At 35.5% G+C, this 72,089-nt stretch overlaps 4 protein-coding genes across 7 annotated transcripts; 3 read left to right on the top strand and 1 right to left on the bottom strand.

Moving 5' to 3' along the window:
• Nucleotides 1-19,934: 19,934 nt before the first annotated feature.
• Nucleotides 19,935-20,522, top strand: LOC127135732 (uncharacterized mitochondrial protein AtMg00810-like). The gene has a single exon (XM_051062374.1). The coding sequence runs from the start codon at nucleotides 19,935-19,937 to the stop codon at nucleotides 20,520-20,522; it is 588 nt and encodes a 195-aa protein (XP_050918331.1).
• Nucleotides 20,523-33,559: 13,037 nt separating this feature from the next.
• On the top strand, nucleotides 33,560-34,141 carry LOC127135731 (glutathione S-transferase T3-like). The gene has a single exon (XM_051062373.1). It carries the CDS (start codon nucleotides 33,560-33,562, stop codon nucleotides 34,139-34,141), a length of 582 nt encoding a protein of 193 aa, XP_050918330.1.
• A 180-nt stretch (nucleotides 34,142-34,321) lies between these two features.
• Nucleotides 34,322-36,094, top strand: LOC127135730 (uncharacterized). Its single transcript, XM_051062372.1, has 5 exons — nucleotides 34,322-34,535; nucleotides 35,081-35,176; nucleotides 35,258-35,368; nucleotides 35,531-35,642; nucleotides 35,710-36,094. Exons 1-5 carry the CDS (start codon nucleotides 34,322-34,324, stop codon nucleotides 36,092-36,094), a joined length of 918 nt encoding a protein of 305 aa, XP_050918329.1.
• Nucleotides 36,095-57,716: 21,622 nt separating this feature from the next.
• Nucleotides 57,717-68,688, bottom strand: LOC127138341 (leucine--tRNA ligase, chloroplastic/mitochondrial). Of its 4 annotated transcripts, XM_051064767.1 has the most exons (20): nucleotides 68,231-68,687; nucleotides 67,998-68,142; nucleotides 67,844-67,900; nucleotides 66,499-66,618; nucleotides 66,291-66,395; nucleotides 65,951-66,174; nucleotides 65,776-65,842; nucleotides 65,528-65,682; nucleotides 65,121-65,385; nucleotides 64,833-65,027; nucleotides 63,513-63,592; nucleotides 63,260-63,322; nucleotides 63,041-63,122; nucleotides 62,199-62,276; nucleotides 62,021-62,122; nucleotides 61,734-61,906; nucleotides 61,346-61,523; nucleotides 61,166-61,243; nucleotides 59,567-59,698; nucleotides 57,717-58,269 (listed from the first exon to the last, which is right to left on the bottom strand). In XM_051064767.1, exons 1-20 carry the CDS (start codon nucleotides 68,593-68,595, stop codon nucleotides 58,027-58,029), a joined length of 2,907 nt encoding a protein of 968 aa, XP_050920724.1. In that variant the 5' UTR covers nucleotides 68,596-68,687; the 3' UTR covers nucleotides 57,717-58,026. The 4 variants fall into 4 exon arrangements, 2 of the variants coding, with proteins under 2 accessions (XP_050920724.1, XP_050920725.1); XM_051064768.1 differs by lacking the exon at nucleotides 59,567-59,698 and having other exon boundaries at nucleotides 68,231-68,688; XR_007808752.1 differs by lacking the exon at nucleotides 59,567-59,698 and having other exon boundaries at nucleotides 58,132-58,269; nucleotides 61,166-61,250; nucleotides 68,231-68,688.
• Between the last annotated feature and the right edge of the window lie 3,401 nt (nucleotides 68,689-72,089).

Raw genomic sequence — 72,089 nt, 5'->3', positions numbered from 1 at the left:
AGTCCCTCGGATGTTGCCTTCAAAAATACGATGTTGTCCCTCGATGACCCTTCGGTGTAGCCTACGGTTAAATGATGATAGTCCCTTCGAATGCTAAGGTATCCTCACAACTGTTGCCTTCAATGACCTATCGATGACCCTTCTACATCCCAAGGGAAAACTACTTACTTCTCAATAGTAAGGACAGTTTTACCCTCATAAGGATAGGAAACGCCCGGAAAGACCTCGGACAGGTATAACCTTAATTGCTCATTCATAACAAAAATGCTTTTCACACCTCACACCTTTCAAACATCTTTTAGAAAATCACCACTTAGCATACATCCGTACTAGGATCATTGCCAAGTTATATTTTTCTAAACTATTTTCGAAAAACTAAACGAGATAACCACTTTGTATACATTCATGCAAGAATCATTACAAAGTTAAATTCTCATTTTCAAAACATTTTTCACACATTTCTCAACCACCTTTTTCAAACTAGAAAACATAAATGATTGAGCAATTAAGAGCCCATGGATAACCATGGATACAAAGGGTGCTAATACCTTCCCTTTGTATAAAGTACCTCCCGAACCTAAGAATTTAAAATTTAGGTCTTTCCTGTTCTTTTCCGCCTTTCCTTATGGGATAAAAGAAAAGTCGGTGGCGACTCTTGCTAACCGCGACATTGCGATTACAAATCCAATAAAGTCCAGTTCACCGTATGACACATAGTTTTATTTCTTGTGTAGGTAGTGTGTGCATCCACATGTGTCTTATCAAGCTCATATTTAGGGTTTGAGACCCTAAATGCAAGAGATCAATCAAGGAAAGATTCACATTGGTTATAAATATCATATATGGATCCCCATGTTCTTTATTTGTCATTTTGATCAAGAATTCATCAAGAGATTGAAACTTGTTTGTCATGGAAGCCCTAATTCATCTGGGTATCTTGTGTGCCTTCCTCAACAATTTTCTTCAATATTTGATCAAATATCATCAAGGGATACTCCATTTCAATCCATCTTATGCATATATGATTCTCCATGAGCCCCAAAGAGCAAAGTAACTTCAAGTTTGCAAGTTGGTTCAAGGAGGTTGACTAGAGAAGTCAACTGGTCAAATCTAGGGTTTCTTAGACCTTAACTCCTACACCTTTTGTCATATGAAAATAATTCCAAGATAAAAGTTATTCTTTATGACATTACAAACAACTTTCATGTTGGCATAAAGAGCTACGTTTGCTTGGAAAGTCATTTTTTATGGTGAAAGATTATATGTCATTTTGTATGTGCCCTAGATAGAAGGTCAACTTCCAAGAACCATAACCTGCTCAATATTTATGATATGAAGACCATCCAAGTTTCATGATCAATTTCAAGATGTTTTCTCCAACTTTTCTTATTTGACAAAGGTCAAATTTCACTTGCAAGGACATGTACAAAGAGGAAACGTTATAGGTCATTTTGGGCCATCATCATTAAACAAGCAATTTTCCTCAAATTATAAAATCCATAATCCCCTCATGCAAGATCCAAATGGCGTCAAATTTGTGACCAAATTTAATAGGATTGAAAGAGATACAACTTTGAAGAAGGAACCAAAGTCATTTGAAGCTCATAGAAAAAGTTATTCAAGGCGTAAAAAATGGTCATTTGACTTTTAACTTAGAAAATTTTCAACAATGTTTGATTCCTCCAACTTCCACACCAAACTTCTTCATGATCCAAGCTTCAAATGGAGAAAATTTCAACAGAAAAGTTGTTCCCCTTCATGCTAGTCCAAAGAGTCCAAGATCATGGCATTTGGATCAAAATTGAGGGACTTGTGTATGGTTCCTTTGTTTGGTTTATTTTGGCAATTTTGGCACTCAAATGATAATTCACATTGCATGGCTTCATGTTATGACTTCAGCATCAATTGCACACGATTTGGAATTGGATCACATCATTATTTGGGCTTTGTTGCATGCCCATGAAACCATGCACACCATGTTGCTATTTTTGACAAAATTTTGAAAGTGTGTGGAAATGAATTCCCAAGGCTATAAATATATGCCCTCTGCCTCAGAATTGAGGACCCTTAGCCCAAGCTTTGACTTGCAAATTCTTTCACCCTTCATTGATAGAATACCTTGAAGATTTCTTTGGAAATCGAGTTTTAATTTCCATTCTATTTTGGAATTGAAACTCCAAGGATTCAAAGCCTTTTGCATCCAAAGCATCTCCTGCAAGCTAGTAGAAGCAAAGCCAAGTGAATTGGAATTGAGATCGAGCTTCATCACTGCAAACAGAAGGTGAATTTTTAGAAACTTTCCTTCTTCGATTCTCCCTCAATTCTTCATCATTTCTTTTAATTTTTGGTTGCCTGGAGTCCTACCAATGTAGGCAACAAGATTGAGTTGCTTTGAGGTCAAATCGAAGCAACTCAGTTTATACACCTCATTTTTCAATTCCACATATCTCTTTATATAGTGAGAATTGGAAGAAATGGAGGTCAGATTCTTGTTCCTCGTGTTTTTCTCTTCAAAACCATGTATGGATCTTCCATTTTTGTGAAATTTTCAGTTGGACCAGTCCGCATTGTCGTTACCTTCATGTCAAATCTCTTCGGAAGAGATCTGATAATTTTTCTGACCAACTTAGCTTCTGACATCTTCTCCCCCAGGGCACTTGAGGCATTGGCTATCTCAATAATATTCATGTGAAAGTCATGAATGCTCTCATCCTCCTTCATTCTTAAGTTCTCAAACTTGGTGGTAAGAAGTTGAAGTCTTGACATCTTCACCTTAGAGGTTCCTCCATCAACAGTCTTCAAGACCTCCCAAGCATATTGAACAACAGTATAATTATTTATCAGTCTGAAGATGTTCTTGTCCACTCCATTGAGCAGTGCATTCAATGCTTTGGAATTTCCATGAGATAATTTATAATCTTCATCATCCCAATCTTCCTCAGCCTTCAGCACATCAGTAATCTTAGCATCTTTATCTCTAACCATTGGTGGATCCCATCCCCTGACCATAGATTTCCAAGCCTTACTATCCATGGATTTAATAAAGGCCACCATACGAGCTTTCCAGTAGTCATAATTGGTTCCATCAAGAATGGGTGGTCTGTTAACAAATCCTCCTTCCTTGTCCATTGTACCAGAAAGTATCTTCCCTGAATCTCACCCAGACACAGAGCATGATGCCTACTCTGATACCAATTGAAATTCTAGTATGCAGATATCTAATATCCTAAGAGATGTCGAGACACTGATATCTGATCAAATCACAATGACAATATAACATATAGTTAAGAGTATAGAAAATAACAGAACACACAAAGTTGCTAACCTAGTTCGGTGTACAACAACACCTACATTTGGGGGATACCAAGCCAAGGAGGAAATCCACTAAATAGTATCAGTTGGTAGACCTTCAACACATTATCTCTAGTTTGCAATCTACTCCTTAATCACTAACCATGCTTAACTTCTACCTAAAACACACCTAGGTATGATACCCTCTCACTTCCCTTTCAATCACAACAGTGATGAACCAATACAATATTGAAAGATTCAGAAGTTACACTTCAAAGACACATAATCACTCAATACTTAAAATCTAATGAGTGATTGACAACACTTACAACTCAGTAGAGACAATCCTACTCTTATATCAAGATTATATTAGAGAGGCTCACAATTAACATGAACACATAAACCCTAACAACTCAGTAAACCAATATTTTTTTCGTACACCAATTAGGTTTGTGGTATTCTATATATAGCCAAGGTCTGGACATGATTTGGGCTTCAAACATGCAGCGAGACAACTGCCAAAAGTCTGCAGAAACTTCTGCATAAAATTAGGTTTACAATCAAGACTTTCCTAAAATGTCTCAACATTTAGAAAAACATAATAACTTTAAATTCATATAGAATCTTTGATTCCTCAATCTTGGACGCCACACAGGATTACTTAATATTCCCAAAATATTCAGTAATCTGTTAATCAAACAAACGTTACCAAGAGATAACCTGTAACAGACAAGATATAGGATCCACGTGTTAGGACATCTTGTTCAACATGTTGCTGCTAAGTTAGTTTTACCAAAATTATTGCCAATCACAAATAGAGATAATTAACACTGATGAAGGATTCCCTGGATAACCCGTGGTGTACGGAAAGGAGAGGTATATATCTTTTATGTTTAACTTTAGATTATTTATTATTGTGCCATAAAAGCTAACTGCTAATTTTTTTAAAATTTGTTTGTTACATGACCGTATCCCACTGAAGGTGACATCGTAGAGGTCAAAGCTGAAGGACTTCCCGAAGACTCTGATGGCTGAGGAAGTGATATGTATTGTACATGAGTTCGAGCTCTTTGATTTTGCCCACTTCTCCCTCACCAGGCTCGACGCTCCACTACTTACTGATTTTGTTGAGAGATGACACAAGGATACATCTTTATTTCATCTTATGTTTGAGGAGATAACTATCACTATGGATGATGTCTCCTCATTATTCCATCTCCCTATTGGCAGCAGATTCTGGACGACTCATATTATTCGCCAGTCGCTTACATGTTTGAATGTTGCACGAGATTTGGGAGTTTCTGAGGAGGTCGTGCTGAAGGAGTTTTCCTTCAACATGGGTGTTCACCTTCGTATATCTTGGCTTCAGTAAAGTTACGACGAGCTTGTTGCGACTCAGAGTTATGATGCTACCACTAGGATGTATATGCTATTGGTGTAAGCCCTAGAGGCCAATACTTTTGGTACTTGTATCGAATTGTTTATTAATAATAAAAGGCATTTTCTTTATTATGGTTGATTAATAAAATCCCTGGAATAGATAGTCCGTTTAATGTATTAAGTGTGACTTAATCATGAGAACACATTAAACATAAGGACATTATTCTTAAAGTATCCGTAGTCGAGCTTTAATGTGAAGTGGGATAACATTAAAGCATTAAGACTATTATGTTTGTAGACTGATGATCACATCTCATGGATCATGGATAAGGAGTTATCAAGTCTTAAACATATGTATGAATATTAAGAGTAATATTTATACCGGATTGACCCGCTATGAGAATACTATATAGAAAGTTATGCAAAGTGTCATAAGTTATTCTCATGGTGATAATAGTGTATACCACTCTTCGACCTGAAACCACTATGGATCCTAGATGTAGCGTCGAGTGCTTTATTGCTGATCCAACATTGTCCGTAACTGGATAACAAAAAAGACAGTTGATGAGTACTCCACGAAGCATGTTGAGGAACATGAGTGTCCTAGATGGAATTTGCCAATCCTGCGTAACAGGATAAATGTCTATGGGCCAAATATTGAACTGGACAAGGATGACACGGTCTATACCTTGTGTTCAATATAGACATAAAGGCAAAGGGGTAATTATACACATAATTATTATCACAAGAGGTTTTGTCAAATCACATGACATTTTCGTGACTTGGGTAGCAGTGATGTGTTGCTAGATACCGCTCACTGTTTATTATGTTAAATGCGTGATTTAATATAATTGCCAACGTCGCGAAAACCTACAGGGTCACACACAAAGGACGGATTGATGAGAAATAGAGTAACTAAGGAACACCGTAAGGTACGGTGCACTTAAGTGGGAGACGAAATATGGTAAGGTACCAAATACTTAAGTGATTTTGGCATATTATGAGATATGAGCCAAAATACACTTAAGTGGGCTTTTTAGCTTGAAACTCATACAAGTGGTTTTATAAATAGAACCCCTTGGGTAGAAGCATGGTCACTCCACTCAGACTCAAACTCAAGTGAAGACTTGAAGTTTGGTTTCCCTCTCTCTCTCACTCAAAGCCTTCATTCATAACAGCTAGCACTGCGATTGAAGGAATCCGTTCACGTGGACTGAGTAGAGACGTTATCATCGTTCAATGTTCGTGATCACTCCGTGGATCTGTATCAAAAGGTTTTGATCATTATCAGAGATCTGCACCAAAGGTTTGAATCGCCACAAGAGGTAACGATTCTATCACTGATCATGCCCATTCGTAAGGATCACTAAATGGAGAAATTTTTAAATTCCGCTGCGCCTTGGATGGCAATTCTCCTTCAGTGGTATCAGAGCCACTTACGAAACCATGAATCTAATATCTGTTTTTGTTCTGTAATAATATGATTAAAGAAAGAATGAATCAAAGATTAAATTGAGATCGATCAAGTTACATATATATGATATATATAATCCTGATGCAAAATACATTATATATGATATAGTGTTCTCGTTTCGTTCATTCAAACACTCAATGATTGTTTTCCTTTGAGCGATCAATGGTTGTTTGCTTCTTGATCCGACATTAGTATGGTGAAGCAATGACGTGTTGATCAATCATACTGAATTAACAATCGAGATGTGTTTGACGGTCTGAAATTGGTGCATCAGGGTTAGTGACGACACAAGGGTTGTGTTGTCAGAGAGTTATGCGATTGGGGTTTGACTGCACAAGAGTTGTGCTTTCTAAACACTTTTTGGAACAGTGTTAACCGGTTAACGCGTATGGTTAACCGGTTAACGAAATACGAAATATTTTTTTTTTGAGTTTTTCAACAGTGTTAACCGGTTAACGCATTTGGTTAACCGGTTAACGCAAGGCGGAAAACAGTTTTCCAAGACATTTTCAAACAGTGTTAACCGGTTAACGCATTTGGTTAACCGGTTAAGCAGGGCAGAAAACAATTTTTTTCATATTTCAAACAGTATTAACCGGTTAACGCATATGGTTAACCGGTTAACGCAAGGAAATTTTCACCCGTTCGGCTAACTTAGTGCTTTAAAAGTATCAAGTGTTGATACGAAAAGCGACATCGATTTTAAATGAATTGTTCATTAAAATGTGGTGATCGGTCGTCGAGATTTAATTTGATTTTAATTAATTAAAGGAATTCATAATAATAAAGTGTTTATTATTGTCTTGTGGTGATCGGTTATGGCCTTAGTCTTCCTTTATTTTATTTTGGGTTTTTAAAATACGACCTGCGAGTCGTGCCTCTCTCTTTATCTCCCAAATGTAACTTCTTTTCTCATCTCACTCCCTCGTATGTAAAACGAGTTTCTTTTGTAATGTAATGATATGAAGAAAGCAAAGAAGTCAGTGCCAAAGGAAGACAACCTTGAAGATCTTGCTTGGAGAAGCTTAGATCGTTGTAGGTTAGCTTAGGTTCTCCCATTGGCTTGGGAGAACAATTGCGCTAGGGGCCATAACTGTTTCATTATGTATGTATGTTGATGCATGTGAATGTATGTTGATGCATGTGAGAGACGGTTTATATGATAAACAAGCTGGTGAGATCAGAAAATTGCAATTCCCTCAAATTAAATATTAAGTTTATGCTTTCCAAGTTTTTAACACTCATCAAGACTAGTAATGGATAATGTAGGTTTCGCCTACGCGAGGTGCATGATCTATATATTAGTAAGGTGCAATGGGATAATTGTAATATCCAACTGTTAAAACAATGGGTCAAACTTAACTAAACAAATTATAATAAGATTATATATATGTTTAGAAGCAAGAGTTGGGAATGATCCATATGATGGATTGGAATATGGAGTTATTCACCCAACTGAAATTTTCGAGAGTTGTATGAGATACAATTGGAAGGAGTTCCTACCTAAATAACCTAGTTTTGTGTAATCCGCCTACGCGGACTTAGAACGAAGTGAAATATGGATCTCGACCCACTAGAAAATCTTCCAACGGGATTTTCCGAATCAAGTGATGAGGGTCATTTGTTTTGAGTAAAATAGTGGGAGCATGTTTAATTAAAGGCCTAATTAAATATGTCAATGATACTTATATTTTCATTAATCCTTATGTAGATTACCATGGCAGCAAATACCTCTAACAACATCCTGCGATCAATCCTTGATAAGGAAAAATTGTCTGGGACAAATTTTCTGGATTGGCACCGAAACTTGAGGATTATCCTCAAACACGATAAAAAGCTGTATGTCTTGGAGACACCTGTTCCTGAAGAGGAACCTCCTAGTTCTGCACCTAAGGCAGAAAGAGATGCTTATAAGAAGCATGTCGATGACGCCAATGAAACTGCTTGTCTCATGCTAGCTACCATGAGCTCAGAATTGCAAAAGCAACATGAGAACATGTCAGCGTTCGATATGATCGAACACCTGAAGTTGCTCTATCAAGAGCAAGCAAGGCATGAGAGGTTTGAAGTTTCAAAAGCCCTTTTTCAAAACAAGTTAGCCGAGGGAGCCCCTGTAGGTCCCCATGTACTCAAGATGATTGGGTATGTGGAAAACCTTGAGAGATTGGGTTTTCCCCTCAAAAAGGAACTTGCGACTGATTTGATCTTGCAATCGTTGCCAGATAGTTTCAGTCAATTTGTCCTAAATTTCAATATGATTGATATGGACAAATCTCTTCCTGAACTGCTCGCCATGTTAAGAACTGCCCAGCAGAATCTGAAGTCAAAAGGGAAGTCCATTCTGATGATCGGAAATAGAAAGAGACAGAACAAAAGGCCCACTAAGCAGGGTGATAAAGCGAAAGGCAAGGAAGTTGCCAAACCCAAACCCACTGTTGCTACTTTGAAGCCTAGTGGAGGCATAGCAAAAGAAGGCACCTGCTTCCATTGCGGTAAGACCGGACACTGGAAGAGGAATTGCCCAAAGTACCTAGAAGATAAGAAGAATGGAGTAGAGACTTCAACTTCAGGTATTTTTGTTATTAATTTATCTACTTCTGCATCATGGGTATTAGATACTGGACGCGGTTCTCACATTTGTACCAATGTGCAGGGGCTAAAAAGGAATAGAGATTTGGCAAAAGGTGAAGTCGACCTACGAGTTGGCTATGGAGCAAAGGTTGCTGCTTTAGCCGTAGGAACTTATGTATTGACTTTACCTAGTGGTTTAATAATTCAGTTAGAGAACTGTTATTATGTACCTGCAATTAGCAGGAATATTATTTTCGTTTCTTGTTTGGACAAGTTTGGTTTTTCATTTATAATAAGGAACAATTGTTGTTCAATTTATTTGAATGATATATTCTATGCTACTGCACAAATGAACAATGGACTTTATGTCCTTGATCTTGAAATGCTTATTTATAACATTAATACTAAAGTATGAAACCTAATGAGTTAAATACAACTCACCTTTGGCATTGTCGATTAGGCCATATAAATGAGAAACACATTTCCAAACTCCATAAAGATGGACTGTTGGACTCTTTTGATTATGAATCATATGAGACATGCAAATCTTGTTTAATTGGAAAGATGACAAAGTCTCCATTCACAGGAAAGGTGAAAGAGCTAATGATCTTTTGGCCCTCATACATACTGATGTATGTGGACCACTGAACATACCAGCCAGAGGAGGTTTTCAGTACTTCATCACATTCATTGATGATTTCAGTAGATATGGTTATGTGTATTTAATGAAACACAAATCAGAGTCCTTTGAAAAGTTCAAAGAATTCAAGAATGAAGTACAAAACCAACTAGGTAAGAATATTAAAGCTCTTCGATCAGATCAAGGTGGTGAATATTTAAGCCTAGAGTTTGATGACCATTTGAAAGAGTGTGGGATCTTATCCCAACTCACTCCTCCTGGAACACCCAAATGGAATGGTGTGTCTGAGAGAAGAAATCGAACCCTGTTGGACATGGTCCGATCCATGATGAGTCACGCCGATCTTCCAAACTCCTTTTGAGGACATGCACTATTAATATCAGCTTACACATTTAACTGTGTTCCATCCAAAAAGGTTGATAAGACACCATATGAGATATGGAGTGGTAAGAGACCACAAATGTCTTACATGAAGATTTGGGGTTGCGAAGTTTATATGAAACGACAAATTTCAACTAAGCTTGAGCCCAAATCTGACAAATGCTTATTTGTGGGGTATCCTAAAGAAAAAAGAGGGTATCACTTCTACAATCCTTTTGAGGGCAAAGTGTTTGTCGCTCGAACTGGAGTTTTCCTAGAAAAGGATTTTATTTCCAAAGGAATCAGTGGGAGGAAAGTAGATCTTGAAGAAATTCAAGAATCACAAAGCATCGACACACCTATGGAGGAATTAGAGCAGGAACACAAGTAGTTGTGTAAGAGCAACCTGCTCAAGTAGAACAAGACCAACATAGGTCAGGCAGGATACATCACCTACCTGAGATATATGGATATCTGATCAAGGTGATGTATTACTCATGGATTCATCAAGAATGAAGATGAGCCTTGTGTCTACAAGAAGGTTAGTGGGAGCATGATCGTTTTCCTGATGTTATATGTAGATGACATATTACTCATTGGAAACGACGTCCCTACCTTGCAACGAGTAAAGTCTTGGTTGGGGAAATGCTTTTCTATGAAGGACCTAGGTGAAGCATCCTATATATTAGGAATCAGAATCTATAGAGATAAATCACAAAATGCTTGGCCTAAGTCAGGGTACATAGACAAAGTACTGAGACGCTTTAATATGGATGATTCCAATGGTTATGTGTTTTGCTTAAATGGTGGCACTGTGAGCTTGAAAAGTTCAAAGCAAGATACATTTGCTGATTCTACAACCGAGGCCGAGTATATTGCTGCCTCAAGTGCAGCAAAGGAAGTTGTTTGGATCAGGAGTTCCTTAGTAAACTTGACATAGTTCCTAGCATAGTGGATCCCATTGCTCTCTATTATGATAACAATGATGCTATCGCACAAGCTAGGGAACCTAGATCTCACCAACGATCCAAACACATACTTAGGCGTTATCATCTTATTCGAGAGATAATAGATAGAGGAGATGTGAAAATATGTAAAGTACCTACACTTGACAATATAGCTGACCCACTGACAAAGCCTCTTGCGCAGCAGAAGCATGATGGCCATACTAGATCAATGGGCATTAGGGGAATGCCTGATTGGCTCTAGTGCTAGTGGGAGATTGTTGGTGTAAGCCCTAGAGGCCAATACTTTTGGTACTTGTATCGAATTATTTATTAATAATAAAAGGAATTTTCTTTATTATGGTTGATTAATAAAGTCCCTGGAATAGATAGTCCGTTTAATGTATTAATTGTGACTTAATCATGGGAACACATTAAACATAAGGACACTATTCTTAAAGTATCCGTAGTCGAGCTTTAGTGTGAAGTGGGATAATATTAAAGCACTAAGACTATTATGTTTGTAGACTGATGATCACATCTCATGGATCATGGATAAGGAGTTATCAAGTCTTAAACATAGGTATGAATATTAAGAGTAATATTTATACCGGATTGACCCGCTATGAGAATACTATATAGAAAGTTATGCAAAATGTCATAAGTTATTCTCATGGTGATAATAGTGTATACCACTCTTCGACCTAAAACCACTATGGATCCTAGATGTAGATTCGAGTGCTTTATTGCTGATCCAACGTTGTCCGTAACTGGATAACCATAAAGACAGTTGATGGGTACTCCACGAAGCATGCTGAGGGACATGAGTGTCCTAGATGGAATTTGCCAATCCCGCGTAACAGGATAAATGTCTATGGGCCCAATATTGAACTGGACAAGGATGACACGGTCTATACCTTATGTTCAATATAGACATAAGGGCAAAGGGGTAATTATACACATAATTATTATCACAGGAGGTTTTGTCAAATCACATGACATTTTCGTGACTTGGGTAGCAGTGATGTGTTGCTAGATACCGCTCACTGTTTATTATGTTAAATGCGTGATTTAATATAATTGCCAACGTCGCGAAAACCTACAGGGTCACACACAAAGGACGGATTGATGAGAAATAGAGTAACTAAGGAACACCGTAAGGTAAGGTGCACTTAAGTGGGAGACAAAATATGGTAAGGTACCAAATACTTAAGTTATTTTGGCATATTATGAGACATGGGCCAAAATACACTTAAGTGGGCTTTTTAGCTTGAAGCCCACACAAGTGGTTCTATAAATAGAACCCCTTGGGTAGAAGCATGGTCACTCCACTCAGACTCAAACTCAAGTGAAGACTTAGAGTTTGGTTTCCCTCTCTCTCTCACTCAAAGCCTTCATTCATAACAGCTAGCACTGCGATTGAAGGAATTCGTTCGTGTGGACTGAGTAGAGACGTTGTCATCGTTCAACGTTCGTGATCACTCTGTGGATCTGTATCAAAAGGTTTTGATCATTATCAGAGATCTGCACCAAAGGTTTGAATCGCCACAAGAGGTAACGATTCTATCACTGATCATGCCCATTCGTAAGGATCACTAAATGGAGAAATTTTTAAATTCCGATGCGCCTTGGATGGCAATTCTTCAACATATGATACATCTAGTAGCATGTACTCTCTTTGTGGACAAGTCAGGCATTTACACTGACACCCGATATGTGTGGCTATTTTATAGCGTCGACGTTATCAGTTGGGCTTGGGGTTATGTTGAGTTAACCATTTTGTATAGAGCATTTAAAGTGACTATAATATTTGAGACCAGACAACGTGCTGGTTATTTGAGTCTGTTACAGGTATACTTGAAATTATTATTTGTTATTGATTTCTTTTTTAATTATTACGAATAACATTTCTTAATTATTATTTATTGTGTATGTGTTTTGATATCAGTGCTAGATATACGAGCATTTCTCCACCATCTATGACATGAGGGTGCAAAACACCCTAGTAGGGTCCCACAAGCGAGGAGATGAATGACCAGGCAGTTACATCCCAGTGGTGTTACTGAGTACACGAGGATGCTAGATGCACTGACTATAAATGATGTCATATGAACACCATACACTGATTATAGAGTCCACTGTGAGTTTGATGAGTCTTCTTTATATTCAGGTTATATATGGTGGGAGACCATGATTGCTAGACACGTTCCAGAGAGGTGTCTGCAACAGTATGGTTATGTTCAGAGCATCCCACGACCAGTTCCAAATATACCATCTGCGGGCATTGGTTGGTGGTTTTAAAGTAACATTATCAGCTCTGGTTATGCCATTAGAGATCGAGCAGTTACGGTTCAACACCCATCACAGTGTGATGATGGTTACTTAGAGTGATACCTCACTGTATCGCACCCTCCCATCATCCCACCTGTTGAGTATACAAATGATGTTGGGCCTTCTAATGTTGGGGTACCTGTCGATGATGTGTCGCTTCCGCCTCCTCCTACAACAGATGTCGATGATTAGCAACGCCTCTAGATGATTGTAGTTATTATGGATAATCTCATGAGTTTAGTAAACCTAGACGGCGAGGTTTATACTGGATTATCTCTGGATGCACACATAGCCCGTGTGGGTCCTATTTCGACATTATTGTTATCTTTATGAATTATTTGTATATTATTTATATATTACATGTAATATTACTCACACATTTCATCAAAACTTTTTATTAGATAATATTTGACAATGGATTACATAACTTAACCATAACTCAAATAAAGGATAATATATAAGAAAACTTAGATACTATCAGATGATTCTGGACGTTTCATCATCTTAATTATGTCATCGACAAACCTTGAAATCTTAGCATCTAACTCGATCGACCCCTTTATTAACCTACGACGAAATGATCTCCACACATCCTTCACATCTTCATTGGTCTTTAAATCAATATTTTTGTATTTCACCATTCCGTCAATATCAATCCAATCTTCACGAAACTCGATCTTTCTCACCTTTCTGTTTTCGATATCAGATAATAATTGATTAAACTTGGACGTTGAAGCGGTAAATTCATGACCATTGAGCTATTGGTTAGCTCAATGTCAATAAAACTAGAGTCGCCACCGCGTTTTTATTATTTCCAAAGGAAAAGGGAGAAAGTACAAACAAAATCTAAAGATAAGAAGTTTTCAAATCAAAACTAATAAAATGTCAGAGATTACAGGTAAGGGGGTTGGTTACATAGAGGGAAGGTATTAGCACCCAAAGTGTCATAGGTACTCCTAGGGAGCCCTTTTTTGTATGAAAGTGTTTTAGTTGAAAATGATGTTTGTTAAAAATATAGAATGAGGGGATGAAAAAAGAATTCAATTATTATATTTTTGTGTTTGACAAGACCTTAGGTCTTATGCCTATGTACCAACATAAAAATGAGGGATCAAAATCTCATAGTTTATGGTAAAAATTTCAAAGGTGGGTGGATTAGTTTTAACAAAAGCTTAAAGATATTTTGTTATCAAAGGAAGAATACCCAACCAAACATCCACCGATAATGAATGCTTTACAACATTTAAGAGGGAGGGCTCCAACTTGGATTCAATCAACAAGTATGCCACTAACCCCTAATAAATGGAAAGACTTATAATCAGATATCATGGAAATGGGAGAATTATATCTCAATCAAAGATAACTCAAACCTAAATGCTCTCTTTTGAAAAGGTTAACAGAAAAATGCACAAAATGGCCCAAAGGATTAGATGAGATTGTTAGTTCTTTTTGTCTTTTGAAATTAAAGTCAATATGATTAAGTTTATTTACAAATTTGTTTAAGAAAATATTTTGTAAAAATTCAGTGGCATAAGGCCAAGGTTTCTAACCATTAAAATAAGTCTAAGTTTGAAATCACAAGAAAAGAAGGTTTTTAAATTAGGGAGATATTTTGAAATTAAAGAAGTGGAAGGAGATGAAGGGACTGCCCTAGACAGGAATTAAAAGTTTAGAGTTGAAAAGATCTGACCAATGGGATGCAATCCATAAGACAAGAATGTCAGATATAAACCCATTTCCTTTGGACTTTTATGCAAGCAATAAGCATAACCATCCAAGCAATCGATATGAAGATCAGAGGCATCAAATAAAGATGGCCAACATCCAAGCAAGCACTCCAAAAGAAAGCAGTCTTCAATGTCTTCAAAATGTATCAGATAAAATATTCCTTGTGGCAAACTCATAGAAACAATCATCATATATAAACAACAAGATCAAAATAACAGCTTAAGCACAGGAACAAAAGCAACAGATAAACCAAAAGGGAAGTTCCAGGCTTGTATCAAATGAATGACATTGGCTAAGATAACCCAGTCTCAAATAATGGAATTGGCCAAGTCCTTAAAGCATAGGGAAGTTGCCTATTCTAAGTCCAAAGGCTCAGATCAAGTCAAAGGAAGAGGTCTAACAATCCACCAACATATTTTTTAGGTTTTTTTATTGTTATTAGGTATTTTAAGGTCCTAGGACCACAAACAGAATAAAATCACAAGCACATAATATATACAAGCACAAAGATGTGGCTCAAGTGAGCAAAGTGAAAATGACTGAAACATAAACAAGTTGCATGAAATGTAAATGACAATGAATGATGAAGGTACTAAAATTTAAATTTCATTAAGTAAATGACATTAAAGATAAAGCAATAATAAAGAAATGTTAATGAAATGTTAGTGAAGAATTCAATTGTTTAAGTCATTTTTTGGAGAACACTCAACCATCCACTCACAATCATAAAGACATGAACCAAGACATCATCTATGAGAAGGGCTCCAACTTGGATAAATCAATAAGTATGCCAGTAGCTCTCACAAATGGAAAAAAGATTAAGTATTCACACAATACCATGAGGAATAGGAGACTTACAATCCCACTTACAAGAATGTTATGCCTTTGGGGACATATTTAGCTCTATGTTAAGCAATCTTAATTGGACTTAGGTAGAAGTCATAACTATCTGAGGCTGGGCAATAAAAATATTGGTGTTAATGCATGCTAGAGACATGGTACAAAGAACCAAGCTCCTAAAGCACACCACACATGGGGTTGACCTATCTCAATCAAGCTCATGTTGATTCATCTGACACAAGGTCATTGATGAATCAACTAGCATTTTGATTTGTTGATAAACCACTGGTCAATGATGGATAGGGAAAGAAAAGGGATGGAGATGAAAGGGAATGTAAATGGGAATAAAATTGATCAATGGAGAAATTTCATCTGATCAATACTATCCATTCATTTCGAGGGATGAAGTGTACACTTCATCAACCCTCTAAATCTAATAGTATTGATCAAATGGAAGTTCAAATCAACCATTATCAAGGCCAAACAGAAGATGAAACAACACAAGGTCAACCAAATGGCTCAACAACATTTTTAAACAATTAATCAATTAAAAAAAATTAAAATGAATATAAAATGCATTTTTAAAAGGGGCAAAACCTCAAATTCCTTTAAATCACCAAATAAATGGCCAAGGGATTTATCCTAGAACAAACAAGGTCAAATGACTTTAGACAAAAAAATTGGGAATTTTTAGAAAGTCAGAAGTATTTAAAAGTATTTAAAAACAAGTAAAAAACTATTAAATTCACAAAAAAATATCAAATCTAATCCCAAAAATGATTTTAATTCAAAATATGGAAGAGAAAATTATTTAAATATTTTTGGTGAAAGTCCCATATTTTTTGGATAAAAAGTGAAATTATTATGAATTTAACAAAAATAAGCTATTTAAAATAATAATCAAAAAATAAAATAAAATAGAAAAAACGAGGCCCATCATATCTCCCTCATTAATTGAGATGGCAGATCTGATGGCCACGCACATCATGTCCATGGCGCACCACAGTCAACACGTAGCAACACTGGTAATTCAAATCAAAAGCCAAGATTGGAATGTGGACCAAGAATCATATGGATTGTACTGTGCCAACGCATCATTTGAGCCCTAGCTCCGGTGGCCTCCACCAAGAAGCCAAAGATATAAACAACATGAAAGTTGATGAACTTATGGGATCTCTTCAGACCTTTGAATTAGGGATCGGGGGAAAACTGAAAAGAAGAAAAGCATAGCCTTTGTTTCTAATATTGAAGACTTAGAAGATGAATGTGACCTAGATACAGATGAAAGGATATCTAATGATATTGTGTTACTTGGAAGAAAATTTAACAAAGTGATGAAGAAGATGGACTGGAAGACAAGATCAACTGTCAAGAACAAGTCATTCGACATCAACAAAAATCAGGATTTTGGGAGAAGGCCCAAAACTGAAGAAAATATTAACCAAGGAAAAGGAATCCAATGTCATGGATGTGAAGGGTTTGGACACATAAGAGCTGAGTGTCCCACTTATCTCAAGAAGAAGAAGAAGAAGAAGAAGAAGAAGAAGAAGAAGAAGAAGAAGAAGAAGGTTTGTTTGTGTCATGGTCAGAAGATGATTCTGAAAGTGATCCTGAAGTGGAACCTGGCAAACAGGGTTACTGCCTTGATTGGAATTTGTGATTCTGATGAAGAATCAGATTATAAAGAACTCGCTTTTGAGGAACTTTTTGATTCATACAAGGAGTTGTGCCTCAAAAATGAAGAAGTGTGTCAACTGGGAGAAGATCAAAAGAAAATCATTGCTCAACTACAGGAAGAAAAATTGGAGAATTTGTCTATCATCTCTAATCTGAAGGATGAAGTTGTATTGCTCACTTTAAAACTTGACAATATGACTAAGCCTGTAAGAATGCTTAGCAGCAATTCTGATGTGTTGGATGAGATTCTTTAAACTGGTAAGAATGCTAGAAATGTGAAAGGTCTTGGTTATGATAATCAAGTTGTAATGAACAAAGGAAAAGAGTCTGGAATAATTTTTGTTCTTCCTAAAAGAAAACAGGAATAAAAGATGTCAAATCAAATATCCCAACATCAACAAAGATGTCAGGATGATTACTCTGGATACAAGACCCATCGATGGAGATGTCATCATTGTGGAAGGTTTGGTCACATAAAACCCTATTGTTACAAACTATATGGATATCCCAAACCTGTTTCACAACCCAGAAGAAAATAGACCATTGTTAAAGTAGAGAAAAAGTGGATTCCCAAAAATGGCACTTCTAGACTCATAGCTCACACCTCCCTCAGAGCCTCTGCTAGAGAGGATTGGTATTTTGATAGTGGTTGTTCTAGACACATGGCTGGTGTCATGAAATTCTCTGTGGATATTAAATCATATTCCACTAGCTATGTCACTTTTGGAGATGGATCAAAAGGTGAAATAAAGGGTGTTAGAAAGCTCGACTATCCTAGATTGCCTAGTCTTGATGATGTACTGTTTTTTAAAGGGCTGACAGCTAATTTGATAAGTACTAGTCAACTATGTGACCAAGGTATCAAAGTTAACTTCACTAAATCTGAATGCCTGGTAACAAATGAGAAGAATGAAGTTATCATGAAGGGAGCCAGATCAAAAGATAATTGTTATCTGTGGACTCCTCAAGACACAAATTGTTTCTCCACATGCTTGATGTCAAAAGAAGATGAGGCTAAGCTATGGCATCAAAAGGTTGGTTACTTACATCTAAAAGGTATGAAGAAAGTCATGTTAAAGGAAAAAGTCAGAGGTATTCCCAGGCTGAAAATTAATGAAGGAAGAATTTGTGGTGAATGTCAAATTGGAAAGCAAACAAAGATGTCACATAAGAAGCTCCAGCATTTGACGACCTCGAAAGTTATGGAGCTACTTCATATGTACTTGATGTAACCTATAGTTGAAAGTATTGGAGGAAAGAGTTATTCATATGTTGTTGTTGATGACTTCTCAAGGTTCGCCTGGGTGAATTTCATCAAAGAGAAGTCAGAAGTGTTTGGCGTATTTAAAGAACTTTGTCAAAAGATTCAAAGAGAGAAGGATTATGGTATTATCAGAATTAGAAGTGACCATGGGAAGGAATTTGAAAATAGCAAGTTTGATGAATTTTGAACTTCTGAATGTATTAGTCATGAGTTCTCTTCACCCATCACCCCTCAACATAATGGTGTGGTTGAGCGCAAGAATATGACTATTTAAGAATGTGTCAGGGTCATGCTTCATGCCAAGAAACTACCATATCATTTTTGGGCTGAAGCCATGAACACGGCCTGTTATATCCTTAATAGAGTGACTATCAGGTATGGTACATCTGTTACACTTTATGAAGTGTGGAAAGAAAGAAAGCCAATTGTGAAGTACTTCCATGTATTTGGAAGTAAATGTTATATTTTGGCATATCGTGAGAAAAGGAGAAAAATGGATCATAAAAGTGATTAGGGGATTTTTCTGGGATACTCTACAAACAGTAGAGCATATAGAGTATTCAACTCCAAAACTAAGGTGATGATGGAATCCATAAATATTGTTGTTCATGACTCAACTAAAGAGGATGATGTCACATATGATGTTGAAATATCTATGAATGTTGTTCCTGAAGATGTTGGAGACTCAAGTGCTAATACTGAACCTGCAGAGACTGACTCAACTGACAAAGGACCTTCCATAAGAATTCAAAAAGATCATTCTAAGGAGCTTATAATAGTAAATATATGTGAAGGGACCATTACCAGATCAAGGGAAGTTGTGTCAAATGCCTGTTTTATTTCTAAATTTGAACCCAGGAATATCAAGGAGGCCTTGACTAATGAGTTTTGGATTAATGCTATACAAGATGAACTTGGGCAATTCAAAAGAAATGAGGTTTGGGATTTGGTACCAAGACTTGAAGAGACAAATGTTATTGGTACTAGATGGTTGTATAAGAATAAGTCTAATGAACAAGGTATTGTTACCAAAAACAAAGTCAGACTTGTTTCTCAAGGATACACTCAAATGGAAGGAGTGGACTTTGTGAAACATTTGTGCATGTGGCTCGCTTGGAATCTATCAGATTGTTACTTGGAATGGCATGTCTTTTAAAGTTCAAGTTGTTCCAAATGGATGTTAAAAGTGCCTTTTTAAATGGATATTTAAATGAAGATGTGCATGTTGAACAACCAAAAGGATTTGTTGATCCTACCTTCCCAAATCATCTCTTCAAACTAAAGAAGGAATTGTATGGTTTAAAACAAGCTCTAAGAGCTTAGTATGAAAGGTTGACTGAGTTTACCATCAACCATGGATATAGAAAGGGTGGAATTGATAAGACTCTCTTTGTCAAAGAGAAGGATGGAAAACTTATGATAGCTCGGATCTATATGGATGATATTGTATTTGGAGGGATGTCAGACGAGATGGTCCAACATTTTGTCAAGCAAGTGCAATCTGAGTTTGAAATGAGTTTGGTAGGTGAATTAACTTACTTTCTTGGACTCCAAGTTAAACAGATTGAAGACTCCATCTTTCTTTGCCAAAGCAAATATGCAAAGAATATTGTGAAGAAATTTGGATTGGAGAATGCTAGTCATAAAATAACTCTTGCTCCTACTCACTTGAAGTTATCTAAAGATGAAAAGGGCATTAGTGTTGATCAGAGTTTATATAGAAGCATGATTGGTAGTCTTATATACCTTACAACAAGCAGACCATATATAACTTTTGTCGTTGGAGTTTGTGCTAGATATCAAGCAGAACCCAAAGTGAGTCACATCAATCAAGTAAAAAGGATTCTGAAGTATGTGAATGGTACATGTGATTATGGAATGTTGTATTCTCATGATTCAAATTCCATGTCAGTGAGGTATTGTGATGCTTATTGGACTGGTAGTGCTTATGATAGGAAGAGTACCTCTGGAGGATGTTTCTTTTTGGGAAACAATTTGATTTCATGGTTCGGCAAGAAATAAAACTGTGTATCCCTATCTACTGCTGAAGTTGAGTACGTAGTAGCAGGTAGCAGTTGCTCTCAACTAATATGGATGAAACAAATGTTGACTGAATATAATGTCACACAAGATGTCATGACATTATTCCGTGACAACTTGAGTGCTATTAATATCTCGAAAAGTCCTATTCATCACAGTAGGACTAAACACATTGACATCGGGTATAATTTTATTAGAGAACTTATTGAAGACAAAGTCATAACACTTGAGCATGTTAGCACTTAAAATCAGCTTGCTGACATTTTTACCAAAGCCTTGGATGCAATCCAGTTTGAAAAATTAAAAGGAAAACTTGGGATTTGTGTTAATGAGAATTTATAGCAATTACATCTATTTAAGTGTGTCAGACAAGTTTTTAACTCTCATCATTACACTAGACACGCTTGTCAAAGCCCATTACTCCATTGTGTATCCTTCTAGACAAAATACGCTACCCATTTTATTCAAATGCTTCGTCCCTCTCCAGAAATTTGTGCTCACCTTCTTCACGTATCTTTCCCTATTCCATCTTTGTCAAGTGTTACCCAAGATGTCGAAGCAATCTTCACCCAAGCACATGCATGTCTCAATTGAAACTAGTGGATCATCATCTCCAACTGCTAGGGCAGATGAACCATTCCAAATTATTAATTTATCTTGGATGTTGCTCCCTTATCCACGATTCATCCATACAGTCAGAAGAAAGCAACACCATTTGTTTCAAAGAATGTCAAGACTTCTGGTAAGTCTTCTTCTTCTGAGCCTACAATCCTTGTTGAAGATAAGACTGTTGTTGAATAGGGTTCTAGGTCTAAAGGTTCTGAGTTGAGAAACTCCACTAAGCTTACTGGTGTCACTGAGAATCAAACTGAAGCGGAAAGGATAGCCATTGATAAGTAACTTCATAAGTTTGTTACCTTTGTGTTGAAGGAAGTGGATTCACATGTTTTGCCGGATGTTCAAACATCTTTGGAAAAAGAAACTAGCCCCGATGGTGATTCTAGTGAAAAGGCTTATGAGTGTGTCCCTAAGCAATCTTCTTGTGAAAGAATGAGTAAAAAGAAGGATGATGAATGTGTCACTGAGCAAGCATCTCATAAAAGAAGAAGTAAGAAGAAGGTTGATTATGTTGTCAATATTGATGACCTAACTTCTGATGAGGAACCTCTTACCAACATCGTGACTCTTGGTATAGCCAAGAGACTTCAGAGAAGAAAAGGAAAGGTTGTAATGTTTGAAGACCCTCCTTCTAAGGAGATAAAAAGAAAATCTAGTGGTATAAAAGCACTCCCTCTAGAAGTTCCAAAGGAAAATCTCTTGTTGGTCCTGCTAGATCATGGAGTAAAGTTGTTAAACCTACAAGGAAGAGGAAAGTTGTCTCCTCAAGTGATTCTGAGTTTGAGGTCGAAGATGATGTCCAGGACATCACACCTGTGAGAAGATCTGCTACAAAAAAGCCTTATGTTGTTGTGCCCGAGGCTCCACTAGACAATGTGTCATTACATTATAGGAAGAATGCTGAAATATGGAAGTATGTTATTCAAATGAGGACTGCTTTGGAGAGGGAATTGGGTAAGGATACCCTAAAATGTAAGGAGGTTATGGAGCTTATAGAAGCTGTTGGTTTGATGAAAACTGTCACAAAGTTTGGCCCTTGCTATGAAAGTCTAGTCAAGGAGTTTGTGGCGACCATTCCTGATAGGTGTGATGATGTGAAGAGTGCAGACTATAGGAAGGTATATGTTAGAGGAAATGTCGTGACATTTTATCCTACTGTGATCAACAAGTTTCTGGGAAGAACTGAAGAACCTAAGGTTGAGCTAGAGGTTATGGATGACCAGGTGTGCAAGGAGATAACTGTCAAGCAGGTGAAACACTAGCCAAACAGAGGAAAGTTGTCTGTTGGGAAGCTGAGTGTTAAGTATGCAATCCTTCATAGGATTGGGACTGCCAATTGGGTGCCTACAAGTCACATTTCAACCATCTCTACCGGGCTTGGGAAGTTTATATATGTTATTGGAACAAGAAGAGTTTTTGATTTTGGGAAGTACATTTTTGAACAAGTTCTGAAGCAGGCCTTCTCAACTGCTGTGAAGATGCCTATCTGCTTTCCCTCACTCATCTGTGGGATAATTCTAAACCATTACCCTGGAATATTATTGCCTATTGATAGTGTGAAGAAAAGGGAATCTCCTTTATCCCTTCATTATAAACTGTTTGCTGGAACACATGTTCCAGATATTGTCATAACATCTTCTCAGGTATCTGGCCCTGCCACTTCCAAGAAGAATGTTATTGCACAGCTGAAGGAGATGTGTAAAGAATTGGATGACTCTATCTGGTTTAGCACTGCTACAAAGATAAATCTTGAAAAAATGATCAAGGCTTTGATGGAAGAAGAGGAAAAGGAAGCTGAACCTGATGGTGATGATAATGTTGGAGCTGATGGTGAGGACTTTGCTGGTGGCAATGATACTGAGAATGATGAAGAAGCTGAAGGAGAGGAGTATGCTACTACTGACTCAGATAGTCAGGAAGATATCTGATTATAATGTTGTTGTTTTGTCATTTTGTTTTGTGGTCTCAGACCAAAATTTCTAGCACCCTTGTGTGCTCTTTTGTTTGTGCTACTTAACTTTATGAATGTGGTTTCTATGTTTTGGTTAGTTGCTTACCTTTGTCATATTATGGCTAAAAAGGGGGAGTAATGTCTATGTGCTTTAACCATTAACCACTAACTGTTGGTTGTTTTTGAAAGGGAGTTCATGTTCTGGAACTTTTGGGCTGCTGATAAGAGATGTCATACATGATGTCCTGACTTCAATTTGTTTGAGGAATTATTTGTGTGTGAGGCTTATTTTTTCTTCTGTTGCATATGCCTCTGACGTTTGAACTTGGATAGGTCATTTTGTTTTGGATGTTCCCTTGAGGGGAATTCCTGATTATGTGTGACAGGGGGAGTACAGAACCCGTCTGTTATATTATTGCATATTTACCTCTGATGTGTGTGTTTGATGGTTTTGTTTCAAACATATGTAGTTCTGTTGTAACCTAGAGTGTGGTGTTTGTGTGCAAGGGTTATTTGGTTGTTTTAGCCAAAAAAATCCAAAGGGGGAGATTGTTAATTCTCTGTATTGTGATTAGAAGTAATTTTGGTAAAACTAACTTAGCAGTAACATGTTGAACAAGATGTCCTAACATATGGATCTGACATTTTGTCTGTTACGGGTTTTCTCTTGGTAACGTTTGTTTGATTAACATATTACTGAATATCATGGGAATATTAAGTAATACTATGTGGCATCCAAGATTGAGGAATCAAATATTCTATATGAATTTAAAGTTATTATGTTTTTCTAAATGTTGAGACATTTTAGGAAACTCTTGATTGCAGACCTAATTTTATGCTGAAGTTTCTGCAGACTTTTGCAGTTGTCTTGCTACGTGTTTGAAGCCCAAATCTTGTCCATACTTTGGCTATATATAGAATGCCACAAACCTAATTGGTGTACGGAAAAAATATTGGTTTACTGAGTTGTTAGGGTTTGTGTTTTCATGTTAATTGTGAGCCTCTCTAATATCATCTTGATATAAGAGTAGGATTGTCTCTATTGAGTTGTAAGTTCTTTCAATCACTCATTAGCTTTTAAGCATTGAGTGATTATGTATCTTTGAAGTGTAACTTCTGAATCTTTCAATATTGAATTGGTTCATCATTATTGTGATTGAAAGGTAAGTGAGAGGGGTCTCATACCTAGGTGTGTCTTGGGTAGAAGTTAAGCACGGGTAGTAATTATAGAGTAGATTGTAAATTGGAGATAGTTTGCTGAAGGTCTACCAACTGATATTATTTAGTGAATTTCCTCCCTAGCTTGGTAGCCCCTAGATGTAGGTGTTGTTGTACACTGAATTGGGTTAACAACTCTGTGTGTTCTGTTATTTTTTGTACTTTTAACTATATGTTATATTATCAATGTGATTTAATCAGATATCAGTATGTCGACATCTCTTAGGACATCTAATATCTACATACTAGAATTTCAATCAGTAAGCACAAACGACTCGGTCGGAGGAGCTGTAACCTTTGTGTCATCAGTAGCAGATGGGACCAGATCAACAATAACAACAACATTTGGCTGAACCACCTCATCTGCAACCTCATCACTAACCACCTCACTGTTGGTGTAAGCCCTAGAGGCCAATACTTTTGGTACTTGTATCGAATTATTTATTAATAATAAAAGGCATTTTCTTTATTATGGTTGATTAATAAAGTCCCTGGAATAGATAGTCCGTTTAATGTATTAAGTGTGACTTAATCATGAGAGCACATTAAACATAAGGACACTATTCTTAAAGTATATGTAGTCAAACTTTAGTGTGAAGTGGGATAACATTAAAGCATTAAGACTATTATGTTTGCAGACTGATGATCACATCTCATGGATCATGGATAAAGAGTTATCAAGTCTTAAACATAGGTATGAATATTAGGAGTAATATTTATACCGGATTGACCCGCTATGAGAATACTATATAGAAAGTTATGCAAAGTGTCATAAGTTATTCTCATGGTGATAATAGTGTATACCACTCTTCGACCTGAAACCACTATGGATCCTAGATGTAGAGTCGAGTGCTTTATTGCTGATCCAACGTTGTCCATAACTGGATAACCATAAAGACAGTTGATGGGTACTCCACGAAGCATGTTGAGGGACATGAGTGTCCTAGATGGAATTTGCCCATCCTGCGTAACAGGATAAATGTCTATGGGCCCAATATTGAACTGGAAAAGGATGACACAGTCTATAACTTGTATTCAATATAGACATAAGGGCAAAGGGGTAATTATACACATAATTATTATCAAAGGAGGTTTTGTCAGATCACATGACATTTTCGTGTCTTGGGTAGCAGTGATGTGTTTCTAGATACCGCTCACTGTTTATTATGTTAAATGTGTGATTTAATATAATTGTCAATGTCACGAACACCTACAGGGTCACACACAAAGGACGGATTGATGAGAAATAGAGTAACTAAGGAACATCGTAAGGTACGATGCACTTAAGTGGAATACGAAATATGGTAAGGTACTAAATACTTAAGTGATTTTGGCATATTATGAGATATGGGCCAAAATACACTTAAGTGGGCTTTTTAGCTTGAAGCCCACACAAGTGGTTATATAAATAGAACCCCTTGGGTAGAAGCATTGTCACTCCACTCAGAGACTCAAACTCAAGTGAAGACTTGGAGTTTCGTTTCCCTCTCTCTCTCACTCAAAGCCTTCATTCGTACCAGCTAGCACTGAGATTGAAGGAACCCGTTCGTGTGGACTGAGTAGAGACGTTGTCATCATTCAACGTTCGTGATCGCTCCGTGGATTTGTATCCAAGGTTTTGATCGTTACAAGAAATCTGCACCAAAGGTTTGAATCGCCACAAGAGGTTACAATTCTATCACTGATCATGCCCATTCGTAAGGATCACTAAATGGAGAAATTTTTAAATTCCGCTGCGCCTTGGATGGCAATTCTCCTTCAGTGGTATCAGAGCCACTTACGAAACCATGAATCTGATAACTTTTTTTGTTCTGTAATAATATGATTAAAGACAGAATGAATCAAAGATTAAATTGAGATCGATCAAGTTATATATATATATGATATATGTATTCCTGATGCAAAATACATTATATATGATATAGTGTTCTCGTTTCGTTCGTTCAAACACTCAATGGTTGTTTTCCTTTGAGCGATCAATGGTCATTTGCTTCTTGATCCGACATTAGTATGGTGAAGCAATGATGTGTTGATCAATCATACTGAATTAACAATCGAGATGTGTTTGACAGTCTGAAATTGGTGCATCAGGGTTAGTGACGGCACAAGGGTTGTGTTGTCAGAGAGTTATGCGATTGGGGTTATGACTGCACAAGAGTTGTGCTTTCTAAACACTTTTTGGAACAGTGTTAACCAGTTAACGCGTATGGTTAACCGGTTAACGCAATACGAAATAAAAATTTTGAGTTTTTCAAACAGTGTTAACCGGTTAACGCTTTTGGTTAACCGGTTAACGCAAGACGGAAAACAGTTTTCCAAGAGATTTTCAAACAGTGTTAACTGGTTAACGCATTTGGTTAACCGGTTAACGCAAGGCAGAAAATAATTTTTGAACAGATTTCAAACAATGTTAACCGGTTAACGCATATGGTTAACCGGTTAACGCAAGGCAAAATTCACCCGTTCGGCTAACTCAGTGCTTTAAAAGTATCAAGTGTTGATGCGAAAAGCGACATTGATTTTAAATGAATTGTTCATTAAAATATGGTGATCGGTCGTCGAGATTTAATTTGATTTTAATTAATTAAAGGAATTAATAATAATAATAATAATAAAGTGTTTATTATTGTCTTGTGGTGATCGGTTATGGCCTTAGTCTTCCTTTATTTTTGTTTTGGGTTTTAAAATACGACCTGCGTGTCGTGCCTCTCTCTTAATCTCCCAAATGTAACTTCTTTTCTCATCTCACTCCCTCGTATGTAAAACGAGTTTCTTTTATGTAATGTAATGATATGAAGAAAGCAAAGTAGTCAGTGCCAAAGGAGGACAACCTTGAAGATCTTGCTTGGAGAAGCTTAGATCGTTGTTAGGTTAGCTTAGGTTCTCTCATTGGCTTGGGAGAACAATTGCGCTAGGGGCCATAACTGTTTCATTATGTATGTATGTATGTATGTTGATGCATGTGAATGTATGTTGATGCATGTGAGAGGCGATTTATATGATAAATAAGCCGGTTATATCAGAAAAATTCCAATTCCCTCAAATTAAATATTAAGTTTATGCTTTCCAAGTTTTAACACTCATCAAGACTAGTATCGAATAATGTAGGTTTCGCCTACGCGAGGTGCATGTTCTATATTAGTAAGGTCCGATGGGATAATTGTAATATCCAACTGTTAAAGCAATGGGTCAAACTTAACTAAACAAATTATAATAAGATTATATATATGTTTAGAAGCAAGAGTTGGGAATGATCCATATGATGGATTGGAATAAGGAGTTATTCACCCAACTGAAATTTTCGAGATTGTATGAGATACAATTGGAAGGAGTTCCTACCTAAATAACCTAGTTTTGTGTAATCCGCCTACGCGGACTTAGAACGAAGTGAAATATGGATCTCGACCCATTAGAAAATCTTCCAACGGGATTTTCCGAATCAAATGATGAGGGTCATTTGTTTTGAGTAAAATAGTGGGAGCATGTTTAATTAAAGGCCTAATTAAATATGTCAATGATACTTATATTTTCATTAATCCTTGTGTAGATTACCATGACAGCAAACACCTCTAACAACATCTTGCGGTCAATCCTTGATAAGGAAAAATTGTCTGGGACAAATTTTCTGGATTGGCACCGAAACCTGAGGATTGTCCTCAAACATGATAAAAAGCTGTATGTCTTGGAGGCACCTGTTCCTGAAGAGGAACCTCCTAGTTCTGCACCTAAGGCAGAAAGAGATGCTTATAAGAAGCATGTCGATGATGCCAATGAAACTGCTTGTCTCATGCTAGCTACCATGAACTCAGAATTGCAAAAGCAACATGAGAACATGTCAGCGTTCGATATGATCGAACACCTGAAAATGCTCTATCAAGAGCAAGCAAGGCATGAGAGGTTTGAAGTTTCAAAAGCCCTTTTTCAAGGCAAGTTAGCTGAGGGAGCCCCTGTAGGTCCCCATGTGCTCAAGATGATTGGGTATGTGGAAAATCTTGAGAGATTGGGTTTTCCCCTCGAAAAGGAACTTGCGACTGATTTGATCTTGCAATCGTTGCCAGATAGTTTCAGTCAATTTGTCCTAAATTTCAATATGATTGATATGGAAAAATCTCTTCCTGAACTGCTCTCCATGTTAAGAACTGTCGAGCAGAATCTGAAGTCAAAAGGGAAGTCCATTCTGATGATCGGAAATGGAAAGAGACAGAACAAAAGGCCCACTAAGCAGGGTGATAAAGGGAAAGGCAAGGAAGTTGCCAAACCCAAACCCACCGTTGCTGCTTTAAAGCCTAGTGGAGGCATAGCAAAAGAAGGCACTTGCTTCCATTGCGGTAAGACCGGACACTGGAAGAGAAACTGCCCAAAGTACATGGAAGATAAGAAGAATGGAGTAGAGACTTCAACTTCAGGTATTTTTGTTATTGATTCATCTACTTCTGCATCATGGGTATTAGATACTGGATGCAGTTCTCACATTTGTACAAATGTGCAGGGACTAAAAAGGAGTAGAGAATTGGCAAAAGGTGAAGTCGACCTACGAGTTGGAAATGGAGCAAAGGTTGTTGCCTTAGCCGTAGGAACTTATGTATTGACTTTACCTAGTGGTTTAATAATTCAGTTAGAGAACTGTTATTATGTACCTGCAATTAGCATGAATATTATTTCCGTTTCTTGTTTGGACAAGTTTGGTTTTTTATTTATAATAAAGAACAATTGTTGTTCAATTTATTTGAATGATATATTCTATGCTACTGCACAAAAGGACAATGGACTATATGTCCTTGATCTTAAAATGTCAATTTATAACATTAATACTAAAAGGATGAAACCTAATGAGTTAAATCCAACTTACCTTTGGCATTATCGATTAGGCCACACAAATGAGAAACGCATTTCCAAACTCCATAAAGATGGACTCTTTGACTCTTTTGATTATGAATCATATGAGACATGCAGATCTTGTTTAATTGGAAAGATGACAAAGTCTCCATTCACAGGAAAAGGTGAAAGAGCTAATGATCTTTTGGCCCTCATACATACTGATGTATGTGGACCACTGAATATGCCAGCCAGAGGAGGTTTTTAGTACTTCATCATATTTACTGATGATTTCAGTAGATATGGTTATGTGTATTTAATGAAACACAAATCATAGTCCTTTGAAGAGTTCAAGGAATTCAAGAATGAAGTACAAAAACGAACTAGGTAAGAATATTAAAACTCTTCGATCAGATCGAGGTGGTGAGTATTTAAGCCTACAGTTTGATGACCATCTGAAAGAGTGTGGGATCCTATCCCAACTCCTCCTGGAACACCCCAATGGAATGGTGTATCTGAGAGAAGAAATCGAACCCTGTTGGACATGGTCCGATCCATGATGAATCACGCCGATCTTCCAAACTCCTTTTGAGGACATGCACTATTGACATCAGCTTACACACTTAACCGTGTTCCATCCAAAAGGTTGAAAAGACACCATATGAGATATGGAGTGGTAAGAAACCACATATGTCTTACATGAAGATTTGGGGTTGCGAAGTTTATGTGAAACGACAAATTTCAACTAAGCTTGAGCCCAAATCTGACAAATGCTCATTTGCGGGGTATCCTAAAGAAACAAGAGGGTATTACTTCTACAATCCTTCTGAGGGCAAAGTGTTTGTCGCTCGAACTGGAGTTTTCCTAGAAAAGGATTTTATTTCCAAAGGAACCAGTGGGAGGAAAGTAGAGCTTGAAGAAATTCAAGAATCACAAAGCATCGATACACCTATGGATGAATAAGAGCAGGAAACACAAATAGTTGTGTAAGAGCAACCTGCTCAAGTAGAACAAGACCAACGTAGGTCAGGGAGGATACGTCACCTACCTGTGATATATGGATATCTGATCAAGGTGATGTATTACTCATGGATTCATCAAAACGAAGATGAGCCTTGTGTCTACAAGAAGGTTAGTGGGAGCATGATCGTGTTCCTGGTATTATATGTAGATGACATATTACTCATTGGAAACGATATCCCTACCCTACAACAAGTAAAGTCTTGGTTGGGGAAATGATTTTCTATGAAGGACCTAGGTGAAGCAGCCTATAAATTAGGAATCAGAATCTATAGAGATAGATCACAAAATGCTTGGCCTAAGTCAGGGTACATAGACAAAGTGCTGAGACGCTTTAATATGGATGATTCCAATGGTTATGTGTTTTGCTTAAATGGTGGCACTGTGAGCTTGAAAAGTTCAAAGCAAGATACAGTTGCTGATTCTACAACTGAGGCCGAGTATATTGCTGCCTCAAGTGCAGCAGAGGAAGTTGTTTGGATCAGAAGTTCCTTAGTGAACTTGACATAGTCCCTAGCATAGTGGATCCCATTGCTCTCTATTATGATAACAATGGTGCTATCGCACAAGCTAGGGAACCTAGATCTCACCAATGATCCAAACACATACTTAGGCGTTATCATCTCATTCGAGAGATAATAGATAGAGGAGATGTGAAAATATGTAAAGTACCTACACTTGACAATATAGCTGACCCACTGACAAAGCCTTTTGCGCAGCAGAAGCATGCTGGCCATACTAGATCAATGGGCATAAGGGGTATGCCTGATTGGCTCTAGTGCTAGTGGGAGATTGTTGGTGTAATCCCTAGAGGCCAATACTTTTGGTACTTGTATCGAATTATTTATTAATAATAAAAGGCATTTTATTTATTTTGGTTGATTAATAAAGTCCCTGGAATAGATAGTCCGTTTAATGTATTAAGTGTGACTTAATCATGAGAGCACATTAAACATAAGGACACTATTCTTAAAGTATCCGTAGTCAAGCTTTAGTGTGAAGTGGGATAACATTAAAGCATTAAGACTATTATGTTTGTAGACTGATGATCACATCTCATGGATCATGGATAAAGAGTTATCAAGTCTTAAACATAGGTATGAATATTAGGAGTAATATTTATACCGGATTGACCCGCTATGAGAATACTATATAGAAAGTTATGCAAAGTGTCATAAGTTATTCTCATGGTGATAATAGTGTATACCACTCTTCGATCTGAAACCACTATGGATCCTAGATGTAGAGTCGAGTGCTTTATTGCTAATCCAACATTGTCCGTAACTGGATAACCATAAAGACAGTTGATGGGTACTCCACGAAGCATGCTGAGGGACATGAGTGTCCTAGATGGAATTTTCCCATCCTGCGTAACAGGATAAATGTCTATGGGCTCAATATTGAACTGAAAAAGGATGACACGGTTTATACCTTGTGTTCAATATAGACATAAGGGCAAAGGGGTAATTATACACATAATTATTATCACAGGAGGTTTTGTCATATCACATGACATTTTCGTGTCTTGGGTAGCAGTGATGTGTTGCTAGATACCGCTCACTGTTTATTATGTTAAATGCGTGATTTAATATAATTGCCAACGTCACGAAAACCTACAGGGTCACACACAAAGGACGGATTGATGAGAGATAGAGTAACTAAGGAACATCGTAAGGTACGGTGCACTTAAGTGGAATACGAAATATGGTAAGGTACCAAATACTTAAGTGATTTTGGCATATTATGAGATATGGGCCAAAATACACTTAAGTGGGCTTTTTAGCTTGAAGCCCACACAAGTGGTTCTATAAATAGAACCCCTTGGGTAGAAGCATTGTCACTCCACTCAGAGACTCAAACTCAAGTGAAGACTTGGAGTTTCATTTCCCTCTCTCTCTCTCTCTCTCACTCAAAGCCTTCATTCGTACCAGCTAGCACTGAGATTGAAGGAACCCGTTCGTGTGGACTGAGTAGAGACGTTGTCATCGTTCAACGTTCGTGATCGCTCCGTGGATTTGTATCCAAGGTTTTGATCGTTACAAGAAATCTGCACCAAAGGTTTGAATCGCCACAAGAGGTAACGATTCTATCACTGATCATGCCCATTCGTAAGGATCACTAAATGGAGAAATTTTAAAATTCCGCTGCGCCTTGGATGGCAATTCTCCTTCACTCACCAGCAACCTCATCAGCAACCATCCCATCTGCAACAACACTATCTTGATGGACCATCTCATCTGCCACCTCATGTTTGGGTAGCTCAACTGATCTAACCAGTCGACGTCGGGTGCTACAGGGTGTGTGAAATTGACCCTACTCAGCCAACCATTTTCGGTGTGAACTGGTTAGAACCACTCTTCCAGTCCGTATCTGAGAAGACTCGGCCTCAACAGCACTAGCCTGGCCTGCCGCACTATCTATCGCTTTGCTTGCAATAATGTTGTCCTTGCCTCTGTTTCACTGCAAAAGACATGGAAAAAAATTTATAACTGTCGGAAATACTGAAATATCCGGTAAAAAATAAAATTTATATAACTACCGGAAATTCTGAAATTTTCGATAAAAAACAAAGTTTTATCACTATCAAAAATTCTGAAATTTTCGAGAAAAAATAAAGTTTTATAACTATCGAAAATTTTGAAATTTCCGAAAATTTGTAGGTGATTTTGTCTCGAAATTTTTGAAATTTTCGATTATAATGGTTTCATTATCATTGGAAAATTTTGAAATTTTCAATACAAAATCACGCAAATTTTGTAATTTACGATAAGAAAAATATATTGATTTTGAATTTTCCAATAAGAAAAATGAAATTTTCGATATCTCTTCGAAGGATTCAAATGTGTACGTGAAAATTGTAAATTTTAAAAATGAGTGAAAAATTATTATAATGACAATATTGTTTTTATTCACACCAAATATTAGGATATCATATTTAATTGGATGGTATCAAATTAAATTCTCCTCGTTTTGCACACTTAGACCACCTCCACGGGTGGTTCCTTCAATGGGTTTGCCAGCATGGCACCCATCTTTTCACTTTTTCTCGTTTCAAGCATATGCCAACGTGGGGAGCAGCGTAATGTGAAGCAACGATAATCTTTCTTTTTTCCTATTTTTTAATTTAGAAACTAGTCGTTCAACGGTTACTTATTTTATTTTATTTTTTAACTTATTTTTTATTATAAATATAATTTTGGTTTTCAAAAATTTACCAACACAAATTTCTCTCACTTTTATTTTCTCTTCAATTTGAAATTTCTCTCTCACTATTTCATCATTTTATTCCTATACTTTTAAATTTTTTTCAACAATTTTTTCTCATTAGCATTTTTTTTACAAAATATTTAACTCAAAATTTCATCTTTTTACTTCAAATTACAATTGTTTAGGCCAAATGGATCCTAATCATTTTCATTATCAACAAGCTTTTTTCAATTACATGCAAAATTATCAAAATCCTAATCCTCAAAATTCTCAAATTCCACTGATGCCAACAAACCCCGTCATATTTCTTCCGTCACCAAACAATCCAAATATGTATCCAATACCTCAAATGAATTCTAATAGTATGGAATTCTCTACTAAAGTTCCACCATTTTCTACTCAAGTCCCACCATTTTCTACTCAAGTTGGTACTGAAAAAGAAGAAAGGGTTGTCGTTAAAAAAAAATCTCGAGAGCAATTTACAAGGGAAGAGGATATACTACTTATCCAATCATGGCTCAATGTTTCAAAGGATCCAATTGTGGGAGTTGATCAAAAGGCTGAGAGTTTTTGGTTAAGAATTGTTGCTAGTTATAACCAATATCGTGGGCAATTGCAGGAAAAGTTAGGGGGACAGTTAAAATATCGATGGCATAGAATAAATGGCATGGTTCAAAAATTTGTTGGGTGTTACAAAATTGCTCTTAAAGGAAAGAAAAGTGGGACATCCGAGACCGATGTCATGGCAGATGCACATGCTATTTTTGCTTAGGATCAAGGTACAACATTCAATCTTGAGTATGCATGGCGATTGTTAAAAGATGAAGCTAAGTGGCGCATCGTCGAAGAATCGATTGGAAGTTCTGCAAAAATAACAAAGACTTATGCTAGTGGGGCATCATCGGAGAACCCAGATACAACTTCAAGTTATGAGTTTAACTCATCATCACCAATGGAGCGTCCAATGGGACAAAAAGCAGCAAAAAGGAAGGGTAAGGCATCAGAAATTCCAAATGCAACGCAAGATGCAAAGAATAAAAGAGCAATAACAATGGACAGCCTTGCGCAAGCTAAGGAGGACGAGCTAGAATTAAGGATAGTGCAAATGATGATGAAAGACACTTCTATTATGAACGATAGTCAACGAGATATTCATGAAAAATATTGTAATAAGATGAAAAAAAAATATGGAATGTAGTTAGTATCACTTATGTAAAATGGTCATTAGTACCACTTTAATTTATCAACACCTATGTAAAATGGTCATTAGTACCACTTTAATTTAAATTAGCCATTATTCAAACTACCACTTTAATTTAAACTAGCCGTTATTCAAACTAGCCGTTATTCAAACCATTATATATACTACCACTTATGTCATTGTTCTCTCATTCTCATCTTATTCTTCTCATTTTTCTCTCATTCTTTACTCACTAAATGGATTCAGACAATTCAGATAATTACGATCAAGAATTTTAGGAGTTGGTTGAAGAAGAATTTATGGACGACAGTGATGAAGAACAACAACTTCAGAATGAATGTCGATCTGGAAGTTCCTCTAGGCCAAAGAGAAGAACAACGGTAGATCGAGGTCGTGAAGAAGGGCACAATTGATTATTCAATGACTACTTCTCGGAAAACCCAGTATACACAGATGTTCAATTCCGAAGAAGGTTCAGAATGCATAGGCATGCATTTCTTTGAATTGTAGATGCCCTTGGAAATCATGATGAATATTTCCAAATGAGGGTCGATGCAACTGGTAAAATGGGTCTTTCACCATTGCAGAAATGTACATCTGCTATTCGTATGTTGGCGTATGGGTCTCCTGCTGACCTTGTAGACGAATATGTTCGAATCGGTGAAAGCACTTAAATTGAGTGCTTAGAAAGATTTGTTAAGGGTGTCAATGTTGTATTTGGCACTGAGTATTTGAGAAAGCCTAACAACACTGATGTTGAACATCTTTTACAAATGGGAGAGTCACGTGGCTTTCCAGGTATGTTGGGTTCCATCGATTGTATGCATTGGGTATGGAAAAATTGTCCTGTTGCATGGAAAGGACAATTTTGTCGAGGTGATCATGGTAAGCCCACAATCATGCTTGAAGCAGTGGCGTCACAAGACTTGTGGATTTGGCATGCTTTTTTTGGTATTGCAGGTTCAAACAATGACATTAATGTGCTAAACCAATCCAACGTGTTTAACGATATTTTGGAAGGACGTGCTCCCAATATGCAATATACAATCAATGGGACACCATATAATATGGGGTATTATTTAGCAGATGGTATATATCCCGAGTGGGCTACATTTGTCAAGACTATTTTAATGCCACAGGGAGAAAAGAAAAAAATTATTTGCTCAACATCAAGAATCGGCTAGAAAAGATGTGGAGCGAGCATTTGGAGTGCTTCAATCTCGATTTGCAATTATACGTGGCCCATCGCGTGCCTGGCACATGGACACTCTCAAGCATACCATATATGCCTGCATCATATTGCACAACATGATTGTGGAAGACGAACGACATACATATGGAGGTAATTTTGATTACTCTTATGATAATGTGGATATCAATAACTCAACAACTGAAACATTTAGCGGTCCTCATCCGAATCTTGCAACAAGACTACAAAGAAGAGCAAGTATTCAAGAAAAACAAGTTCATCGTAAACTTCAAGGAGATCTAGTCGAATATATTTGGGAACGTTTTGGAAGATGACGAAATTTAAGTTTGATTAATTATGTGATGTTATTTATTTTTATTGTTTTTAATTATATATCATGTATTTGAGATTAATTTTAATTATCATTTTAAATTATAAGTTTAATTTAAATTTTTTTTATTTTATATCAAATTTAATTTAAAACACTAAAATTATTATTTTATTAATATAAAATTTAATATGAATAAAATATTAATATATAAAATAAAGTTGTGAGATCCAATCTGAGTTCTTCAGAGTTGCAGCATTGGAGTGAAAAAGTAGTTGAGTTGCTTCAAGCTGACGTGGCTTAATAGGTCCCACAAAGAATCCAAAAATGGGTTCACGGTTGGAGATGCTCTTACTCTTTCCTTTTCTCTGTGTAGGTGGCCGTGGTTATTCATCCGGAAGAAAAAAACTGATTCGTTTGTACAATAATTCGTCGTTTGCAATTCTCTTTGTTCATACATGGTAGTTATTACATCATTTAAAAAAAAATCATACATGGTAGTGAAAAAAACATTACCTTAATCATAGACTTCGGATTTTAAAAGAAACTTGACTTTTATTTTAAAAATCTATAAAGTAATACAAATGGATAATAGTGATGAATCGATGATGTAAAAAATTTTACACTGACAATATATAGTAATTAATCTCTATTAAAAAAACTGAATCAATTTATGAATATAAACCATCATTAGATTAAGGTAATGTTTTTCTAAAGGAGACGCATAATATTGTTTAAAGGTTAGTGAGACGTGGGTTTATATTAAAATTATGGTGTTGGAAATATGTTTATATTATGAATTTTTTTGTGTTGATTAGTACTTTGGTTGATAGTATTTATTTATTTATTTTTGTTAATGTTTTTCTTATGATGCTATGTGAAGACAACTATTGACATGTATTTTGCATGTTGTTGGATAAAGTGTGGTTGGATCTTCTCCAAATTATTAATCAATTTGAGGAAGACAGTAAAATGATTACCAGTCTTTTTTTTTTTTTTTTTTTTACGTATTCACTTCTCATATTTGTTGTTGGTAGAGACATTTTAAATGAAATATGATCCTTCTATTTTATTTAATTTATAAAATTAGTCATTATATTTTAAATTTAAATAATTTTAATTTCTCTATTTTGAATTTAAATATTTTTTATTCCCTCTCATACTTTTGCGCTAAAATTAATTATGTTCTTATTTTTGTAAAAACAAGTTAATTGCAAAATATGATAAAATCGTCACATATAAACATATTGTTAAATTTTATAGATAAAAATATAAGTTAAAAAATGAGCATTTCATCGATTTTTAATGCAAAAATATATGAGAGGAGGATCAAAACTGTTTAAATTCAAAATAGGAGAATAAAAAATATTTAAATTTAAAATAGGGTAATCAATTTTGTGAATTACGTAAAATAGGATAATCAATTTTGTAGCTCTTTCTCTTAGCTTTCCAACGCCTATCAGAACACGTCAATCCTATTCTTGTAGCTCACATTATGGTTTGCACATTGAACATGTATCAAATAATTGTTAATGCTGAAAATAAAATACGAAATTAAAATAAGGCAAAAATAAACTTAAATCTAAAAATACAATAAAGTAGTAAAATTAATAAAACAAACTAGATAAATTCCTAAGGACAATAATAGAAAAATGTGCATTAAAATGTACTGATCAGAGGGCGGCCGAGACGATTGAAGGGCGATATTAGTGTGAACGATGCGTCGAGGAAAGGTTGAAATGGTTGTTGTGGTGTTTGGTAGCCATATGGTTATTGCATGTTTTTGTTTTATGATGTTTGGGCTTCTTGGCAATAGTAGGAGGAGGGATTATTGGTGTTAAATGATCGCTGAGTGTTTTGGCTAAGGCGGCTATGGTGGGTGATGTGTTGGGTGCATAACGTTGTTGGGTTTCTTGATGATGATCTTCTTGTTGGTGGTGGTATGAGGTATGCTCTTGGTATTGTGGTTGGGTGTTTGGCATGTTAAGATAGTAGTTTTTCTGTTTGTGGGCCGATAATTATGATGGGTAGGAGGTTGTGAATAATCGGCCTGGCAATGTTGTGGGGCTTAGATATTGAACCTTCTTGTGTGTAAGTTACATGGCGTAGGTCGTATAGGTACATATTCTCGGCGAGGAACATAAATCCAACCAATATGTACCAAACCATATAATTATGAGTTGGTTTTTCTTCGGTTGGCATCACAACATCAGTTAAGACATAGTTTTGTCGCTGCTTCCATTTTCGACACTCAAATCTAGTGAAGTTTTTCCAAGGGTTAAAGTTCTATTGGTCGTTAACTTTCCGTAGATGCCATTCTCCGAGGTTTGTCGGAGGATCTGGAATATATTGAAGCATACTGAACTACAATTTAACATGGTCACTATGGTGTATCTCCACGGTGGTGAACCTTATGATCGGTTTGCATGCAGTCCAAACGGATGCATCTTGTTCATTGATTTCATGGTCACGATCAAAGTTTAGATATGGACGCCAAATAAACTGAAATGTGAAAATATATTAGATTATAAAATGGGTGATATTATAAACAAATTAGTATGGTGGGTGGATAATAGGAAGGTGGGTGGATAACATACCATTAGAGCAGTGGACAAGAGTATTTGACGGAGAATGTCGATGGAGCCGCATGACAACAAACCTTGTAGAATGCATGAACGGTGTCTTCAAAGGCATTAGAAAATCAACCAATAATCTCATTGGTGAGAACAACCTATTTTAGGTTGCATCGACCTTCGCAACCAGGGGCGAAAAATGGAGTGCAGTGTTAATGTCAGATCAATTATTCAGTGAATATTGTATGAAAGTGATGAAAGAGGGAACTATCAAATCTAGCACACACGCGGTTATAATCTATGACCGTCATAGGCAAAATTTCAGTGTACAGGAAACACTGGAACACAATAAGGGGATGCCAAATTTATCCTATGGTGTCATACTAGACAAAAGTTGGTGCAATTGTGGAAAGTTCCAGACCTTCTGTATACCTTGATCCCATGTCATTGCGGCATGCGCACATACTCGCCAAGACGCTTACAGCCATTTATCTGATGTTTACAAGGTCATTATCATCATGAATGTCTATAATGAAATCTTTTTAGTGCTAGCAATGGAGGAATATTGGCCTCCATATCAAGGGGACATAGTTTGGCACAACGATGAGATGCGGAGAAAGAAAAAAGGACGGTCAAACAACACGTGTATTAGAACAAAAATGGATACGGCTGATAAAATTATAAGATTATGTAGTATGTGTCGTCAACTCGGACACAATAAGAAAAAACGTTCTAATCTCGGAACAACCTCTGTATCATAATTTAGTACCTTCTTTCAATTTTTTTAACCTTTGATTTCAATATATTAATAACTTTTTGTTACAACAATATTAACAACAAACATCACCCCAACTTAAACACACTTAAAAACGAACAGGTCTGAATAAACAACACAAACAACAGATATCAAAACAAATAAAAATACTTAACCACAACATGTCTAACTGATTACAACAATCAAACTCATATCATTTGGTCCAAACATCATTTCTCCCGCATCCTTATCATTTTTAACTCGCACCCACCCACGTACGGCATCATGTCTCTCAATACTTCTAATTTTTTCACCTTCAGATATGTTTTCGTCTAACCAACGAACAAACTCCCTCTATAGTTGCTCAAAACGACAGATGTTCTAGACGCCAATTCAATTGGCGTCTCCTTTTTAAATTTACGGATAGACGTCAATTCATCTGACACCTATGCGTTGACTTTTTTTGGAAAGTTTAATAGTTTAGGAATTAATCTAAAATATGGATTATTTTAGATTTTTTTTTTAAAAACTGAGTTATTTAAGTAAAAGATCGTATTATGTCTCTTTTATCTTTTCCATTTTACACTAATTAATTGCAGTTTTTCAAGAAAAAATTATATGTAATTGTAGAAAATATTATATGTATCTGTAATATATCAGCTTAAGGAAAACAACACTAAATCCAATTATGATAAAGTTTTACTCAATTTGAACACCTTAATTTAAACACCTGTCACACATGAACTTTCTCTAAACGGTTCTCCACTTAATGTTTTCAAATCCAAACTCTTAAGACATACAAAACTGGTTGATTTGAAGAACTAAAATAAAATTCAGGGCTAGAGACAATCTTTAAGGATTAAAAATAAAAATAATATTTTTTAAAATGTTAATTATTTCAATTTTCAAAACATTTTAAAAAACATACATTTTTAAATATTTAAAAAATACCTTCAAAGTATTCGTTAGCATTTTTTTTTAAACAAATTAGTGTCAATTTCTTTTGTAAGCTGTAATCAAGTATCCTTCTCTTTTACTGTCAAAACATATTTCAAGGAATATATACCTGAATATATACCTTATAGAACTGAATCTCTCATAATATAAACAAAACTAATATATATATATATATATATATATATATATATATATATATATATATATATATATATATATATATATATATATATATATATATATAAAAGAGATTAAGATTAGGATTTCTCTGATTTGCTTTTCCAAGGGTTCCATCAGGGTCATCTACCATTGTGTGCTGCTTTGTGATTAGGGTTTACTCATATTAGACATTTATAGTGGCATCTAACCTCTATGCATCCAAATGTACTTGTTTCTCTTCCCTTGCATTCATGTAGGGGTGCAAGATTGAATCAAGGTGTGCATGGCTTCATATCTAGACATTTCGAATTCAAGTGTCATGGTGCTTAAGTGAGGGCTCATGATCAAGACATGTTGGCTATCACATGAGGGGTTTCATTTTTGGTCAAAGGAAAGTTAAAGATACCAAATGGTTCATCATTTCTTAAGTAACAAGAAACTTGCAAAGCCACCCTTTCATGGTCAATCATCTCATTTCAAGATAAGAGGTTTCCAAACATGTGATATATTGGCTTAGGGTTCAAGTTCAAGTTTAGGCTACGATACCATTAATTGCAAGCTCATACATCATGGTTTAACTTAGAATGTTTCAAGTTTTCTATGGTGATTCAAATGCAGCAAAGGAAAGGCATGGTCAATATTGGTTCTTGGATCAAAGGTACCATGACAAGAGGGTTTACTCATTTTAAGTCATGTACTTGAATTATGAGTGATCAAGTATACATCATCTTAACCAAAGTTCACCAAATGTGCTATCAAATGAAATGTGGTATATGACACCATCAAGAAAAACATCACTCTAATACAAATGAACAAGAGAACAAGCATGATCATGGCCATCAAATAAGCAACATTTCAAGGAAAATTGGCAAGACAAGATGGGTTCATGAAAGCAAGGATGGTGGGAAGGTTGAAAATAGTGCAACTCGGATGCAACAAGCAACAACAATAGCAATGTCAAGGCAAGCATCACATCATCACCATCCAAGTCATGATTTGATGCAAGGCTGAGATTGAATCACCATGATCAAAGTGGCAGTAGCAGAACCATCATTTTTTCACTTGAAACCAAGCCACGGGCTAGCCATCCAAGCCATGTCAAGCTACTAAGTTCAAGCATGAATATGAAAACAAGAGAGTGTGTGCTAAGAGCAATGGATTTCATTCATTTGGCATGCCAAATCAAGCCAATAATTGTACAAGCAAGTGCGTCAAGAGTACGAATTCACCAATGGTACATTTTGAGTGCAATATGGATACATGTACAAATGCAAAGGAAAGTAGAAAATTGAGAGATCTTCTAGAAGAGTGGGGATCACTAATGATTGTCAAATGATTATGCATGCGTTTTTTAGTGGATTTGCACTTAAATTCATATTGTCATCCCATCAATCCAAGTCAAGTGCAGTCACATTTTTCACACATGCTTCACACAAATTCCAGCTCAATTTGGCATGTACCACATTCCCTAAGCTTTCCTATAAATAGAGCATTATTTCACTCATCATTTCAAGCTTTGCAGCTATAGAAATCCTGCAGAAATCACTTCACAACCTCCATCAAAACAGAGCATACAGGTAGCACGATTCAAGCACTTTCAGTTCACTCCACGCATCCAGGCACCTTCCCTGAGCATCACTGAAGCTAAGCAACTGAAACCACCGTGTCTAAGGACATCCACCGGAATCTACACTTGAACAATTTTCCGGCAAGGTAGAAAACCTGACCAATTCAATCAAAACTAGTTACCATACTACTCGTAGTTGTGTGTTGAATGTTTCCCCTAACCTTCGAACCTCTATTATTGCACCTTTGGGATTTAATTTTTGAATTAGGGTTTTGGTGTTCATCTGATTTAGGCTCGAATTCTCCATACTAAGGGCCAATTAATGGATCCTGAGTATGGAGTCTGCAACGATGATCGTGGATGGAATGAAATTCATGATTGATTTCATATGAATCCTTGAGTTGTAGAGGTTGAAGTTTTAGGAACGGGAGGTTAAAGACGAAGTTCTTCATGAGCTTATCCCTCCATTTTTCTGCTTCGTTTAAATTCACCAACAATTAATTTCCACTTGCCTATTTCTGATTGGAAACTGGATATGACTGGGTTGACTAGTTTTATGAGGTCATGGTTGATTGATACCACGTGTTCCTCTTAATTTGGTCAATACATTGCGTTTACTTTTTTAGTAGTTAGATCCAAGGGTTACAAGGAGTCTGGGGGAAAACGCATGTGGACCTTCCAGATTAGATCCAACGGATCTAATCCATTGAAGGACCATTTTATCCTCATCCTAACCTCCCACTGGATTTAGGCCTTTAGCGCCCTTGGGCCTGCATAAGTGCTTTCTGGACCTATTTTTTCATTTATGCACCTCCTGCTTGTTTAATTTTTTATTTTCTATTTTATTTCTTTTTCAATTTTCTTTTATTGTTTGATATTAATTTCTTTTCTCCATTTTTATTCAACCCTTGATTTTTTATACCTTCTAAGTTCAATTTTATTTTTACCATTTTTTTATTATATTTTGGCATTTATTTCGTATTGATTTTATTTTAATTTCACCTTATTTTGCTATTTATTTTTATTTTTTAGCATTATAATTTGAATATTGCTGGCACGTTAATCTCTTGCAATGTAATTGCTAACATCTAGCATTTAACTTCTAATTCATGTTAACTCAATTTTTGCTCATCTTCTTGTTTCACCATTGAGCAATTGTTTGGTTGATTATGTCTTCCATATTTTAAATCATTGATAGATGGTCATTTGGTCGATTCAATCTTCTTTAATTCAAACATGTTGATAAACGATCATTTGATCATTTTTTACACTTTGAATTGATGATAGGTTATCCCTTTATGTATCATATTTTGAGTCTTTTGATTTATGGATAGATGATCCCAAGGTGATTGTTTGACTTTGCTCTTCTAACTTATAATTCTTCATCTAATTACTAACACTAGCCTCTAGTTTCTATCATTGTCATTTATATTTTACAATTCATCTTATGCATTCTAATTCTCATTCATCATCATTTGCATCTACTTCATCATTACCAATTTACCTCATCTTTATGCATTCTTGTTATTGCTTTAGCTTTGTAGTTAATTATTGCTATCCAATCCATAAAGAAAAGAACAAAAACATGATAAAACGAAAAGACCAAAAAGAGTAATCTTTGGGACTTAATGTGGACTTAGAGGAATTGTTAGGACCATTGCTTGGACCTTGGACTATTATGATTGACCCATGCACAATATGGAGTATCATGGACTTGTAATATTTTATTACAAGAGAGCATTCATGGCACTACCCAAGGGAGACATACTTTGTAATTCCATTATTCACTTGTTAGCTTAGGACACAATGCACACACAAGGCTTTCTCTTGGGCCACCTTACAACGAGACCCTTTATTTCTCGCATTACTCCCTTGTATTTTTTATGTATCCCTCTCCCCACTTTGGTGTACTTTTTTTCCTTGCTTTCCTTTGTCTGTTGTTGCTTGTTAGCCAACCCTAGGAGCTAGGATCGACATCATATTTCTTAAACAATAAAACAAACCCTTCATCCAATGTCAAGCGGAATTTTCTCAAATCAAATTCAAAACATCATAAAATATGCTTAGGATTGTATGCCACGAGCCTTAAGCAATGGAGAAGGAATGAGAATGGAGCTTTCCTACCCCAATTCTGAGTATTTTGAACCCGGGACGCTTGGCCAGTTTGTTTGGGTATTCACCTTCACTCATAGACTTTAATGCAATCCAAAGTCAAATAATATTTCTTTTCAAAACCTAAAAACAACATAAACTCATCAAATTATATTTCTGCGACTTAGGGCGTCATTCCGAAAATCCTTTTTCAAGGTAAAATCAACCAATAAACAAATATTTTTTACTCTGAACTACAGAGCTCTGATTCTTATTTCACAAATGAAGATACGTAGGCACGGGGGCCCCAATCCTTGGCGAGTACATTAATAAAAAAACTCACTTCCACTATGTATACCTTCATCAAATAAGCATTAAGATAGTATCACTCATTCAAGCAAAAGACAATCAAGATGGTTCCCATTGAGTACAATGGATGTGAGGGGTGCTAATAATTTCCCTTTGCATAATCGACTTCTGAATCTGCTCGTGGTTGCGACAACCATTCTTTTGGGAGTTTTCTCGATATTTTCCCTTTCCTTTGGAATAATTAAAATCCAATGATGACTCTGTATTTTTCGCGTAGCGACACCTACCTTGCATTCCAACACTTTATTTGGCATGTTTTTATTATGGGCTATTCGGATAACCAAGGCCAAATAGATAAAGATAATGAACTCTCCTTCAAATAGATAAATAAAGTGTTGTGAACTGAAACTAGTGTTCATTATTCTTTCCATAAAAATACTTATGATTCATAAAAGTTGTCTCATGTTGATTTGTAGTGACTAAAAAAAATCGTCACTAATTTTATAAAAGACATATATGCGTTAGCGCAATATAAAATACGGACAGACGAGTACTGGAGTGTCCGTTTGAACACTATTATAAATAATTTGGAAAGGGAGTTTTTATGATACACTGAAGTTAGTTCAGCAAAAACCAATTTTCAATGAAAATTATTTATGAAAAATGTGTTAATAGTATTTTGGTTTTAAATAGTATTATCTTCGATCCTTTTATAAGATATAATTTTGTTAATGCGTGAGGCACTTTTGTGAAGAGAGAGAGAGAGAGAGAGAGAGAGAGAGAGAGAGAGAAAAGGAAATAAGGATTCTATTATTAAAGAATAAATATGTTATAAATTGATTTACATATGCATGTATTTATATACACAGTTACTTGACTACTAAGTAACAAACTATAACAAACTAAGTAGCAAACCCTAAATCCTAATTAACTTTGGTCTTTGTCCATACACAACTTGGATTATATCTTATATCTCAACATACCCCCTATAATCCAAGTCGTCGAACATATGCTAATCATAATTGATCTGAACTATTCTTAATTTCTTTCTCAAATTCAGGAATCTGTCGATCTTCAATCCTTTGGTGAAAATATTGGCCAACTATGCTTCACTTGAGCAATGTATCACTTTAAGTTCACCTCGATTTACCTTATCCCTAAGGAAATGAAATCTAGCTTCGATATGGTTACTCCTTCCATGCAAAAATGGATTCTTCGTAAGATTCATGGTTGACTTGTTATCGATCTGCAACACCAGAGGTTTCTTCACTTCAAACTCCATTTATTCAAGCACATATATGATCCAAATTTCTTGATACGCATTATAAGATCCTGTTATATATTTAGCCTTACACGATGACAATGCCACCACAGGTTGCTTTCTCGAGCACCATGAGATTGATGCACCAAACACTTGAAAGAAATAACCATTTGTGCCTCTTCGATCTTCCTTATCTCCATATAAATCAACACCTAAATAACAAGTAACCATATCTTATTTTCTTCCAGAGTCTCGTCGAAATAGAATTCCATAGTTTATCGATCCTTTTAAGTATCTCAGGATTCTTCTTGTAGCCTTCATGTGTGACACCTTTGGTCCACTCATGTATCTTCTCACTAATCCGACTGAGAAACCTATATCAGATCGACTGTTGCACACATATCTCATAGATCTGACAATTTGTTTGAACAAAGTTGCATTTACTTTCTCTTCCTCTCCATGCTTCTCCAACTTCAAGTTTGGTTCGACAGGTGAAGATGCAGAAGTTGAGTCATCCCTCGGGAACCTCTTGAGTATATTTTTGACATACTTCCTTTGATGTAGCACCATACCTTGCTTCGAAATTTGATATTACAGACCTAGGAAATAAGACAAGTTTCCCAGATCCTACATTTCAAACTCCTTATTCATCAACTCTTTGAACTTCGACAAGTTCTTCAAGATACTTCCAATTACTAATAACTCATAGATATATAATCAGATGATTGTCATGTCTTGTGCTACAACCTAAACATAGACACCATACTCAGATTTGCATTTGACGAATCCCAATTCGACCAAGTATGAGTCGATCTTCTTATTCCATGCCCTAGGTGCCTGCTTTGGGCCATAGAGCGCTTTGTGCAACTTGCACACTTTCCTTGCTTCCTTCTGAATCACAAACCCATGAGGTTGTGTGACATAGATATCCTCGTCTAAGGGACCATTCAAAAATGTTGATTTCACATCTAAGTGAAATGTCAACCAACCTTGATTGCATGCCAAGGCAAATACTAGTCGAACAATATCCAATCTTGCTAGTGGAGTGTATACTTTAGAGTCGTCGGCTCTTGCACTCTGAAGAAAACATCGATCTATCAATCTCTCCTTATGTCTTGTTATCGACCCATCAGCATTGTGCTTCAACTTGAACACCCATTTCACTTTGATAGCTTTTGTATGTGTTGGCAATTAGACTAACTCCCATGTGTAGTTTCTTTCGATTGCTTGTAACTACTCGACCATAGTTGACTTCCATTATTTTTCATTTAAGGTTTCACTATAGTTGATTGGTTCAACACTTGCAAGTAAGGCGAAATGAACTAATTCTCCATCTGGTGTGACTTCATCATCACCAGTCACTTCATAGTCTGGAAGTCTTACTACATAAACTCTAGTTCTTTGATATCTTTGACTAGTACTAGCTACACCATTTTCGACTTCAACTGTGTTGGGCATGTCATCAACTGGAATATTTTCGACTTCGACATCATTACTTGCTTCGTCAAAATCATAGCTCATCAATCGCTTATTGATTGCATCACTAGAATTCCAATCCTAGACAGAATTTTCATCAATCACAATATCTCGATTCATCACGATCTTTTGATTAAATGGATTGAACAACCTGTATGCACCAGTTTTGTGATATCCTACCAGAATCATAGGTTCACTCTTGTCATCATGCTTCCTTCTTCTAGCATCAGGAACTTACTTGTAACAAATAGAGCCAAACACCTTCAAATGACTCACTGATGGTCATTTTCCACTCCAAACTTCTTCAAGAACCTTGTCCTTCAGCTTCTTAGTAGGGCATTTGTTCAAAATATAAAATACCATAGAAATAGCTTCACCCTGTAAGAATTTTGGCAAGTTCTTATGCTTCAACATGCATCTTGCCATGTCCAATATGGTCATGTTTCTTATTTCTACAATTCCATTATGTTAAGGCGTGTAAGGAGCAATTACCTCAGGATCGACACCAATCTCTGCATAAAACTCTTCAAACATCTTGGACGTGTATCCGCAACCTCCATATGTTCACATAACTTTGATCTTCTTCTCACTCTAGTTTTTTACAAGCATTTTGAATCTCTTAAAGATTTCAAATACTTCGTCCTTTCGCTTGATCAAATAGATCCATATTTTTCTACTAAACTCATCGACAAACAAAACAAAATACATGTTTCCACCAATGGTATGCTCTTCAAAAGTTTCACATACATTTGAATGTACAACTTCGAGTATGCAAGAGGATCTCATTGGCATAGTCAAAACAAAAGACTTTTTGGATTGCTTTTCGACTAGACATCCTTCACAGAGTTTGTCGGGCATCTCCAGACTTGGTATTTCAGTTACCATATCTTAAGTGATAATTTGATTGAGTAATTGAAAGTTCAAATGTCCAAACCTCAAATGCCATAGCCAACTATGCTTGTGGTCGACAACAGTTTTTAGACATTGAACTTCAGTCGAATTGATCATGGTCTTAAATGTCATGTTCTTCGACAAAGGGGATTTCAAAACCAAATTATTCTAAGTGTCGAACAATTTCAAGGCTCCATTTTTCATAATCATTGAGAAATCTTTTTCGATCAGTTGTCCAACACTTAGCAAATTGCACTTCATTCCAGGTACATATAGTACACCTTTGGTCATAGTTTTTCTTCCATTGCTCCTTTGAAAAACTATGTCATCAGTACCTTCTGCTTGCAATGAGCTATTATTAGCAAGTTTGACCTTGCTTTTCTTCGACAAATCAAAATCTGCTAACCACACTTTTCGACCAGTCATGTGATTCGAGCAGTCCGAGTCGAGGAACCAGATCTTGGATTTGACATGGTCATCTGCAACTACAGCCATAACCACCATATCTTCATAATCATATGAATCTTGGCGTGCAAGGTTCGCTCTTTCCTCCTTGCCTTTTGTCTATCCTTTGTCTTTTTGTACCAACAATTCTTGGTCACATGACCCCACTTTTCACAGTTATAGCACTACACACAATTTTCTCTTTGTTTTTCTGATATGAGTTTTCTCCTCCTATTTTCAAGGATTCAGAAGCCCTATCATCGACCTTGTGCTTTTGAGGGTTCGACCAAGACCTCTTGCTCTGAGTCTTGTCTCCTTTGCCTTTGAACTTGTCGGAACCATCATGATTATTCCAAGCTTGAGCCTGCAGTGCTTGTATCGAATCTTGAACCATTTTCCTTTCGAAAATCCTAATCTCATGCACCTCCAACAAACCAACCCAATTTTCCAATTTCATGGTTTCAAGATTGTTGGATTCTTGAACCCCTTTCATAGTATTTGACAAGAATATCACATGGCTCCTTCATCGATTCAGCATGAGAGATCTTGTCGAAATTCTCCGAATCTACCGTTGATTGAATGCAATACGCGGCCTTGTAGTCTTTCTTCTTCGCCTCCTTGTGTGTGACTCTCTGAGCATCGATTGCATTCTCAACAAGCTCAGGGACGTCATTACTAACCACTTCTTGGGTTTCATGAAAGTCGAACAAGGATTGCATCTGTTTTCTCCATCGAATTCAATTCTTGTCGTCAAGAGTTAAAAGGGAGTTTGGTAAATTTTTGTTACCATTCATCTTTGCAGCGATTGATCAACAACAACCCACGATCCCGGAAATATGATCTCTGACGGGTGATTTTTAAAAACACGATCAAGAATCTAGTTGGAGCTCTGGTACCAATTTGTTAGTGTGTGAGGCATTTTTGTGAAGAGAAAAAAAGAGAGAGAATGTGAAAATAAGAATTCTATTATTAAAGAATGAATGTGTTACAAACTGATTTACATATGTGTGTACTTATATACACAGTTACTTGACTACTGAGTAACAAACTATATCAAACTAAGTAACAAACCCTAAATCATAATTGACTTTGCCCTTAGGGAAGACACAATTTAAATTATATCTTATATCTCAACAAGTTTACATTTTAAATTTATTAAATAATTAAGATACATGGTCTATTCTTAAATCAAATACATTAAATACTAAATTTTAAAAATAAATTATTTCTTATAAATAAAATTGGAAGGAGTATTATTTTCATTATTCAACAAGAAAGAAATTGTCAATCCTTTTTGAAAACGGTAGTTTTCTGCACCTACATAAAATAATAATTGGATTTGGAAAGTTTAAGATGTTAAGCTATCACAATTAAAAATTCTTAGAAATGACACAAATATTTTTATTTTATAAATAGATATTTTTGGCGCATAAGTTTAAAGATTAATCCATTAAGTAAAAAAAGTCATAATGTGCGGTCAAGATCACTCTCAAAATATTTAACAAATATTTTATTGTTTTGTGAACGTTTAATATTATGGTATTTAAATCATAATAAAACAAAATAAAAAAAGTAGCAGCTGTACTGTAATTATTTATTTACTTAAATCTCAATACTAATACTATCGATGCATATCAATCAATATTTTTGAAATAGTAGAAAAGTTAAACTCAGAATGAAGGTAAAGAAGGTAAAAGTGAATTGGTAAGTTAAATTCTAGACTAACTTTGAATACATGTGTTTAGTTCAAAATTCAATGAATATACTGAAATTAAATTTTATATTAACTCTCAAGATAGTAAGTTTCTCTTTTGTAGAATAATTTTGTTATAAATTTTATATATTTTAATAAATCATCTATTTTAAGTTATTTATACAAAGTATATATAATTATTATTCATTTTTAAACTATACATAATTGTAGTTCAATCAAAATATAATATATTAAGTTAATATGCAAACTATACATTATTCAAAAATACAAACTAAAATATAAATTATCAAAATACAAAGATAAAGTCAACTAAGACTCCATTCCTCCTCAGCCTCTTGTATGGCAAGACATGTCATTTCTTATCTATCATGGTCTCTACAATATCAATGTCTCTCCTAGAAATGTTTTTCTGAAACTCTCATCTCATTATGTTCATTCGCCCGATAACCACAATACTCTGACAAATCTCTAACACATCAACGACATGGTCCACTCTAGCCTACTCCTCTTCCAATATCTCCTAATGAATTGGCCTAGGTGATTCTCTCTCTCTCTCTCTCTCTCTCTCTCTCTCTCTTCTCTCTCTCTCTCTCTCTCTCTCTCTCTCTCTCTCTCTCTCTCTCTCTCTCTCTCTCTCTCTCTCTCTCTCTCTCTCTCTCTCTCTCTCTCTCTCTCTCTCTCTCTCTCTCTATATATATATATATATCTATATATATATATATATTATATATATATATATATATATATATATATATATGTATGTATTTAGTGTCATGTAAGAATGTGACACTCTAAAAAACTATTAGATGTAGTTGTATGCAGTACTCCATGGTTGAGGAAATGACACACTACGTACATCTAATGGAACCAGATGATCATATATATATATATATATATATATATATATATATATATATATATATATATATATATATATATATATATATATATATATATATATATATATGCATTTAGTGTCATGTAAGAATGTGACACTCTAAAAAACTATTGGATGTAGTTGTATGCAGTACTCCATGGCTGAGGAACTGACACACTACGTACATCTAATGGAACCAGATGATCAACGTACTCCATAAATATCTAATTAACATAATTGTTGCGGAGTGTGGGAGGAGCGACAACGGTGGGGGATGTAGAAATACCTAACACATACCCGAACTAGCGCATGAATCGCTCACGTAGATGTCCATACATCAGTCGTGACCCACAAGTCAACCATCAGGAGTAGAAGGATGTCAATGAAGTATCTCAAGTAGACGACATCGACATAGTATGCACTTTTGTCCATAAACATGGATGGACCAACAAGATACATGAGGTATGACCTCAATGCACATACTTTATGTAATATATCACATAACCTCTTAAGTGCTCTTTTCGTTGCCAGATTTTGTTAGGTGGGACAAACTGAGTTCCTATGTACTATATCCGTTGTCAGTTATTGTCAGTCGGGATAAATAGAGTAATTATTAGACTCACAAGAGATTAATTCTTACTCAATTGGTTGACCTTTATTAATTAGTAAAATAATAAACATTTTGGTAATATTAATAATTAGTCAATTGCTCACTAGAAGATAAAGTCTCATTTAAGATATTTTCTTTTCTCTCTATGTTACCAACCACTCCATAATTTTTTAGTAAGAAAATAAAAGAAGGGAATAAGAAAAGGAAAGAATACAAAGAGAGAAAGAAGATAAGAAAAGAGAAAGAGAAGATAAAATAAGAGGAAAAAAGGAAACGCTTGGGGAAGAGGAAAAAGCTTGGATCAAGAAGCCAAAATCAACTCAAGTTCATCATCAATCTTCTTCCTAAGATGGGTTCCTAGTTAGACATAGTTTTCTGGAGGGAAAATTCATGAATTTGGGAATTAGGTTTTTGTGAAACTTGTTATACGTGTGAATTGGATGTTGATACATGTTCTACTTGTTTTGCATGATTCGTGTTGTTAATCCATGATAATTGGGTTTAGGTTTTTGTGATTTATGAATATGTTTGTGAAATTGATGTTATGTCATGTTGGTGATATGATGTTGTGTTGTTGTGTTAGAAGTTGATGTTGTGTTGATATTATGATGTCTTTATGTTGTTGTTGCATGATGTATTAATGAGGATGAAGCATGGTTAAATATTTGTTCTTGCATGATGTTAATTTCATGCTATGAACACTACTACGGAAAACACCTCTCATAACGGTTGGAAAAGAGATACAACCACGTCCGATCAACCGTTGTGAGGTAAGGTATGATTGTATATATGATTCTTTCCACCGCGATCGTACGACTGTGATTATAAGTTAAGTAGCACATAACCTATTACAATGGTTACTTTAAACAACCATTGTTGTATGTCTCAACCTATCACAACGGTTACTTTAAACAACCGTTGTTGTATGTCTATCTAATATTCCAAATATTTCAGGTGCTCGTTGGTTTATCACCTTTATTGATGATTGTACTCGGGTTACTTGGGTCTACTTACTTAAACAAATTTCTGAAGTTAGTCATGTGGTTCCTCAATTTCTCTATATGGTTAAAAATCAATTTGTATGAGTATTAAGAGGATTCGGTCTGATAATACCAAGGATTATTTTGATCATAATCTTAATTCTTTGTTTCAAAATTAAGGTATCATTCTTGAGTATTTATGTGTTAAAACACGCCAACAAAATGACATTGTTGAAAGAAAAGATGGACATTTGTTAGACCAAACATGTGTTATGATATTTCAAAATAAACTTCCTAAGAAATATTGGGGTGAGGCAGTTTTAACTGCACCATATCTCATAAATTATTTTCCTTCTACTGTCCTTGCTTCCAAAACTCTTATGAAAGTCTTATCCTCGTTCTATCCTAATGTGTCTAGCTTTAGTAACCCTACCCCTAGGGTATTTGGGTGTACATCATTCGTCCATATTCATAGTGATGGTAGAGGAAAATTTTATCCTAGAGCCTTAAAGTGTATTTTTATAGGATATTCTTTCACCCAAAAAGGTTGCAAATGTTATCATCCATCATCTCACAAGTTATTTCTCTCTCGAGACCTCATTTTCCATGAACAAGAAAGTTACTTCATTAAAACTCATCTTCAAGGGGAGAACATAAATAAGGAAGACGAGTCTCTTATACTTCCTGGCCTTACTCTTGGAACTGAACGTGATTCTGGAAAAGATGAAACTGATGTAAGAAATGGGAAGAATTTAGTATATACAAGAAGGAAGACCATTCTTGAATCTACTCATATCCAAGAGTCTGATCCGGCATTACTTGAGGTAAATTCTAACTCTAGTGATTCAACTTCTAAATTTTATTATGAACAGGAACCAAAATCCAATTCAACTCCACGACTACTACCACGACACTATCAAGATTTACATCTTCCAATTTCCCTTAGAAAAGATACCAGAAACTATATCAAACAGCCACTTTACCATTTATCTAACCACCTAAGTTTTGAACATGTTTCACCTACCCATAAAGTCTTCCTTATAAATCTAAACGCTATAAAACTCCTCTCACAATTTGGGTTGGACTTAACTCATCCCTACAAAACCGGCTTGTAAGGTGGGGATTACCCCTCATTTATAAACACAACACATACCATATCTCTAAGAAATGTGGGACTAAATCCATCGTTTCAAAGATAACACAATGAAGGTATTAGTGGTTATAATGAGGCAAGCCAAAGTGTCGCAATTAAGGCGACTAGGGGCGGACCTCAATTAAGGCGGAAAGTCCAACAACTACCTACCTCTCTATTTGAGGCATTGTCTGACGGGAAATGGAAACAAGCCATGGATTTGGAGATGAAGGCAATGGAAAAGAACAATACTTAGGAATTGGTTTCTTTACCAAATGGAAAGAAATTTGTATGGTGAAACTGGGTATACACTATTAAATACAAGGCAGGTGGATCAATTGAGAGGTACAAGGTAAGATTGGTAGAAAAAGGATTCACTCAAACCTATGGAGTAGATTATTCATAGACATTTTCTCTAGCTGCAAAAATGAATACTGTTAGGGTGATATTATATTTAGCAGCTAATTGTAATTGGAATTTAAACCAATTTGATGTGAAGAATGCATTCCTTCATGGTGAACTTGAAGAATAAATCTACATGGATGTACCTCCTAGGTTCCCTGAACATACTACCACCAACATTGTGTACAAGTTAAAAAAATATTTATATGGGTTAAAGCAATCACCACGGGTATGGTTTGCAAGATTCACTAAAGTTATGATAGGTTTGGACTTCAGATGAAGTCAGGGAGATCATACCTTATTTATCAGACATTCTAAAACAGGGGGAGTAACTGTGTTATTGTATATGTGAATAATATTATAGTCACGGGTAATGATGAGGAAGGACAACAATTGTTGGGTATACACTTAGCCAAGGAATTTGAGATTAAATCCTTGGGAAAACTGAAATACTTTATGGGAATTGAAGTTGCCCACTCTAAGAAAGGAATTTCATATCTCAACAGAAACACATTACTGATCTTCTGCAGGAAACTGACAAGACAACATGCAAGCCTGTAAATACACCAGTTGATCCAAGTGTAAAATTGGGAAATGCAGAAGAAGATATTGCGGTTGATAAGAAAATGTATCAGATATTAGTCAGAAAACTTATATACCTCTCATATACTAGACCTGATGTTGCTTTTGTTGTTAGCTTAGTCAGTCAATTCATGCAACAACCAAAGGAAATTCACTTACAAGCTGAGCTCTGAATTGTACAATATTTGAAAGGAACACTTGGTATAGGAATTTTGTTTGAAATAAATGGTAGTGTATGTCTTAAAACATATACTGATGTCGACTATGCAAGGTCAATTGTGGGTAGGAGATCAACTACAGGCTATTTCACTTTCCTAGGTGGAAATCTTGTGACTTGGAAAAGTAAGAAACAAAGTGTAGTGTCGAGATCTAGTGTTGAAGCAGAGTTCGAGACAATGATACAAGGATATGTGAGCTAATATGACTGAAATCAATCTTAGAAAATCTGAGGATAAAGTGCAATGAACCGATGAGACTTTATTGTGATAATAAGTCGGCTATCAGCATAGCTCATAACGCAGTGCAACATGACAGAACCAAATATATTGAAGTTGATAGATACTTCATTAAAGAAAAATTAGACAGTGACTTTATTTGCATTCCATATATCTTTCTAAGGCAACCTTGCAGATCTTCTAACAAAAGGCTTAACAACAATAAATTTGAAGAAATTGTTTTCAAACTGGGAATGATAGATATATATCCATCAACTTGAGAGAGGGTGTTATAAATAATTAATTAGTTTGTTCTTTTTATTAGTAATTTAAGTTTGGATCTTTAGTAAGGTCCGTTAGGTCAGAATACTTCATTTAAAGAGATTAATACTTTTATATTCTTAATAATAATATATCCAATTATTCAGCTTTAATACCGTACCCATGGATTATTAAAATCCCGTGAGGATTTGTTCACTAGAGTCACAGTTAATGTTAATAGCACCTTATAGCCGAGAGGACTCCTAAGATAAGAGAACTCCAGTTGTTTTCACCCCTTTATTATAATGATTATAGGTATTCAGTCCGATGTTAAAGGTAAAGGAAAGAAGGCTTGAGGATACTTACTCAAAGACTTTATTTTAGCATGTGTTGATGTATTTCCCCGGTATATTATTATGATATTCAATTTCGTTACATTTGTACCGTTTTGGCATATGCATAACTTATGCCCTGATGGAATCTATTACTACCGTAATATGTTTCGCACTATGTTTAGCAATTTAATTATTTGATTATAGATACACATTTATTGAGTAATTACAATCTAACTATTGGGAAAAGACTTCCTCCTACGTGAATTTGACGGGAGGGGGAGCAGTATCATTCCACACCCTTAAAATTAGACTTCTACATTTTTTTTAAAATTTTTTACTTTTTATCCTATGATTGAAATTTCACTGCACACATGCTTGATGGGAGAGAATCTACTCACTATCAAATTCTAGGGGAGGGGTCCACAAAATCTGTAACATGTGTAAATGCAAGGGAAACAACATTTTTCAGAATTGCTTTTTCCACCATCTGTTTTTGCCAATCACGCCATCGTCCTATATTTTTAATTGTTCCAAAAACAAGCAGGAAAATTCAAAAAAAAATGAGGGGAAATATTTAACAGAGTAAATCAGAACGAATTCAACAATCATGGATGGATATTGTATCATTCATATATAATTCCAATTTCGCATAATCTGAAGCATGGCAGAATTTATATAAGCATATGTTATGATTCAAAAAGTAAACTTAATTTTAGGTGGAGAAAAAAAAAACATACTCCCTCTGTTCCAAATTATAAATTATTTTATCAAAAATATTTTTTTTAAATTATAAGTCATTTTACAATTTCAATGTAATATTAATGATTTTTTTTTATAACATACCCTCTATTATTTATTAATATTTCTTCTTCTAATTCTTTAAATTTCTCTTTTATTTATAACAAATAAAAGATAATATTATAAAATTATACCTAATTTATTTTTCTCATACTTCTTAATTTGAGACTGAGGGAGTAGTTATCACTTGAAGTGAAAGTAACTGACCTTAGTTTGAGTCTGGCCAAACTTGATATTAGGAGATGCATATTGTTGAGCCCTTTTTACCTGATTCCCACTCAACAACAAATTGAGTAAGGACAATTTGAACCAAAGCTCTGGTCATTTATTTTAACATCCCAACACATGCAAGTAGACGCATACATGTTACCATGAATCACTTCTAACAAATAGAAGTCAAAACCAAATGTAGTATTTATGTAGTAAACCTTCAACTTATGAGATCACTTTATGCGTTATGCATCTATGTGACGTGACTAGTAAGCCTAGCATGCTTATGTTGTGTAGGAATGAAAAAAATAATGATTAAATATTTTAAAAAGCAAAACCATATAATAATTCGATGATTTCAGTGTAAGAATAATATTTCTCATTTTGAAAAGTATATTTGTGTATTATATTATATTCATAAAAATAAATTATTATATAATTGAAATTTATTTAACAAATGAGTTATATTTGAGTTTATTTTATAGAATTAATATAAAAAGTGGCATGTTTCTCACAGTAAGAGACCATTTTTCCATATCTTAGGATATTTAGCAATATTAACATCGTTATCTCTGAACACGCTATTTGTAACCATCGCATATCTGCCTGGCACACCTACAGCCATTTGTAGCAAATGCCCATACGTGATCATGGATTTGGTCAACAATGCCTCATACTGAAACATCCAGAAATCACTTGGATGTTGTCTCCTTCATGAGGTTAACTCTTAGATCATCATAGACCCCTTGATGCAAATACATAAAGTTCATTGAAACATAATCCTAACATGACTAGAACCCTTCACAGCAATATAAAAAACAAAATTATTACATTGTACAAGAAGATCCAGAGTATATTGGTTACACATGTAGAGCATTTTAATGATCAAAACAGACCGGAAAATTATGTTGCTTCTCTACTTCTAATATTAACAGCCATTTGAGGTAAATATTTGGCTAGCTGTCACTTACCGTGCAACAAGCACGATCCTCCAGCCAATGCTGCCATCTTTGGATACACTTTGGTTATTCAGCAGATACAGGGCAGTTACGAAGTTAATCAGCACAACCAAAATTTGCATTTTGATTGTTGCTTCCAGTAGAAACATACAGTATAAAGTAGCTATTGTACACCAACCTTGACGTTTTTACGATCCAGAACAACATTCAAAATTTTACCAGGAACATAAATTCTTTTCCTGACAGATTGACCATCCAAATACTTGGATAGCTTTTCATCCTTAGATGCTAATGCAAAAGCATCCTCCTCTGTACATGTTTCTTCAACCTGGATGGTACCTCTGGTCTTGCCATTAATCTGAACTGGGAGGACTATGATTGAGTCCTTCAGATAAGCTGGATTTGCCTGCAGTTAGAATATATAACGGATATGATCACTGCTGGTGTATTGATATGACACTCAGTCCACTTGATTAAAATTTAAAAATCAACCTGGAAAACATCCCCCTTTAAAGAACTCAAAGTTGTATAAAAGGGAAGAAATATTGGCTTTTTTAAAAATGAAATATTGGTGTTTTGGTCATACAGATGAAAGTAAGAAAAACATTTCCAGCTTGTGTTTAACTTTCAAATTATTTACCTTAAAAGTATTGTTAGAATATTGAAAAATACTGTATCTTGTAATGTCCCAATTGTATCTGTAGTAATTTAGAGTATCTTAAATTATCATTTAAAATATATTTTTACATTTCCTTGTTTGTTTATTTAGGATTATAAGTCTATTAGCATAAATAAAAATCACTGCTTTATTTGTAGTAATAACATCCAAGATATAATCCACATCAATATCAAAAAAAATTGCTATTGTAATTTAGAGTATCTTAGATCATCTCTTAGGATTGGTTTCTATATTTCCTAATCTATGATTTATTTCCTTATTTAATTAGTAATAAAAAAAAATTATATTTGTATAGATCTTATTCGTGTTTTGTCGTTTGAAATGACATTCAACATACCATTCGCACCTATAGGAGACTTTTCATTCCCACTGTATATCTGAAAAGACTAACCTTAAACAAGCATAAACACAACAAGGAGTCATTTGTGGTGTAGTGCCATGGCACAAGTCATATCACACAGCCACAAATAATAGCAAGTCGCTGGATCAGAATCCTCTCATTTTAGGGAAAAGCATGACAATGTGATCTTTGTGAAATCTTGGTCCTACATGTGTTTCACATCACCTCCCCACACAACTCACTGTTTCACACTCCCCCTCCCAATTTACTCTACCTCTCTTTTATGTTATTTCTCTAACCCCACAAAACATTCTCTCATTGTGGCAAGCTGACAGTTCATTTGCAAGAAAATAATCAATAGAGTCAAAATTATGTTTTGGTACTCATGAGACCAGAGGGCTTGATTTCAAATCCAATATCTTTTGAAGCCCCCCGAACTATTGAATATACATCAGTTAGTTTACTAATTACTTTTTTTTACATAGGGATGAGTTGGGATCCTCTCTATTTCTCGGGGTAATCAGTAACTGTAGAGGAAATGTGTAACAAAATCAAATATTTGTTTCACGATAGTGGAGAATTGAAGATAGTACGCTATCAATAAAAGAAATTGAAAATCAGTGAACACGTAACTTGACAGGCCATGAAAGACTAGGCGTGTCTGAGATGGACACAAATTCATACCTTAGGAAAAGGTTCATAGGCTAATGATTTGGTGTGACCAAGACGAGACCATAGCTCTTCAGCCATGTGTGGCGCATATGGTGATAGCAGCAAAACAAAAGCCTCGACCACTGATCTTGGATGTTTATCCCACTGAAAATATATACCAAAAAAAAAATATACAGATCATACTGCGCTTCTATAAGAGGGAATGAAGGAATTTACTGACTATAAAGAGAAAAAGAGTAAATTCTTTCTAAAGGATGTATGAGGGACAGCAAAAAGTAAGACTTTTACTATAAAAAATAAGAAACCCAAACACAGCATTTTCTTTGGTAAGAACAATACACTTCATAAAAGGTATGTCAGTCATTACCATAAAGGATTATTTTCCTTTTGCTTCTTATTATATACATCCAAACATAAATAGATTAAAAAAAATCAGGTAACTCAAATAACTTTTTATCATGTATAATATACAGTTTTTTCTGATTCAGTCCCTAAAGTTCTTTTCGATTTTAATGCCTCAAACATGGGAAAATTGCTTTTGGTCATTGTAGTTTTTGTTTTAGACTACGTAATATTGTCTGAGTTGGGATCCTTTAGGTCATAGTGGGCCTACTTGTAAGCAGATTTATCTTGTATTTGTAGCATTTACAAGAGTGATTTCACAACATGAACCCATTACCTTTTGTCAAAGAAATTTCTTAATGCATCCTATATATTACTTAGACACCACGTGAAAATCCAAACATATCCCCCAGAAATTTCTTAACGCATCCCATGCACACACAATTCATTCATTTCTGAACCACACCTCAATTCTAGATATAAATTTAGTTCGGTAATGCATTTCCGGAAAGTTTTCGAAAATGCATTTCCGGAACCCCATGCACACTTGGTCGGACTTACAAGACTTGATATTGCATCGCAACAATCTCAATTTTCAGATAAAGAAATTTAAAAATTGAATTCACTTGAATTTTTATCTGTCAACCATTGTGTCAATTTTGAGTATGTATTTCATGGAACACAACTTCCTAGTCTCAAATTTTTTAGTATTTTTTCCTAGGAGAGTTTAAATGATTCGTCGTTGCAGAAAGTGAATTGTCGGTGGACCATGACAACCAAATCCCCAAGTTTAATTTGAAGTTTCTTACTCTTGAATCTTTGCCACAATTGATGACTTTTCCTCAATGGTTTCAAGGATGTACAAACACACTACAATCCTTAGTAATTTGTGACCGTAAATAGAAGAATACATAGGAAGCCTACTACGATCCTCAGTTGTGAGACACCCCTGCTTCTAGAAAGGCAACCAGTAGGTTCCGGAAGTGAATTTTCGGAAACTTTCCGGTAATGCATTTCCGAACTAAATTTATACAGAATTGGGGTGTGGTTCAAAAATGAATGAATTGTGTGTGCATGGGGTGCGTCCGAAGATGCATTTCCGGAATCTGGGGGCATTTCCGGATTTTCACATGGTGCCTAATTAATATATAGGGTGCATTAAGAAACTCCCTTTGTCAAATGGCGAGAACTCCAAAAGTTGTGCCAACTGCCAAAGCCTCCGTTGGATATTAAAAATTTAAAACAGTGGCAATAGAAACAGATAAATACCTTATATGCTGCATTAAGGAACTCCATCATTGCAGAAATTCCAGTGTTGAACCGTGTGCCTTCAATTTCCTCTGTTACCTGAATACTGAGAGTAAACTCTTAGGTCAACTGTCCCAAATAGGCGTGTTAAATCCATAAAATAGACACTTCTAAATTATGATTAGAAATAGAGATATTGACCTTAGCAATGCATTTATGAAGACAACGAAGTTGTTCTATAGTAGGCTCCTCATCAACTGATACAGTTCTATCTTTAAATGTGCCATCGGACAAAGGTAAGCCAACAATCAGCCTCCAAGTTCTACCTAGAAACCGATACACACCTTCAATACCGCCAGTACTCCATGTTTTTGAGTCTCTGAGTACATAAAAGGGAAAATCATTGAGAAGAGGGAGGTGAGGTGAAAGTCCGTGTTAGAACAAGATCCGCAGCTTGGCAGAGCCCCCCTCCCCACACCATCATAAAAAAATAAATGAAAAAGGGGCAGAATAAAATTCGAAAGTTGTTTTGATTAAGGACCAATCTACACAAGATGCCACAAGTAATAGGGTTCAAAGTCAAACACACCTCAGTGGTCCCATGAACATTTCATATAAACGAAGAGAATCGGCACCATACTCAGAAATGACATCATCAGGATTAACAACATTTCCCCTGCTTTTACTCATTTTATGAGCACGGGCAACTAAACGTATTTCTGGATTTTCTTTCAGGACAAAAGAATCCCCAGATTTTGTGACCTACAGCCCAGGAAAAATAATATAAATTCTTGTCAAGAAAAAAAGCTTAGGTTCAAAATCTTAGCTATGGCAAATATTGAATATATGGAGAAAGCGGAAACTTAATTGAGAAACCTTTTCCTCAGAAATTCTTTCTAGATTATTTTCGTTCAACTTATTAGTAGAATCAGCAGATATCAGATTTCCATCTTTGTCCCTGCAAGCCATATATTGAACCTGCCATTCAAACCATTAGAAAACTGTGATGATTACTTTTTTTTCCACACATTTCAAGCAGAAGAAATGAAATTACCTCTCCAAGGATAATCCCCTGGTTTATGACACACTGGAAGGGCTCCTTGGTGGAGACAACACCAATGTCAAAGAGAACCTGAGATAGGAAACTCAGTTAAATCTGCACAAATATTGCACCACCGCTAACAATATGTAATTGGTGAATTTATCAATCCTTCAGTCAACAGTCAATGACTCAACCAAGTTACCAGTTATTTAATTAACTTCTAGAAGGACTGTTTGATTTCCTTTTATGAGAGTATTGCTGACAATGAACACTCTTTAACCCATGCACTGGACAGACAAGTAGTAAAAACTGTTGTAAATAATATATCAAGTTAGTTTTATTTTTAGTTTGTTTTATTAGTTGTTATCTTATTGTAAGGGCCCATTAGGTCTATAGATTCTTTCTCTATTTAAACAAACTACCTATTGAATTGTAACTTAACTTCTCAATATATTATAAAATATTTTTCTATAAAAATTAATGTTAGTCTTCTTTTATTTTTATGCACAACAGAAATTTAACTGTAGGAACTGTCTTTTTCATGACTACCAACAACTAAAAATGAAAATTATAGTTTTAAAAAAAAAAATCAACGTAGTGAATCTGTTTTGCTATATCGACATGTTAAAACCTATAATTAGGGGACTAACTTATATTGCAAGAATGCTAACTTGAAGGACACAAGTACTTTGTCATTTGAGGCATATTTGAGACTTATAAAAACATTATTAACAGATATCATGGAATAAGAGTGACAGAATATAGCTGCTCCACAACAGGTTAAGTTCATGACTTATAGGGAAACATATCACAAAACAACATGTTCCAGATTGAGACTGAAAACAAATACAGACCTTGTGCCAGAACCTAGCATATAGTAAATGGAGAACTGCATGCTCGGCCCCACCAACATACACATCAACAGGGCCCCAATACCTGCAAGAAAAAAAAAACAATTTTAAAATGGGGAAACTAAATCAGCTAGAAATTGGGACAGTAAAATATAAGAAACCGTCAAAAAAATGGATATGATTAAGTGCTGAAAAGAAAGACAAAATTAGTTGAAGCTACACCTTTCTTTTGCCTTATCGACCAGTTCTTTGGAATTATTTGGGTCCATAAACCTCAAGTAGTACCTGGGTAGGATATTAAAAGAAAATGTGACATACACACACAAACAGAATGTTATTTTATTTTCATTTGTATCAAACCATACAAATCCTGAATCAAGACAACAAAGCTACTAAACCTGGCCACAAAACCATGGCTGAGTGGCTTAATGCTAACTAATAAACCAATACCATTCAAGATCTTCCCCAGACTTACCAGCATGAACCAGCCCACTGTGGCATGGTATTTGTTTCCCGAGTAGCAGGTCTTCCAGATAACCTGTCTGTGGTCTTCACCTAAGAGTAGTGCCATCCAAAAATATTATAAGAACTATTACAATGGAGGAAAAACAAGCTAAGAAAACAAAAAACAGACCACTCGGAATTATCTAAGTAATTTAACTTACGTCCTACTAAGTAAATGTCTAAAATTACTCCAAAAATATAATGTACAAATTTATGATATTACATAGAAATGACTAAGGTTCACTTTCATGTGAATTAATGTATAATATTTAACAAAGAAAGATTGAACAGAGTTGAAGAAATAAAACTTAGTGAAGTGAGGGTTATTTTTGAGTGAAGCAACATAAATATTACAGTATAATTTTTAGAATTTGTAGTAATGCAGCCAAACGGGCTACCCGTGGCCCATACGGGCTAGTCCTAATGGGTAGCAGGCTTTTTAGGGCAGGACTAAATATCTTTAAAAAAAATTGAACTCGACTTTTAAGGCACAAGCCCTATGTTTTATCGAACTTGATCGACGGGACCATATGGGCTAGCCCATTTTGATAGGCTTAAAACTTTAAAATTTTGGTGTATAGATTTCTCCGCATACTTGCATTTGCATCAAAACAGTAAACTTACCCTGATTAGGCAATGACTCAATTTTGTCAATCATTACCAGGAGGAAAGGACTGAGTAACATTGTCTTCATATGCAAGGGAAAACAGAAAAAACGAAATATTGTTGGTTGCTGATCTGCAGCCATTAAGGCACCTATGCAGCCATTAATAAGGGAGAGCAATTCAGATTTTATAGCTGTATTATATGAATACATTTATACTTATTTACACAGCCATATAGAATACTTCCCTTCTTGTATATAGGAATCAATTTGAGTTAATTAGGACTTAATTAGTTTATTTAGTTAAGTGTACTCCCTAGGCTATTTATATCCTATTTTATTATGTACAAACTCAATAAGAAATACAGAATTTCTACAAATATTACACCATACTGTTTGTTATCATGTAGCCTTTTCAACTTAGTGGTTAAGGTATAATAGTAAAGAACTTAATAGCCAACAAAAGGTCCAGCCTAGGTTCAAGTTTGGTAAGTTTACCGTCTTATCAGCAAGTCAAATCAAGATCAGTTACACTAAGTTTTTTATATATGGAAAATTTAATTGCAAGATTTCAATAAACCATCAACATTTGTGTTAATGCCAAAGAGATGATAAAAAACTATCCAATTGCCAATATATCTAGATGACAAAGTATGCAGAAGGAAGTAATTACTGGTTTAAACTTACCCAAGTCACTGCCTTAGACAGAGGAGGCTCCCCTGTTCCTGAGGGAGAAAAATCATCCAATTCAGGTAGAATAAGGGGCAATTCAGTCTCATCCAGAGGAACGGTCTCACCACTGTCATCCAAGAAGATGACAGGGATAGGTTCGCCCCAGTAGCGCTGCCGAGCAAAAAGCCAATCCCTTAACTTGTAGTTCACCTGAAGAATGAACAATTATTCATATTATAAAAACCATTAAAAACAATGTTCCAATAAAATGAACCTTAACTTATTATAATTTGAGATATGAACCTTTCTCTTTCCATTTCCACCATGCTCTGCCCAATCAATGACTTTCAGAGCAGCTTCTTTGCTACACAAGCCATTAATGTCAAGCCCCGTTAACGTATCTGATGAGTTTACAATAATGCCTTCACCTGGAAAAGCCTTTCCAGATTCATTCATGCTTTTATCATCTGGCATCACAACCCAGCGAACAGGAATATCATATTTCAAAGCAAATTCATAATCGCGTGAATCATGTGCCGGAACAGCCATGATTGCTCCTGTTCCATAACTGCAATAGTAACCACAATTATATTCTGGTGTCGTATAAACTTTTCAAATATTATTGTACACCGCATTGACCATGTTTCCATGGAATATTTAGCAATCAATAAATGCAATTTGCATTCTAAATGATACTTGTGTAAACGCACCTCCCCAGAACATAATCTGCCACCCATATTGGAATGGCTTCCCCATTTGCCGGATTTTTTGCATAACAACCAGTAAAGACTCCAGTCTTTTCCTTCTGAAGTTCTGTCCTCTCTAGGTCACTCTTTCTTGAGGCAAGGTCAATATAATCCTCCATCTGTGATTAAAAGCCCTAATAATAAGCATCTCCTTATCATCCATGATTAAAACCCTTCTAATAACTAGGAAATGAAAAAGCATATTAATTTACATGATTGCTCTGGGCAGTGGAAGCCAATGACGATAGCAAGGGATGCTCCGGTGCCACAACCAAGTAACTAGCACAAACAAAACAAATTGGATATCGAAAAATAGTTAATTTCAGGAGTGCTTTATCTGATTCATAAATTTTATGAAGTATATTAGAAAATTGAATAGATAAATACGTTGCCCCAAAGATCGTATCAGGCCTTGTAGTATACACAATAATCTGCATGTCTTTCTCCTTTCCATCACCATCAAGAATGCAAAATTCTAACTCAGCACCTTCTGACCTTCCTATCCAATTTCTCTGCATTTCTTTTACACTTTCAGGCCAGTCAAGGTCATCTAAATCCTCCAGAAGACGGTCAGCATATGCAGTAATCTTGAGCATCCATTGCCTCATTGGCTGCTTGGCAATAAACAACGACACTGTATGATTATGAAACCATTCAAAAATATAAGAGAAAAACCACCCAAAAAAGTAAATTGAAAAAAAAAATAGATATACCTAAATCAGTATACCTTTCTTACTACTGGATGACCACCACGCTCACTCACACCATCAATAACCTCCTCATTGGCCAACACCGTGCCAAGTGCTGGACACCAATTAACAGGAACTTCAGCCTGATTTTTTTATACGAAGTTAAGAACGCCATAAGATCATTGATACTCAGGAATGAAATTAAATAGGCACAATTTCAAAGAAATTGTCATGCATATCCTCTACCTGATATGCCAATCCTCTCTTGAAAAGTTGTAGAAAGATCCATTGAGTCCATTTGTAATATTCAGGTTCTATGGTTGATAATTCACGATCCCAGTCATATGAGAATCCTAATGATTTCAACTGTAACAAGATGTAAGAAGACATAACATGAAGCGAAAACAAGCTATTTTATGGCTAGATCCTAGAAGTGACGATATCTGTGAGAATAAAAGCACAAAAAACTATTAGTAATGTACACACACAAGATATTTTTCTTATCTGGTAAACACATAACAAAGGCATGGGAAGCAAACCAAGTGGGGGCCATTCAAATCACTTTGCAGTCCCAATTACTTCAGTTAATAACCAAATTCAAACAAGATGAGAATTAAGCGATAAAATTTATTTAGTTAAGTGATTAAATTGTAATTTGTAATACATAAACTCCCGATTGTTTTTGTAGTTCCAAACAAAGGCCTACTGGTTACTTCAGGAAAACAATGCCACAATTCCAATATTCAGATCCTTTTCAATATAATTATTCAGATTAATTGCAATTTGTTTTCACTAATTTGGACTGAGTGAGATTTTTGTCCCTGTTAGGTCATTTGGATTGGGGGAAATTTTGAAACTATTACTTGATTGAAATGGGAATTTAAGGTTGGTGAATTTTAAGCCAATTTAAATATTTCAACTCACAAAGATGTTAAATAGAACATGAAATTTTCAAAAGTTTTTTAACAACCAACAAACAATCCCTTACCATCCCTAGCCTTAGGGTCTGTTTGGTTCAATGGAGGGAAGGCGAGGGAACAGGAGAACTTTTTTCTAAATGCATATTTGGGAGGGGAGGGGAGGAATTTTAATAGAGAGAAAATGCAAAATTACATTTTTGTTCAATGGTGGTGTGTAATATGACATTAAAATTAAATGAAAGGACATTTAAGTCCAAATGGGAAGGAAATATGCTCTCCCTCCAAATCCCGCCATTTCGGAGGGAAGCTAAAATTGGCTTTTAGAGGGATTTTGCTTCCCTCCTTTCTTGTCTCCTCCCCTCTTAATAATTGAACCAAACAACATAAATTTAAAAGAATCCCTCCCTTCTCCTCCATTTTCCTCCAACCAAAAACACCCTAACAAGTTGATAGAGGGACAGTGAGACCTAAACTTTAACTATTCACGACTACAATTTAACACAGATTTCAAAAGAGTAAAGATCTTCAAATGGATCAAAATTGGCCGCATAAGTTCATGACTGGCACAACATCAGCAGCAAATTAATAATTTTAGGATACCTCTAATCATTTAATTCAATAATTAAATAAACGGTGTTCGTTAAAGTAAAACTAAGTCTTCGCCAGTTTACCTGAGAGGTAAAGCGATTAATATTCGTCACAGTGGTGAGCTTGGGGTGAGTTCCTGTCTGAAACAAAGGCAATTAAAAAGACAAAAATAACTCAAAAAGACCGTAGATAACACAGACATGGCAATAATATAATAATAGGAAGCAAGAAAGAGACCTCAATTGCATATTGTTCTGCAGGTAATCCAAAAGCATCCCACCCCATAGGATGCAACACATTATATCCTTGCATTCGTTTAAACCTAGCTAGAATATCAGTGGCAGTGTATCCAAGTGGATGTCCAACATGTAAACCAGCTCCACTGCGACAACAAAAGAGTACAGATTATAGATAATAATTCTCAATATAAATCTAAAAATTGAAAAATGGAAGTAACTAGAATTCAAAACCTAGGGTAAGGGAACATGTCAAGAATGTAATATTTAGGTTTTGACATATCGATATCATCGTCGGGGGTTCTGAAAGTGCGGTATTGCTCCCAAAACCGCTGCCACTTGGGTTCAATTTCATGGAAAGGATAAGCTCTATTGACAATCTGTTGCGACGGTTTCTTCTGTTCGGTTTCGTTCACTTTATCATTTGTGGCGTAGTTTCTGATTCTGCGACTGCAATTGCGAAGTCTGAGAGTAGAAGAAGAAGAAGATGATGATTTTCTGATTGGAGTGGGAAATGGAATGGTGTGGCGTTTAGAGGAAGGGAGAGAGGAGTGTAGTGAAAGGAATTGGAGATTGAGATGAAGATGAGAGTGCAGCATTTGGATTGACAGAGAGAAAAACCAGAAAAGTGGAGTGGAGATAAAAGGGGATAACGTCCTGAGTGAATGAAGATGGCGCTTAAAACTGAACAACCATGCTCTTATTCCAGTTTTCACCGTTGGATTGACCCAACAATTTACAGCTTAAGTTACGTATTTTGTTACCCCACACTCTATAATGGAGAATTTTTTATACTAGATTTTGAGTTGAGTTCCTAGTTATTTTATTTTTTAAATTGTTAAAGAGTGTATTTTTAAAGGGTGAATTTCGAATTCTAAAATCTGAAAGTAAAGCGGTAAATAAATATTGAATATAACACTTAATTAAATTTAATTAAATTCAACAACATAACACATTAATAATAATATATTAACATGATTTAAAATATCAATTAAACAAAAATAAAATTAAGAAAGAGATAAATTAGTTTCTTCGATATTATTCAAAAATTACTCAAGGTTATCCATAACGCACTTGCTTCCTTTTAAAAATTAGTCAAGGTTATCCATAACGAAAAAGGAGTAAGCATTGCATTCATTAGAAGTGATCACGATAGAGAATTTTAAAATGAGGAATTTGAAATTTTTTGTTGCAAGAATGATATTCGACATGCTTTTTCCATTCCGCGAACTCCCCAACATAACGGTGGAGAGGAAAAATAGATCTCTAGAATAGCTTGCAAGAACAATGCTCAATGAAACAAGTCTTCCTAAATATTTCTAGGATGATGCAGTAAGCACTACTTGCTATGTTATAAATAGTGTATTTGCAAGACCAATTCTAAAGTGAGATCCCTATGAACTATATAAAGTAAGAAAGTCTTACACTTCTTATTTTTTATTTACATGCCTTTGGGTGCATATGTTTTATCCTTAACAACGGAAAAAAAATCTCATAAAATTTGATGCAAAATCTGCATATTGATATGATACTACACTTGGAGTTAAACTTTTAGAGTCTTTAACAAAATAACCTCAACTATAGAAGAACCAATTCACATTACATAACCCTAAACTATTAAAAATAGAAGTTATTAATTGTGCATGTACTATGGAAAAGACAAATCTAGAAGAAAATCATAAAGGAGTGTAAGTCAAACCTTAGATCAAGAACCCGTTCAAGATCGAAATGAAGACACTCTTTTAGATCATCAAGATCTTCCAAGAGAATGGAGGACTACGAAGGATCATCCTATTCATAATGTGATTGGAGATATCTCAAGGGTCATATTTTTTATTTCAATCATCAAACAGAGTATCTTGATTAAAGGCGGAAAATTTTGTTATTTCGATTATCTTCATCTTCCTCATGTTACGCCATTCTAGCTACTCCAATGGCAGATTCTTCAAAGTTTTTAACTCATGCAATTCTCAAATTCGATGGATTTTATGACCATTAAGCCATGCTCATGGAAAATCTTCTTTGATCCAAAGAATATTGGGAATTGGTTGAGCATAGAGTGATTGTTTCCCCACCAAATTCAACACCAGAACAACAAAACTTGTAGAGGAGAGCAAGGTCAAAGATTTCAAATCCATGAATTACTTATTTCAAGCAATTGATCAAGGTTTTATGAAGATGAAGACGTCTTAATTACAGGCCATGCGTTGTGAATTTGAGGTGCTTTTCATGAAAGATAATAAGTCAATTGATGAGTACTTTTCAAGAACCTTGGCTGTTACAAATAAAATGACTGCTCAAGATGAAAAATTGGAGCAAACCATAATTGTTGAGAAGGTGTTACGATCAATAACCCCAAAATTCAAATGATGGAGAATCAAATGATATTACAGTTATCTCCATTGATGGACTTTAAAGCAGTCTTCTTATGCATGAACAAATGATGGAGATTAATCAAGAAGAGAAGGAAGAACATGTGTTGAAGGTTGTAAATTATGGTCATAGTGGTGGCAGCAGTCGTGTTAGGGGACGTGGTGGTGTTCGTGGTCGTGGGAGAGGGATGCAAAGTAGAGATCAAATTGAATACTACAAGTGTCACAATCTAGGACACTATCAAAGTGAGTGCCTAGCTTGGCATGAATATGATGTCAGTTTTGTTGAATAGGATGAAAGTGAAGAATTGCTTCTTATGGAACAATATGAAGCAACCACAAAAACCATAAGTAAAATTTGGTTTCTTGAATCTGGGTGTAGCAATCACGCAGTGAGAACAAAAGAATGGATCTTCAATTTTGATGAGACGTTTCTAGAATCTGTCAATTTGGGAGACAACTCCAAGATTCAAGTGATGTGAAAGGGAAACTTAAAGCTTCATATTAATGGCATCATTCAAGTTGTCTCTGATGTGTACTACCTTCCAGGCCTGAAAGATGTAAAAGAACCTCACGATTGTTTTCAAAGATGGAGGCTACAAAGTGATTCATAATGACAAAGGCTTGTTGAGAAAATTTAATAATTTGCACGTTTGGGTTGTCCTAGTTTTTAGGAGTATCAGTAAGTTTGTTTCAGTTTACCTAGTCAATAGGAGTTTATTTTTGAATATGTTAGATAGTGCCTATTTTCATGGTACCTTTAGTTATGTATTTACCTATTTATAGGTTGTTAAGTTTATCAATGAAATAAGCCAGAAAATTATATTCTGTCACCTGTTGTTAACAGTGGTATCTAGAGCTGGTTTTACGTGAGAGGGACTGCAAATTGAGAGGAAAAAAAAATACTGTGAGGGAGAGAAACAGGAAAAATAGTAGTTTTTTTCTGCACACATGGCTTCTGAAAATAGCTTTGTGCAAGCATCTATTCCACGCTTTGATGGTCACTATGACCATTGGAGCATGCTCATGGAGAACTTCTTGAGGTCCAAAGAATATTGGACGGTTGTTGTTTCTGAAGTAGCAGAAACAGCAGCAGGTGTTACGCCGACAGATGCGCAAAAGACATAGCTTGAAGGGCTGAAGTTAAAGGACCTTAAAGCAAAAAATTATCTCTTCCAAGCTATTGATCGCTCAATTTTGGAAACCATTTTGTGCAAGGACACCGCAAAGCATATTTGGGATTCCATGAAGAAGAAATACCAAGGTACAACAAGAACAAAGAGGCAGCAGCTTCAAGCACTTCGTTCAGAGTTCGAATTACTTCGAATGAAATCAGGAGAGTCAGTTACCAACTACCTTTCAAGAATGATGGCTATTGTTAACAAGATGCGGATTCATGGAGACAAGACAACAGATGTCACCGTTGTTGAGAAGATTCTTCGATCCTTGACACCAAAATTTAATTTTGTTGTCTGTTCGATAGAAGAAGCTAATGATGTTGATGAACTTTCAATTGATGAATTGCAAAGTTCCTTGTTGGTTCATGAACAAAAAATTAACCAACAGGAAAAAGAAGAGCAAGCATTGAAGACCTTATCAGAAAATCACTTCATACCTAGTAGAGCCGATAGAGGACGGGGAAGAGGTAGAGGTCGAAATAGAGGAGTCAGAAACAACAATGATCGTGGGAACCAACAGCAAAATCATCATCAAGAGAGTCA

The sequence above is a fragment of the Lathyrus oleraceus genome, chromosome 4, assembly GCF_024323335.1.
Source record: "Lathyrus oleraceus cultivar Zhongwan6 chromosome 4, CAAS_Psat_ZW6_1.0, whole genome shotgun sequence".
NCBI lineage: Eukaryota > Viridiplantae > Streptophyta > Magnoliopsida > Fabales > Fabaceae > Lathyrus > Lathyrus oleraceus.
The sequence above is the reverse complement of the archived record's forward strand: the minus strand, read 5'-3'. Positions and strand labels throughout refer to the sequence as shown.

Excerpts from the sequence above, each read along its gene's own strand:
- LOC127135732 (XM_051062374.1), top strand. The coding sequence starts at position 19,935 with ATGGATGATATTGTATTTGGAGGGATGTCAGACGAGATGGTCCAACAT.
- LOC127135731 (XM_051062373.1), top strand. The coding sequence starts at position 33,560 with ATGGATCCTAATCATTTTCATTATCAACAAGCTTTTTTCAATTACATG.
- LOC127138341 (XM_051064767.1), bottom strand. The coding sequence starts at position 68,595 with ATGCTGCACTCTCATCTTCATCTCAATCTCCAATTCCTTTCACTACAC. Across the intron at positions 65,683-65,775 it reads CCACTGCCCAGAGCAATCAT|ATGGAGGATTATATTGACCT; the intron begins GTAAATTAATAT and ends TTTTAATCACAG. Across the intron at positions 62,277-63,040 it reads ATGCTAGGTTCTGGCACAAG|GTTCTCTTTGACATTGGTGT; the intron begins GTCTGTATTTGT and ends TTCCTATCTCAG.
- LOC127135730 (XM_051062372.1), top strand. The coding sequence starts at position 34,322 with ATGGAGCGTCCAATGGGACAAAAAGCAGCAAAAAGGAAGGGTAAGGCA. Across the intron at positions 35,177-35,257 it reads GAAATGTACATCTGCTATTC|AAAGATTTGTTAAGGGTGTC; the intron begins GTATGTTGGCGT and ends TTGAGTGCTTAG. Across the intron at positions 35,369-35,530 it reads AGAGTCACGTGGCTTTCCAG|GTTCAAACAATGACATTAAT; the intron begins GTATGTTGGGTT and ends TTGGTATTGCAG.